At 37.4% G+C, this 61051-nt stretch overlaps 1 protein-coding gene across 1 annotated transcript; it reads left to right on the plus strand.

The window, feature by feature from the left end:
* Nucleotides 1-46231: 46231 nt before the first annotated feature.
* On the plus strand, nucleotides 46232-47982 carry LOC127127379 (alkane hydroxylase MAH1). The gene has a single exon (XM_051056554.1). The coding sequence runs from the start codon at nucleotides 46308-46310 to the stop codon at nucleotides 47802-47804; it is 1497 nt and encodes a 498-aa protein (XP_050912511.1). The 5' UTR covers nucleotides 46232-46307; the 3' UTR covers nucleotides 47805-47982.
* The last annotated feature ends 13069 nt before the right edge of the window (nucleotides 47983-61051 follow it).

A 61051-nucleotide genomic window follows, 5' to 3' on the forward strand; every position in this document is an offset into this window, starting at 1 on the left:
GTGATGTTAGCTCTTAACCCTAACATTGAGAGTTAGGGTGAAGCAGATGAAATGGGAAGTGAAGATAAGACTTCACAGCTCTTATCCCTGGCCTGGGAGAGCTTCAGACAAATGAAAGTGTGGGAGTTCAGAAAGCAGGAACTCTTCTATCCACATGTGACTGACTCAACAAAGATCTTGGGTTAATATCCACAATGCATCAACACAAGGTGTGTGAGCAAAGTGGATGACACACTGAGTAGCAGGAGATGGGTTGCACATCTCTTTTATCTGCCAATTGCCTTATCAAAGGTCTTTTCCTGCTTGGCACAGAAATAAACAAACACAAGCATGCCTCTTAAGGAGGGCTTCAGACAGGTGCCTGCCCAAGTAACAGGACAGGTCTTCCAGACTACATGAAGTCAGAGAAGTTATACCTTAATGCTTATGCAACCAAGCAAAGCAAAAGCAAGTTCAAATGAACTTAAGCAACTAATGTACCTGAAAACAATCTAACTCAGTCAGTACACAACTCAAAAAGTCAAACAGACAGTTAAATGGTCAACAGTCAACAGACATTGTCAAACAAGCAAAGCAACCATGTGCAAGGCACAAGCTCAACTCAAATGAGCTAAAAGCCACCTACAAAACAAGTCAAGATTAGTCAACATCAACCAAACAAACCAACTTAAGCAATGTGAACCAATCTCCTCAAGGCCATATGCTTCTTATCCTGAAAACAAAGCTCAAACATAAGCACCAACCACTAGGACAAGGCCTAGGGTCAAAGAGGGAGAAATAATTCAAAACAGAACATGAAAATTGACATGAAGCAACTTAAATCAATTAAGAACATCATCCAAAAGTTCTCATGTCAATAGCATCAACCAAATTCATTTCACAAATCAAATAAGGCAAGGCATGCAAGTTCAAAGCTCATTGAAGCAACAGAATGAACAAATCCACATTAATTCAAAAATGATTCAATAAATCTCCATAAAAATCATGGCTAAACATAACACATCACATGATCAACATACCAAAAATCAAGGCATTTGGACAAGATTAAGCATGGCAATCAAATTCCATAAGTCAAGGCAAGCACAAACAAGCTCAATTGAGACACAAAATGCTACATCAACTTAGCACAAGCCTAAAACATAATTCAAACATGATAAATACCTCCAATCAAAGCCACAACAAACTTCAATATGTCTATAATCAATGTGCAAAATTTCAAGTTCATATGATAAAGCATAAGCATTTCACAAATCATGGAAGTTCAAGACTATTCAAAAGTGCACAAATGATCATCCAGAAAGAAAAATCTCAAACAAAAAAAAAATGAATCCAAAAATTCCACAAAACATCATGAGCAATCACAACATCCAGAAGACGCATCATACAAAAAATCACATCATTTGGCATTCATTTGGCAAGGAAAAGAAAATCATCAAATTGAGCAAGCAAAGGTGTGACACACATTGTCACACCTACATCAACCAGATCATATCTCAACAACCATAAATGCTAAAAATGCAAACTCAACACCAAAATGACCAGCAAGATGTCTAGTTTAAGCATACCAAATTTCAAAATCATTGGATTAAAACTCATCATTTCACAAAGCATATGGCAAGGTAGGTCAAGAAAACACATGCATACACAAACCCTAAGCCAAAACATTTTTCAACCATGCACAATTTCTGGAAAAATAGCCAAAAAATACTAGACATGATGAGGATCAAGATGCAAAAAACCACACATTAATTGGATCAACATTGATTGAGTTATGATTTTTGGAACTGAAGAAAAAATTAAAAAAACATGAATGAAGCATGTATGAACATGGATGAGAAATGAAATAAAATGCAAATGGCAATTTGGATTTGTGCTGAGCCAAGAATCGAACTGTGCGCCAATTTGAACGCTGGTGCGCTACTGAGTGAAACGCCCCGTTTCACTAAAGGACGTGGCAGGGAAAACGAATATGGTCCAATCAATATGCCATGCCAGCAACACGTGGTCCAGTACATGGCTAATAACATAAAAACGCATGCAAGGCACGCTGAAACGGATCAAATGAGTTTCTGGACAGAAAACCCTAACACCTTCATCCACCTTCATCGTGTTCTTGAGGCCTCATGAACAAATGTGCCAGAAATTAAAAACAGTTATATCATTATGCTCATCTTTCCACACACAACACGAATCCATGCTCAATTTATTCTAATTCCACGCATATCAAGCAAATCGAGCACATTCATTTTCACCTATCAAACTTAAATCTAACATAACTAACTCGTTTCTCCATGGAATTTAATGATCTAAAGCTCAGTGTACTCAGCATTAAAGGATCTACAACATGCATATAACAATTTCATGAATCATGGAATTCGAATTCTGACCTTGTTGAAGCTACAGAACTGGAATTGCTCGCATCAGGTCTTGTAATGCTCAAACAGATGTTCCTCAATGCTTATATGGATGAATGGATGAGGAATGATAGCTCAATCGTGCTTGATCTTGCTTGAATCTCCAACTGCCATTGATGGATGTAAACTTCAACAGCTTCGAATCTTGATGAATTCCTCTGGATCTTGCTCTAACAATGCTCCACTATGCTCCTATGTGATGAATCAACCAAGAACAAGGCAATGCTTTTGCAAAATTTTGATGAAAATTGAGAGAGAAAGTTTGAAGAGATTTTTCAGATCTGAGAATTATGAAGTGTTAATGCTGAAATTTGTTAGGGTTTGTACTTTATACTCCCTCCTAATCATGTTCTTAATCATGTTTAGGCATTTGGCAAGTGGATTAGGAAAACAAGGTGTAAATGCAAATTACCACTTCACCTCTATGCATGGGAAAAGCAATGGAACAGTGCACGAATTTGGGCTTGAATCCACTCAAAATTCTGTTTGTAAACCAATGGAAGTGTTGAAATGTGTAAACAATGCATTATTTTTAAATTTGAAAATTCCTTCCAAAATTCAAATGAAAAAACAAATAATTATGTGATGAGAATGCATGGCTTGTGATGCATGATTTGGATAGTATATGTCAAGACATGAATGTACAAAAAAGAACCACTCCAATTGGCCTTATGGTTTAAAAGTTATGCATGCTTGAAGTTCAAATTCACTTGGCCATGATTGATCCATATCTTTTCAACCATACATGAGAAATTCATGATCTTGGACTTTTTGGAAATGGGAGAGCAAGATCTTCAACTTTCATGTTGGACAAAATTTCATTTGAAGCTTTCTTGATGATGTAATCTTGAGGAGAAAACCTTTCCATTTTTGGCAATTTCAAATTACAGGTCACTTACTATTTTTGGAAAGTTCTGATCTGACCTCAAATTCTTCATTGTTGATGTTTGAAATGTCAAATGAGACTTGTATGGACATGAATGAGGCCTCTCTAACCATCTCCCACCTTCAAATCCATGATTGAACTGACAGTTGACTTTGGTTGACTTTCTAGGGTTTTAGATGAATTGATCAATGACTGATGACCTCTGAGCCTTCCATGCTTGATCAAACTACTTCAAAATGATCCTTGGGTCACATGAACTCATTTTACCAACCCTAGGGCTTTGATCCCATGAAGAATGCACTTGCTTGCTTGCACAGTTGAATCTCTTGATGCCAGTCTGACTGATGACATGCAATGAACTATGTAATGAACAATGCAATGTTAATGACCTAAAATGAAAATGTATGTACAAATGGGAGGTGCAAATTTGAGGTGCTACAGCTGCCCCTATTCAATCAACTGGGAACCCGAATGGATGAGAGTAATGGCTGTCAGACTTTCAGGGTAAACAGGGATTGAATACCAAAGAACCGTAGAAATTTGCACTATGCGGGGGATCCAAGAAAGGAAAATTCACCAACGGAAGCTTCCACTGGATCTGATATTTGTCACTGAACCAGACAAGATGTCTACCAACGACTTCACTGGGGATTTTGATTTTTTTTCTCTCAAAGGAACCACATCCAGACATCGAAGGACGATGAATGGGAAGAGAAATCACAACTAGACGCCAACGGACGACTAGGAAAAACTCGACGTTTATCGAAACTAACGGAGAGGTAACCAGACATTAATGAATGACTGGGAAAGAAATACAACCAGACGTCAACGGATGACTAGGAAAAACTCGACGTTTATCGAAACCAACGGAGAGGTAACCAGACATCAACGGATGAATGGGAAAGAAATACATCTAGATGTCATCGGACAACTAGGAAAAACTCGACGTTTATCGAAACCAACGGAGAGGTAACCAGACATCAACGGACGAATGGAAAAGAAATACATCTAGATGTCATCGGACAACTAGGAAAAACTCAACGTTTACCAAAACCAACGGAGAGGTGACCAGACATCAACAGATGAACTGGGAAAAGGGAATACCACTAGACGTCAACGGACGCATAGGAAAAACTCAATGTTTACCGAAACCAACGGAGAGGTGACCAGACATCAACGGATGAATGGGAAGACTCGACCAGACGTCAACGGACGAAAGGGAGAAGCTCGACGTTTATCGACACCAACGGAGAAGGAGAAGCTCGACGTTTATCGACACCAACAGAGAAGGAGAAGCTCGACGTTTATCGACACCAACGGAGAAGGAGAAGCTCGACGTTTATCGACACCAACGGAGAAGGAGAAGCTCGACGTTTATCGACACCAACGGAGAAGGAGAAACAGACATCAACGGATGACCTGTGGGGAGGATACAACTATACGTCAACGGACGAATAGGAAAAACTCAACGTTTATCGAAACCAACGGAGAGGTGGCTCACTGGGGATCAAGGTCACGACAGAGAGCAGACAAGAAGGAACGCCAAGGATACCGGGTTGTAGGCATGAAACAGGTGACCGACCAAAGCGTGAATTGGTTTGTGTTCCAAAACACTCATCATCCTGAAGAGGGCTAGAAAAGCAATCTTGTTAAAGGATGGACATTCGATTCCACAAGGAATACGAATCTTACTCAGTTGGGGAAACAAACAAAGGGTTCAACCAAAGAGCACATGAGATATATTATCTATAGCCGTCAAAACGTAGATAATACACTCGCATGGAAGATTATCCTAACCGGGTTGTAGGTTGTTAAAGGATAGATCGACCGAAAACGTGAATTGGTGTGTGTTCCAAAACACTCAACATCCTGAAGAGAGCGAAAGCAAACTTGTTAAAGGATGGATATTCGACTCCACAAGGAATACGAATCTTACTCAACTGGGAAGAACAAAACTTCGACCAAAGAGCGCATGAGACATATTATCTATAGCCGTCAAAACGTAGATAATATACTCGCATGGAAGATTATCCATAACCGGGTTGTAGGTTGTTAAATGGATAAATCGACCGGAATCGTGAATTGGTGTGTGTTCCAAAACACTCAACATCCTGAAGACAGCGAAACCAAACTTGTTAAAGGATGGACATTCGATTCCACAAGGAATACGAATCTTACTCGACTGGGAAGGACAAAACTTCGACCAGAGAGCGCATGAGATATATTATCTATAGCCGTCAAAACGTAGATAATACACTCGCATGGCAGATTATCCATAACCGGTTTGTAGGTTGTTAGATGGATAAATCGACCGAAAAGAAAGGCATCGGGATACCATGACTAAGTATGTAAAGATGACCAATCAAAAGGGGAAACCACAAACGTTACCAGCAAACGGTGAATGAAAGATGACCCACTGAGGATAAAATTGCTTACTCGGAGCAATTACCCACGAGGAAGGGGAAGACCCGCTGGGGATAAAGTTGCTTAAGCAAAGCAAATATCCGAAACGGAAAAGGACTATCAATACCAACAACTGGATAATGATAACCACAAAGAGGGGATTACATCTACCGGTTAGTAGGCAGAAAACCACAATAAAAGCAACTATCATCGACTAGGATGAGCATAAAGGTTGACTCCACAAAGGGGAGAACATGGAGTTTACATCTACCGGTTAGTAGGTAGAAGACCACAAAGATAGGACTTACAACTACCGGTTCGTAGGTAGAAGCCAACAAATAATCTGCTGAGGGACAGAGTGAGAAAAAGGATTTACAACTACCGGGTAATAGGTAGAAGACCACCAAGATAGGACTTACAACTACCGGGTAGTAGGTAGAGGCCATAAATTCCGCTGAGGATAAGATGAATGAGTGCCGGTTAGTGAGCAACTATTCATTTATACCACAGGGAAGCACAAGAGACAGCCACAAGGAAGCCAGTTTAGGATCGACCCAAAAAGGCAGACTGAATTAAGACTCATCCTAATGAGGAAAGAACTCAATAGGGAAAACCCATCCTGTTATGTGTGTCGGGAGGGAACGGAAACAACCGTCATCCACAAGGATATAACTCAGTGGGGAGTGCAGAAGGAAATGGTAGACACTTTATGCCTAAGGGGTCGACTCTATATGGAGAGATCAGACACGCCCATATCTGCTAGGGGAATAGATCCAAGCTGGCAAGATGCTACCAATTGTAGGGAGTAACACTGTTGGGGATACCCAATTCTGAAATCAATCCAATGGCGCGATGCTAAACTCTTTCCGACAACCCAATCTCGGATGGTTACCACGGCCTGGGGCTAATGGATATGTTTGCAATGCTGATGCATGAGTTTTTTTTTTAGCGCAATGCCCCATGATCATGGAAATGCTACGCACTAATGATGCAATATGCTATGTTTATCTAAATGATGAATGCATGAAAACACATCTCCTCCAGAGACAACACCGGGGAGCTCCAGGAACTGCACTGAGGATTTCAATACCACGTCAATTTCCACCCTGCTGGGGAAAGACAACCCTTGTTGGGGATGACCTCCATCGAACCCGAACTGCTTAGGGATTACCCTGCTAAGGGGAGCAAACAATGCTTATCTCTACTGGGGATAACTTCAACGAACCCGATCCGCTTGGGGACCTTGCTGGGGGAAAACCATCAACACAACCTCTGCTGGGAAGACAGTAACCTTCAGACTTGCTGAGGAGACACTGATCTCGAATCTGCCAGGGAGATAACACTCTCAAACCCATTGGGGAGATACGGCCTATTGGACACGGACCGCCCTTCGACTCGTCGAACACTGGTGTTCACCATCCCACCACAGCGTTGACTTTCCACTTTTGAGAACTCCCAGACTCATCTGGACTTTTCTGATTCATCACCTTGTATTCCCGACTTCTCCGTACTCCACGGAGATCAAACTCCTGGGATTCATACAAACTTTCCAGTCCCTAGACTTTGAAGAGTCTTCTTGATTACCCTCTAGGATCATCGTCCTTCTTTCGCCGTCTTTTCACCGTTCTTCTATCCCTTGCCCCTGGTTGGACTCTGCGGGGATCTCTTGTCAAAGTATTTCACATCACAACCTGCAAGTGAGTGAACATAGCTAACAGCACCTGCAAAAGAGATCGTTAGATAAAAGCGTGCCCCAGGCGTGCCATAGTTCCAACACTTAGGTCACTCAAACTTCCGAATAAGATTTCCAGATTCCAATCTTATAAGCATGCATCGGAAGGGACCTCTATGTTTCAAAATGCAAGTATTCTTATCAAAAATAAACAGATGTTTTTGCAATCAAAGCGGTAATAAAGACAAAAATAAAATCATTTGACTAAACACGCATTTTATTGACTGAAACAAAAAGGTAGCTCAGAACCGAGCAACACACAGGAAGCAATCCCTGGAAAGAGGTGATCGCGCACAAAAGGGAAACTCTATCCTAATGGCAATGTGAAACCGTGATCTCATCGGGTTCCAACTCGGTTACACCCCATATGTCTTCAAGACTTTCCGCACTTTCTGTCTTCTGAACAAGACGCTTCCGATCGATCTCTGTCGGAGATTATCCAAATTATATCCAAAGCCCAAACGATCATGCTAGACGCAGTTGTTCGTTTCAATCCCTCTTTTGCCTGGACCGCCCTTTCGGGTTTTCAGTCCACCGGGATACCCTTTTTTGCCCAAGTCGCCCTTGTGGGGTTTTCGACTTGCCGGGTGTACAGTTTTTCTTTCTTTATCCCTAATTTTTGCCCGAACCTTTTTCCTCTTTTTTTTTGGTTCGCCGGGATGCCCATTTTTGCCTGGACTCTTTTGTTCTTTTTGTCCAGCGGGTCAATTTTACGAAGTATTTTTTTTGACTGCGTCCGCATTCACAGGGGATGGAAAATCTTCGTCATTCGTGGTCGTTGACAACAACGCTCTGTCAGAGAAAACCTTCTTAACCACGAATGGGATCCATAACTGTATATCCGCTTGCCCCTACGATCGTTGAGGAGGAAGGATCATTTTCAATACCAGCTCTCCCACGTGGTACGCACGAGGTCGCACTTTTCGATCAACAACACGCTTCATTCACTGGGTACAACTGCCCCATGACAAATAACTGCTAGCCTCTTTTCCTCAGTCAGGCTCAACGTGTCATGCTGAGTCCCTATCCACTCAGCCTTCTCTAATTTCTCATCCATCGGGGCTCTCCATAATGGGATCTAGGCTTCAGTAGGTAATACCACTTCTATCCCATACACGAGCGAGTGCGGCGTTGCCCCAGTAGACGTACGCACCGAAGATCGATACCCAGGATACAAGCTTCGTACTCAGCCACCATTGTTGGTGCATTCAAATGTTATCCGGGCAACAAAAGGAATGTGGGATCTTCTTGGCATAACCAACACGACACTAACTCATCCACATTAACCTTCCCCATCAGACATCAGAATCCGTTCGGATTCAAGGTCAGGCCCCTCCTCCGGGATCGATTCCTCACAATCTTTCGATTTGAGCACCTCGAGATGTCCTCATCAGGGAACTCAAGCTTCCTTGGTTGATAATCCTCAATGGGTTACTGGGCGATGTAATTGGCCAATACACTCCCCTCGATTGCTTTCTGAGAGGTATATTGAATATCGTATTCAATCAACATCATTTGCCCTTTCGCCGCCCGTCCGGTCAATGCTAGCTTCTCAAACGCATACTTGATCAGATTCATCTTGGACATCCACAAAGTGGTATGAACCAGCATATACTGTCTCAGTCGGCGAGCAGCCTATGCCAAAGTACAACAAGTTTTCTCGAGCAGTGAATGTATTGTTTCACAGTCGATAAACTCTTTGCTAAGGTAAATTGCATGCTCTTTTTCGACCAGACTCGTCATGCTGACACAATACGCACCTCATAGACCCCTCGAGGGCTGTCAAGTACCAGATTAACAGTTGTCCTTTCCACAGGAGGCATCAGAATCAGAGGTTCTTGCAACTTATTTTTTTCAATGCCCCTTGGCAATATCCAACTGACCGTTTGCTCTCTTTTTTTTTGTTCTCGGTTCAGGTATTCCTTGTATTGCTTTTTTTGTTTTTTTTTTTAGCAGGATCGACCTCGATTCCTCTTTCGTTCACAATAAACCTCAGCAGTTTACCGGACAGCACTCCACAAGTGCACTGATTCAGATTCAACCTCAGTCTGAGTTGTCTCGATCCGGTCAAACAACTTGGCCAGGATCCACCAGATGCCCCTTTTCTGCTTGGGACTTTGCTATCATGTCATCGACATAGCATTTGATTCCACGATGAATCATATCATGAAACAAAGTCACCCTGATACGTGGCACCGGTGTTCTGTTTCACTAGAGAACAGTCTTCTCTCCATGGTAGCTTGCGTATAACGACATTGGTACCCGACCTGGCATATCCTGATACGACCAGGCGAAGGTATCCACATGCTCTTCCAATAGGGCTACCATTCTGCTCTCGACTCGCCTCTGAAGCGGCCCCAACTTTCACTTCCTGACCTCGGCGGTGCCTGGAATATCAATCTTGAATCGCTCCTCGTGCGGTTGAATCACCCTCTCCTCTTGTTTCAACAACCTGGCTAACTCCAGCAGATCACAATCTTCTTCGCCTTCTTCTTTGGCAGGATAGATCGGATTGTCAAAGTCATACAGAGGTGTAACCGAATTGTTATCAATGAGATCAGGAGGATAGTCTCTTTTGAGGTCGGAACAAGACGAATCAAAAGGAAAGAAAAATGAAAATAAACATTGCCATTTTTATTTTTTAAACTGCAAAAATAAATGAAAAACAGGGAACACCGCTTTTAATCACAAAACATCCATTTATTAATGATGCAAAATGTTGCGTAATGAAACACATGAGATGGCCCTTACAATGGACCATTACGTTTCGGGCAAAACGTACGACTTTCATGCAGACAGAATTGAAAAACAGAAATACTACTCTTCAGGATGAGCGACAGTGGCGATATTTGAGGCCTTCCAGTTTCCTGGTACGCACGATTTTCACGACTCAAGCTCGCGATCACTGTCGATCTCTTCACCCACTGTACAGGCGTGACCTGGATCCAGCATTCTGGCACTAACGAATGTGAACGGTGGACGACGTCCTCTGTTTTGTCTAGACGACTCTTGATCTGGCTGATAGCCAACCCCGAACATATCCGCCTTCACCACAATGTCTATGATCTTTCCCCAGCCTAGGGTTTCTCCGTTCTTCACCACTTCCATGGCCTGCTTGTAAGAAGAAATGGACAACTCTTTCTCTTTCTCAGCTAGAATAGCGTTCTTCACCTTGACGGTTTCAACTGCCTGATTTAGTGTTTCAAATTTTTCACCGTCCATTTCGACTTCCAACATTTTCTGAGTCGTCTCCCTCATCATTGCACACCCATTTGTGGCGACAGCCGCACAACAGTTATCAATACTAGGGAAAGCTCCACTCTTCACCAAATGCTTTGAGACCACAGACACTGAAGTTTTTAACTGATCCCCCTCAGTCGCATCTGTTCCTCTCTTGTCCTTTGACACCACTTTCACTCCCACGGGACCTAGCACAGGGTTAGCGTTAACATTCAGTGTTGGCGCCAAACTGATGCCCTTAGAATCCACCATATCCTGGACGACGTGCTTGAAAGCTCTACAACCCTCAATGTTATGTCCTGGTGCCCCTGAATGGAACTCGCACTTGGCATTCTCATCGTAGTTTGCAGGCCTCCGATGCGGTTCTACAGGAATCAATATCCTTGGCCGGACTAACCCCAGGTCCCTCAACCTTTTGAACAAAAGGGTATAAGTCACAGGTGGCTTATCAAACTGACGATCCGTCTTCCCCTTCTTCACTTGGCTCTTAACTTTCGGTGCTTTCTGTTGAGGTGGTGGTTGTTGCTGTTGTACAGGTGGATTACCGACAAGAGTGGTTACAATGGTAGTATAAGGGTGGTACCGATCCTTACCGCGTTCTTTTTTAGCTTGCAACCCACCTGATTCAACCTCCTTCTTGAGCTGACCACTGCCAGAGGGTTTCTTTACTACAGTGCCAGAGGATTTGTTTACTTCGGATGACAGAGTCTTTTCCTGAAATTTCTCCTTGATCATCCAGCTTTCAATCCTTTCCAATCTCTCCGCCATTGCTTTCTGCCCCAAGGCAAGCCCCTGCACGACTTTGAACAACTCCCTCATCATCTCTTTCAGTTCGAGAATGTCGGCGTTAGACGGATCCATCAGTCTGAGTATCTGAACGGAAGAGCTATGCGCACCGGTTAAATACTGACACCTACAAAACAGCAAACAGGTTAATATGACTCACACATGCAATGTCTATCCGTACTAGGAATATTCTGTCCTTTGATTCTGGTTTCATCGAGACAGATAATATTTCAACAATAACATTCTGACATCCGAATGTCCCTCGACCAGAATCTTAATCAAAAATGAACCCTGAGTACGGATAGACAGGGGTTTAATGCAGATGAATGCGAAATGGGATTGATGCAAATGCATGAATGCAGGCCACTGTGCCACCAAGTCATCTGAAGACCCATTAAGTCTCTGAACCAGTCACAGTTATCTGAGGGACTAAGTCACCATAAATCCAACTTGGGGAATTCCGAAATAAACAGAACCGGAGGTTACATCACTATCATCACAGGAACATCCACTGAACGGACGACAACCAGATCCTCTGAACAAGTACTCTCAAATTCAACCCGGGGATCCGAAATAAACGGAACCCGCTGATAGATATCACGGACAGAATTCCGGCGTGACAGAAGTAAGTACCCATAAGTTCATCTGAACCAAAGTCGCCAACAGTACCAGGAGTCACCAACAAGTCACCAACTGTACCTGTAAATGATCATTCCCTCCCCACTCACGGGTGTCGTCTAGGCCAGGGTAAGGTCAAGAGAAACGCAGGATAAACAACCCTTTCAAGAATAACATCTTGTGCACACCCGATGTATGCACCGATAATACCCCATCAGAGTCTGAACTGCTCGTGATATCAATGTTCCGCTAAGTGGCGCCATACCGCCCGCTTCCCATGAATCAATCTATTCCTAGGTATCCTAGATTTCGCTCATAGCCTGGGTATTGGGCCTTTTACCTCTTGTAACTCCCACCCCACAGAGAAACAACACAGCACAGCCAGATGAATATGAATGAATGCAAACATAAATGCAAACAATAAATGCAAACAATACATAAATGAATGCAATAAATGAAACAGCAAAAGCAACCAAACCCTAACCTTGAGAGCGCTAGGAGAGACTCGCTTAGGGAAGATGGACCAGCAAGAGGTCAACTTCTCTTTATCCCTAGCAGAGTCGCCAGTTGTCGCATTACGCGAAAAACCGGCGGGAAAACAAAACAACAGAGCCGCCACCGTGCGTTATTTATCCCAAAAGAGGGAAAGGAAACGCTCGAAGTAAACCTGGAAAAGACATGGTCTCGCGACCAGAGAGAGATGGGATCGGGAGTCGGTTATGCGAAGGGAAGGTATTAGCACCCCTACGCATCTGTCGTACTCGACGGGATCCACGCACAAAAGGAAGGATAAGGTTGCTAAAAACTGCTCAAACACTGCACACACTGGCTGAAAGGAGACACAGAAAGACAAAAGAAACTAATTCGGCAGGATATCGCATCCTGGGCCTACGTAGTCTGTCAGGCACAGACATCAGAGTCGACGTAGTTCGGGACAGGGGGAAACGTGCTCGCTAGGATATCGCATCCTATGCATACGTATCTTCTTGTACTAAAGAAGAATCAGAGCACTCGTAGCTCGGCTAACACACGCCAAACAAAACCACACAGGAAACCGACTGCCAATCGCTGGACTTACGTCAGACTCCGCACAAACAGGAAAACATGGAAACCGAATGCCAATCGCTGGACTTACATCAGACTCCGAACCAACAAACACACACACGGGAAACCAACTGCCAATCGCTGGACTTACGTCAGACTCTAACCAGAAAAGGAGAAACAACTCACACAAACAAAACAAAAGGGCGCCCGGAGAGATCTGCTCATCTCCTGCCTACGTACCTCATCTGGTATGAGGATCTGGGCGACGTAGTTCCCCTACGCAGGGAAAGAACTTCTAACCTAACCAGAGACTGGGAAATGACATACTAGAAGGGAGACTAACTCGAGCCTAATAGTTATCATGTAAATTCACCATGGTCCTAGGTTGAAGTTTCTATCTAACTTGCACAGGGAGCAAGCTATCCTAAACAGCACAAACAGTCATACAGAAGCACAAAGCAGGCACACACACTATATACAAACAGAGGGGCTCAAACAAGGCTAGGCTTTAGTCAAGGGGTCATGTCAACCTCGACAAACAAGCCACTGTATCAGGGTGATGTTAGCTCTTAACCCTAACATTGAGAGTTAGGGTGAAGCAGATGAAATGGGAAGTGAAGATAAGACTTCACAGCTCTTATCCCTGGCCTGGGAGAGCTTCAGACAAATGAAAGTGTGGGAGTTCAGAAAGCAGGAACTCTTCTATCCACATGTGACTGACTCAACAAAGATCTTGGGTTAATATCCACAATGCATCAACACAAGATGTGTGAGCAAAGTGGATGACACACTGAGTAGCAGGAGATGGGTTGCACATCTCTTTTATCTGCCAATTGCCTTATCAAAGGTCTTTTCCTGCTTGGCACAGAAATAAACAAACACAAGCATTGCCTCTTAAGGAGGGCTTCAGACAGGTGCCTGCCCAAGTAACAGGACAGGTCTTCCAGACTACATGAAGTCAGAGAAGTTATACCTCAATGCTTATGCAACCAAGCAAAGCAAAAGCAAGTTTAAAAGAACTTAAGCAACTAATGTACCTGAAAACAATCTAACTCAGTCAGTACACAACTCAAAAAGTCAAACAGACAGTTAAATGGTCAACAGTCAACAGACATTGTCAAACAAGCAAAGCAACCATGTGCAAGGCACAAGCTCAACTCAAATGAGTTAAAAGCCACCTACAAAACAAGTCAAGATTAGTCAACATCAACCAAACAAACCAACTTAAGCAATGTGAACCAATCTCCTCAAGGCCATATGCTTCTTATCCTGAAAACAAAGCTCAAACATAAGCACCAACCACTAGGACAAGGCCTAGGGTCAAAGAGGGAGAAATAATTCAAAACAGAACATGAAAATTGACATGAAGCAACTTAAATCAATTAAGAACATCATCCAAAAGTTCTCATGTCAATAGCATCAACCAAATTCATTTCACAAATCAAATAAGGCAAGGCATGCAAGTTCAAAGCTCATTGAAGCAACAGAATGAACAAATCCACATTAATTCAAAAATGATTCAATAAATCTCCAGAAAAATCATGGCTAAACAGAACACATCACATGATCAACATACCAAAAATCAAGGCATTTGGACAAGTTTAAGCATGGCAATCAAATTCCATAAGGCAAGGCAAGCACAAACAAGCTCAATTGAGACACAAAATGCTACATCAACTTAGCACACGCCTAAAACAGACTTCAAACATGATAAAGACCTCCAATCAAAGCCACAACAAACTTCAATATGTCTAGAATCAATGTGCAAAATTTCAAGTTCATATGATAAAGCATAAGCATTTCACAAATCATGGAAGTTCAAGACTATTCAAAAGTGCACAAATGATCATCCAGAAAGAAAAATCTCAAACAAATAAAAAATGAATCCAAAAATTCCACAAAAAATCATAAGCAATCACAACATCCAGAAGACGCATCATACAAAATATCACATCATTTGGCATTCATTTGGCAAGGCAAAGAAAATCATCAAATTGAGCAAGCAAAGGTGTGACACACATTGTCACACCTACATCAACCAGATCATATCTCAACAACCATAAATGCTAAAAATGCAAACTCAACACCAAAGTGAACAGCAAGATGTCTAGTTTAAGCATACCAAATTTCAAAATCATTGGATTAAAACTCATCATTTCACAAAGCATATGGCAAGGTAGGTCAAGAAAACACATGCATACACAAACCCTAAGCCAAAACATTTTTCAACCGTGCACAATTTCTGGAAAAATAGCCAAAAAATACTAGACATGATGAGGATCAAGATGCAAAAAACCACACATTAATTGGATCAACATTGATTGAGTTATGATTTTAGGAAGTGAAGAAAAAATTAAAAAAACATGAATGAATCATGTATGAACATGGATGAGAAATGAAATAAAATGCAAATGGCAATTTGGATTTGTGCTGAGCCAAGAATCGAACTGTGCGCCAATTTGAACGCTGGCGCGCTACTGAGTGAAATGCCCCGTTTCACTAAAGGACGTGGCAGGGCAAACGAATATGGTCCAATCAATATGCCATGCCAGCAACACGTGGTCCAGTACATGGCTAATAACATAAAAACGCATGCAAGGCACGCTGAAACGGATCAAATGAGTTTCTGGACAGAAAACCCTAACACCTTCATCCACCTTCATCGTGTTCTTGAGGCCTCATGAACAAATGTGCCAGAAATTAAAAACAGTTATATCATTATGCTCATCTTTCCACACACAACACGAATCCATGCTCAATTTGTTCTAATTCCACGCATATCAAGAAAATCGAGCACATTCATTTTCACCTATCAAACTTAAATCTAACATAACTAACTCGTTTCTCCATGGAATTTAATGATCTAAAGCTCAGTGTACTCAGCATTAAAGGATCTACAACATGCATATAACAATTTCATGAATCATGGAATTAGAATTCTGACCTTGTTAAAGCTACAGAACTGGAATAGCTCGCATCAGGTCTTGTAATGCTCAAACAGATGTTCCTCAATGCTTAGATGGATGAATGGATGAGGAATGATAGCTCAATCGTGCTTGATCTTGCTTGAATCTCCAACTGCCATTGATGGATGTAAACTTCAACAGCTTCGAATCTTGATGAATTCCTCTGGATCTTGCTCTAACAATGCTCCACTATGCTCCTATGTGATGAATCAACCAAGAACAAGGCAATGCTTTTGCAAAATTTTGATGAAAATTGAGAGAGAAAGTTTGAAGAGATTTTTCAGATCTGAGAATTATGAAGTGTTAATGCTGAAATTTGTTAGGGTTTGTACTTTATACTCCCTCCTAATCATGTTCTTAATCATGTTTAGGCATTTGGCAAGTGGATTAGGAAAACAAGGTGTAAATGCAAATTATCACTTCACCTCTATGCATGGGAAAAGCAATGGAACAGTGCACGAATTTGGGCTTGAATCCACTCAAAATTCTGTTTGTAAGCCAATGGAAGTGTTGAAATGTGTAAACAATGCATTATTTTTAAATTTGAAAATTCCTTCCAACATTCAAATGAAAAAACAAATAATTATGTGATGAGAATGCATGGCTTGTGATTCATTATTTGGATAGTATATGTCAAGACATGAATGTACAAAAAAGAACCACTCCAATTGGCCTTATGGTTTAAAAGTTATGCATGCTTGAAGTTCAAATTCACTTGGCCATGATTGATCCATATCTTTTCAACCATACATGAGAAATTCATGATCTTGGACTTTTTGGAAATGGGAGAGCAAGATCTTCAACTTTCATGTTGGACAAAGTTTCATTTGAATCTTGCTTGATGATGTAATCTTGAGGAGAAAACCTTTCCATTTTTGGCAATTTCAAATTACAGGTCACTTACTATTTTTGGAAAGTTCTGATCTGACCTCAAATTCTTCATTGTTGATGTTTGAAATGTCAAATGAGACTTGTATGGACATGAATGAGGCCTATCTAACCATCTCCCACCTTCAAATCCATGATTGAACTGACAGTTGACTTTGGTTAACTTTCTAGGGTTTCAGATGAATTGATCAATGACTGATGACCTCTGAGCCTTCCATGCTTGATCAAACTACTTCAAAATGATCCTTGGGTCACATGAACTCATTGTACCAACCCTAGGGCTTTGATCCCATGAAGAATTCACTTGCTTGCTTGCACAGTTGAATCTCTTGATGCCAGTCTGACTGATGACATGCAATGAACTATGTAATGAACAATGCAATGTTAATGACCTAAAATGAAAATGTATGTACAAATGGGAGGTGCAAATTTGAGGTGCTATAATTGGACCCCATCAAAATGGTTTAGTAGCAAGGGAGAAACAGAAGTGTGTATCATTGTCCACTGCAGAAGCTAAGTACCTAGCTTCTGGTAGCAAGTGTTCACCACTGGTATGGATGAATCAGATGCAGACTGAGTACAATGTCACTCAGAATGTCATGACATTGGATGCTACTCAGTTTGACAAAGTTAGGGGCAAAGAGGGAATGTGTTCTTCTGAGAAATTATAGCAACTAATGATGTTAGTTATTTACTGTTTAATAAGTCAACTTATTAAACACTTGATAGTGCACTCTGATTGGTCAACAAATAATAGACATTGCTCGTGCAACAAGCGTTTACTCTTCCATCGCTTCAACTTTCAGTCTTGCAAGCTTTCTCTCAAAGAAACTTTTCATTTCTCCTCTGAGATATTCATCATGTCGCACCAATCCGACTCATCTTCCTACACGACCATGTCCGATTCCTCCAGCTCCGAATCATGCAACCCTAACAGGGAATATCCTGTCTCTGACTCTGCAAATACCTCACATGCAAGAAGACCTAAAGAAACGGTCTCAGGCTTCTCCTCAGCACTCTCGCTTGATGAACAAACCAGAGAAGGCTCCAGGTATGTTCACAATTCCATTGCAACCTTGGTAACTGGAATTTTGTCTGGTAATCATAAGGTTCTTGGGGTCTCAGTTCCCCTAAACACGATTGTACCAGAAAATGTTGCGTGTCAAGAAAATACACTTTCCTTAGCAAAGAATGTGTCTGATGAGGCTGAGCAAAATGATGCTCATGAGGGGTCAAATACTGACAAACCCTTAGAGAATGTGGGTAGTGAGGCAGTCCGTGTCACTCATGATGTCAGTGACAACCCTAAAGCTGACACAATTAATCTGGAAGAGTTCTCTGATAATGAACTGTTGACCTAGGTTGTCCCTAGCATAGCCAAAAGGGTTAGGACTAGGAGAGAAAAGAAGACTGTGGTGCAGAGGTCCCCAAAAAGGAAGATTGATGTGGAAACTTCTTCCAATCCAAAGGTGACATAGAGTTCCCTCAAAAGGAAAGGGCATGGGCCTATGAAATCTTGGAGCAAAGAGGTGCCCAAGAAAATGAAGACCAAGTCTGTTGTTGTGGAGTCTGATTCAGATGTCCCATGTGATGTCACAACATCTCTGTCAAAGAAGAAGCCAACCACTAGCAAGCTGGCAGCTAGTGTCCCTGAGGTACCTATTGACAACATCTCATTCCATTTTGCTTCTAGTGTGAACAGATGGAAGTATGTCTATCACAAGAGGCTGGCCTTGGGGAGGGAACTGGCTCAGAATGTCCTGGAGTGTAAGGAGATTGTAGACCTTATTCAAGAGGCAGGGCTAATGAAAACTGTGACTCAGCTCTCAAAGTGCTATGAGACTTTAGTAAAGGAGTTTATTGTCAATGTGTCTGAGGAATGTGCAGATGGAAAGTCTTGGGAATTCAGAAAAGTATATGTGCGAGGCAAGTGTGTGAACTTCTCTCCCTCAGTAATCAACATGTATTTGGGAAGACCTGATGTAGCTCAACCTGAGCTTGAGGTGACTTACAACACAATCTGTCAAGTCATCACTGCTAATCAAGTCAGAAAGTGGCCTCTGAAAGGTAAGTTGGTGGCCAGCAAACTCAGTGTTAAGTATGCTATGCTACACAAAATTGGAGCTGCCAACTGGGTACCCACCAATCACAAATCCACTGTGGCTGTGATGCTTGGAAAGTTCATCTATTATGTTGGAACCAAAGCAAAGTTTGACTATGGAACCTACATTTTTGATCAAACCATGAAACATGCTGGGAACTTCAATGTGAAGGGGCCTATAGCCTTTCCTTCCCTCATATGTGGCATTGTGTTGAATCAATTTCCAAACATATTGACAGAGAATGATTTTGTGAAAAGAAGACAGAGTCCTTTGGCCTTCAATTATAAACTATTCTTGGGTAAGCATGTCCCTGACATTGCCATGACAACAGGAGAGACATCAAGTGTTGGCAATCAACCAGATAAAGCTGCTGTCATTGCCATACTCAGAGAGACTTGCAAAGAGCTAGAGGCAAGGAAGCTCACTTTGGAAAAGTTGATTATCAAATTGGAGATGTCTGATGATGGTGTGCCTAGTGAAGCTGTTGAGGCTACAGAAGGAGCTGCAAGGCAAAGTGCAGAGGGTGAAGAGGATGCTAATCCTAATGATGGCACTGATGCTGAGGCTGACTCTGAGTCAGATGATTAAATCATTTCTTGTGTTTCTGTCATTTGTGTGTAATTCTGTTTATTTTGGTCTGTAATTTAAAGTGTTGCTTTGGCAACATTTTTGACAAAAAAGGGGGAGTAACACCTGTGATGCCCCAGAACAACAGACTATTTGCTATGTGATTAAAGAGATATTGAAGATCCTCTAATCCAGAGGTTGTGCTGCAGCCTAACGTTCCACTTCTATGTGTGATGAGTGTGAGTGTGTTATCTGTATGTGTGCTGCTGTTTGAAGTTTTTATTTAACTTCTGTATGTGTGTTGTTGTTTGAAGTTTTTATTTAACTTCTGTATGTGTGCTGCTGTTAGAAGTTTTTATTTAACTTCTATGTGTGTTGAGTGTGTTGCTGCTCTGAGTGTATTAGCTAGGTAAATTTCCCTGCTAGATGTGTATTTTCCGCTGCTGTGAACTCTGTTGGGATGCCAAGTTGTTTTAGCCAAAAATTTGCCAAAGGGGGAGTTTGTAGATGTTTGATTGGCTTCATTTTGTGTTAAAACATCTAATTGTACTATGATGTCTTAACTGATGTCATGACATACTTGAGTAGTATGCTGCAGGTTTAGCTAATACAGGATTTACTGAATGTTAAACTAGATGTTATGACATTCATCCCTGACAGCAGATACTGAGGTTTAGAATAGTTGGTTGTCTGTTATAACTCAGTATTTATCTCAGTCTGTTTATTCAGGAGAATACCAAACCTGGCATAAGGCCTACTGTCTGAATGTCAAACTGGATGTTATGACATTCATCAGTGACAGCATATACTGAATAATAGGCAGGTTGGTTTTTTTGCTTCAGTTCAGTATGTATCTCAGTCTGTTTATCAAGGGAATAACAGACCTGGCATAAGGCCATTGTGTAAATGTCAAACTGAATGTTTTGACATTTATTACGGTAAGCTGATATTGAAGTATAGACTGGTTGGTCTGCTACAGTACAACATTTAGCACAATCTGTTTTCAGGAAAATAACAGACTTAGCATATGGTATATGTTCTGGTCGTCAAACTGAATGTTGTGACATTCATTCCTGACAGCATATGCTAAAGTGTAGGATGGTTAGTTTTTCTGTTTCAGCATTTTTCTCAGGCTATTCTTCAGGAGTCCAACAGTTGAGCTAAAATCCAGGAAACTAACAACTAAGCTACAATTAATGAACCTAACAAATAGCCTATTTGTTAGTACCCTAATATGTGGAAATTAGGTTAACTTGCTTAACCTTAATTTTAGGAAATACAAGTACAAGGCCCAAGTGCTGCAATATAAAAGGATGGCAATCCTTCTTTCAGAACTCGTGGGTTTTAGGCGTGAAGATTTTATTGGTCCATCATACTTCATTGCTGTATTTTTGTGTGTGTCTTGTATTAGGTGTATCTTGTGAGCCAAGCAATTATCACCTAGATGATTGCATTGGACTAGGGTGTTCATTGAGTTGTAAGTGTTGTGTCACTCTAAGCTTTTAAGCGTGAGTGCTGTGTATCTTGATTAAAGCTGTTAAGCACAATCGAGAGTTGTTTGAAGTGTGACTTCACCATTAACTTTAATCTAATTAAAGGTTGTAATCACTGAGGTGATTGAGGGGGAGTGAGTAGGAACTCTGATCTTAGTGTAAGATTGAAATTGCATTGGGTAGGTATTAAGTGATAGGATTAAACAGTTGGTTTAAGGTCTGAATTAATACTACTAATAGTGGATTTCCTCCCTGGCTTGGTAGCCCTCAGACGTAGGTGTGTGTGACACCGAACTGGGTAAAAAAATCCTTGTGTTATTTACTGCACTTACTTTTTAAGTTCTGCATAATTCTTGTCTGCGCAGAATTGGATGTCATAACATCCCGTGTGACATCGAAAGTCTGTTAACTAGAATTTCAAAAATGATTTTTTCCCATCATGACTTTTGTTCTTTATTTCAAGAGCTTTCTAACCATTACTCACAATAGTCCTTGGGGTCTACCATTTTTTAGTTTCGAATTTCTTTTCATTTATGTGCATTTTTGATATTCTATGTTATAACTTGGTATGCAAGCATTTCTCATTTCATGTGCCCGACCACATGCCTTCTATGTGAACTCAGCAAGCTTCTTCAGCCATCCATGGGCCTCTCACACGTCCACAAAGGCCCATGCACTCAAATTTTCAAATCTCATGCACATGAGCAAAGTGTGAACTCAACTACATTCACCTATAAATTAGGGCCTCATGAGCTTCATTTCACAACCTTTTGGAGATCCCTTATGCTGCAAAACTGAAACCATAACCCTCACCAAAGGAATCACTCACTTTCTTCAATATTTTTGAGCTTGAAATTCAGCAAAATTAGTTGAATTTCAAAGCTAGATTCCTTAGCCAATCATCTTCCCTACATTCAGAGATCAAAGAGGAGCAAAGAGCTTGAAGAATTTATCGCTAGAAACTCATCATTTTGAAGGTATTAACTCAAACTTTTTGGATCTGAAACTCTTAATTCAATGTAGTTTTCTTGTGTTTTGGTGGTTCTCTGAAGTCCTCATACTTGAGGCAAGCTTTTGGTGCATTCAATTTGCCATTTCATGAACAATCCATGTGGACACCATGATTTTCTCCTTCATCTTTCTCTCAATATAGGAAGAATGAAGGAAATCCAATGGTACAGTGATGATCTACATCACACGAGCTTCATTTCCATGTCCTTGTTTTTCATTTTCGTTAAGGTTTATTTTCCTGCAAATCTGGCCGGAGTTTGTGTGGTTGGCCGGAGAAGACGGTGGTTTCCACCACCACCACCACGTGTTCTGATCCTTGGCCCTTGGACCTCCCTTCCACGATCTAATCTCACGCGTCCGTTTTAATTACTTGTTTTAATTCATCATGTGGCGCTGTTGACTTAAGAGTATCGTGTGTCCTTAGATCCAAGATGTGCACCATTGCCACGTCAATTAATGAAGTGGATCTGGTAGCTCAACATTTTTCGCTTATTTCATTTTCTTTTTATTTTCTGTTAATTCATTCTATTTTCAATAATTCATTAAAAAATCCATTTGAGGTCAGAAAAATATGAGACCAACTCTAAAAAATTTCTTAAAAAATCTAGTTTCATATTATGATTTTTAATTATTTTTGTGACTTCATTTGATATTTTTTATGAACTACTTGGTTTTTAATGATTTTAATTCATTTTAAAATACTTTTTGACTTTTAAAAAATACAAAAATATTTTTATAGCATCTATGGATCATGATAAGTCAATGAAAAATAGTCTCAACAATTTCTTGTTTGTTTTGAGATTATTTGAGATTTTAATTCATATTATGCTAGTTTTGGTTGTTTTTAATTGATTTTAATTACTTTCTGACTTTAAAAATTTATGAGAAAATTAGTCAAAGTTTGTTTGACTAAATTGAACCTATGAGAATTTAATTGGACTCATCGAAGTTGTTTTGAATTGAATTTGAGGTTCAACTTTGTTTGTTTATTTTTTATTTGTATTTTCTTTTAATTCAAAAAATACCAAAAAAATATTGTGGGCTTTTTGACTTGTTATATTCATCTCTCTTATGTTTGGTGTTGATCAAGGTTGAATTGATTCAACTTTGATCAAATTCATTGGATCTTGTGGTTTGAGAATCCTTAAGGATCATCACATAGAAAGATGAATGAATTTGATAAAGGATGAGTTATCCCTTGGTCAATTGGGATTGGTTGTTGACTTCTTACCCCTCCCTTTCATCTTCATCCCTTTCTTTCCCTCAATGACCAATGAGTTAAAGTCGTGAGGTTGGTCTTGACAAATAGGAGTTTAATCTTCTTTGATCCAAACCAAACTCAACTTGATCCATGATCAAGTGAGTTATTTTGGGTCAAAGATAGGTTACTTCTTGGTCAAGCAAATAACCAAAAGTCAATACAAGGCCCTTTCCCTTTTGTTTGGCATGACAAGTTTATGGAGCTTAGCTTACTAGTCATGACCTCTAACTTGTGATCTTTGCCTATATTCTTATTGACCGGCCTCAGATAGGTGTGGCTACTATATTAGTCCACTTACGATTGCTTAACATAGCGCTACATTGTCTCATGACAAGCTAACATAACTCTACTAACTACTAACTTTAATTTGAGCTTTTAAATTCTTGTCATTTACTTTTAATGTCATTTATTTCTTGCTCATTATTCATCTTGATTTTTATTTTTGCTCACTTGAGCACATATTTTATGCTTATGTCATTTTTCTTTTGCTCATTTGATCCCATTATTGTATATAAATATATTGCTATTTTATGTTGTCTTTATGTTTGTTTTGATGTGAACCAAAATGCAAAAGGAGAAAGGACTTAGAGTTAGGATTTACCCATGCTTAAAGGAGTTCAAGAGCAACTAGGCCTCATGCCTTTAGAATGCAAAATTTGTTGAAGAGCAACTAGGCCTCATGCCTTTAGAATACTAAAATTCAAAGTTTATCTCAAAGAACTTCTCCTCAAACTTATTCTTTGTCCATTCCCTTTATTATGTTGTGAGCTTTTTGATGTGTGCTTTTGTGTGATAGGAACCTCATCTTAAGATTGTGAAAAGAGGACCATTGTCATGAGTAGCCAAGTTAAGAGCCAAGACAAATGGAGATCTTAGGAGCTTGAATTCTTGATTGCTTGTTTGTGTGCTAAATCCAAAGGAAATGAGCTTCTTGAGTCATCTCTATGACCCCAAGAAAAGAAACTCCAAGGGTTTTCTCTCCCCTCTTATCTTTATATGCTTTAAGAATAGCCCTTCTCTCTTCTCCCCACTCTAACCAAGCCAAAAATCATTTTCAAAACTTTGACTTTATTTCAAATTAGAAACCTAGGCCTTAGGCCTTTGACTTTTCAAAACCATTTTCATAAATACTCATTGTAAATAAACTTTAATCCAACTTTGACCTCATTTTGTAAGTAAATTTAACTTGTAAATATAACCCATTTCAAGTTGTTTTTGTGGTTCCAATGGCCACTTGTTAAAACTTTTTCAAAAACATTAGTCATAGGTTTGAGTTATCATATCGGTTGATGTAAATCTCACCTCATCCTTAGTGTTGGATTATAAGCCTTCCATGCTTATTATAGGGTTAACCCCTCACTAGCATGTTGAAGCCTTCCTCACATGGTGGATTGTTGGTTTAGGTTGAGTTTTCTCCCTTTGATAACAAAAGACCTTAAGGCTTTTGATCAAAATCAATTCACCAATCTTTGAAATTTTTACCACGAACTACGAGGTTTTGATCCTCCTTTATGATGGTACGTAGGCAATGGGTTCATCCATTCAAACAACAAAATTTGTAAATATAATCTATTCTCTTCTCATCCCTCTAGTCTTTTGCACAAATCTTTTCACAAATACCAACCTACAACACATATTTGCAAAAAGGGTTCCCTTAGAGTACTAAGGATGTTTTGGGTGCGTAAAACCTTCCCATTTCATAACCAACCCCCTTACCTAGATCTCTGACATTTTTATTAGTTTTTGATTTGAAAAACTTCTTACTTGGCTTTTGTTCGCTTTTTAGCCTTTCCTTTGGACAAATAAAAGTGTGGTGGCGACTCGAATTGTATGTTGACTTTTGGTTTAGTTAATAAACCTAAAGATAACGAAAACCCTGCTACACCATGCATTATTTGTGTCGGTGTGACGAAAGAGGCGAGTCATTAGTTCAAAAGTGGGGACTAGTGATCATCTGGGGTTCAGACTCGGGTTTCATATGTGGGGACCCGGTTCGAATGAGGAACCATTGTTGAGTGGACGAGATTAGTAACAATTCTCTCATGTCCAAATTGGTACCACATGCATAGAGTCTAATCATGAGTTACATTGCATACATAAAGGCTATGTGAATTGAATGGTTGTATTATTAGGTAAACTCAATATGTATGTTGTTGATTGAGTTATTTAAACTACCCTTGCATTATTTTACACCGTTAATATATTTGAACATATTCTCACCTCTTTCTTGTTTGTTTTGTGTTGCTTTGTACATTGTTGTATAGACACACATGATAGGTAAATGTTGTTGTGAGTTGGAAGATGGCCTTGGAGCGTTTCTTCGTTTATTTTATTGTTTATCGCTATTTAGTTAGCTTAACGCTCTAATTTGTAACATCGAGAACATTGCATTTTTATTGTTTGAGTTAATCATTGGATTATGTTAAATTTATTGAGTATTTCAGTTTGATGAGATAGTTGAAGTTTATGTTATTTAATTGAGTTCTACTGCGATTTTTGAAAATATTGGAAAGCATGCATGTTGTGTTTGAGTAGTATCCTAAAATATGGATTTTATCCTTTTATTTGTGAGTTGGGGTTTTAGGGTGTTAGAAACTAATTTCATCCATTCTTGTTTCTAAAGCCTTCTTGGAAGAAGAAGCTTGAATCTTATTCACTTCTTTTGTTCGAACCACGGAGTTGTTTCTCGTTGTGAATTATTAGGAGTTGAGTGACATCTTTTCAATTAAGGTCTTAGCTGCAGTTGGGTTCTTATCAATAAATGATCCTCCACTAGAAGCATCTAGAATATTTCTATCTATAGGTAGCAATCCTTTATAAAAGTACTAGATTAATAATTGCTCAGAAATCTGGTGTTGAGGACAACTCGATACTAACTGCTTGAATCTCCCCCAATATTCGACCAAGGATTCCATGTTACCATGTCTAATACCCCACATAAACTTTTTTTATTGAAGTAGCTCTTGAGGCAGGGAAAAATCTTTCTAGGAACATTTTTTTAGATCATTCTAGCTTGTAACACAATTTAGCTCAAGATAATACAGCCAATATTTCACATCACTTTATACTGAGAATGGAAAGACTATGAGATTGACATGATCCTCGGTGATTCCTTGAAGCCTCATTGTTGTAGAACATGAAATCTGGAATTCTTTCAGATACTTATGTGGATCCTCACCTGCAATACCACTAAACTTTGACAATAAGTGTCTTAAACTAGATTTTAATTTAAAACCTGTAACAACTTCAGGATATTCAATACACAATGCATTATAATTAACATTTGGTGCAACATGTTCTCTTAAAGTTATTTGTTCAGCCATGTTATGATAATTAAATTCAAAATTAGAATCAAACAAATTTTGAGAGAACACAAAAGTATAATCATTAAAGCTAATGGGTGCACTAGTAGTCGGGCATCATGAGTCAACAATGCAACAAATATGAATATATCAACAATGTCCATAATGAGAAAAAAAATAAAAAATAGAAGAACGATTAAAATAATATAAAAAATTTGGAAATATCACTAAAAATCAAAATAAGACTATACAAATTTTTTTTGGATTTTTTTTCAAAAATATGAAAACAGAAAATAAATCAAATAAAATAGAAAAAATAAGGAATTTAGGGTTTTTATGGTGGTTTCCGAAATTTTGTTTCAAAATAAGGAATTTGAACTCTGATTTTTTCTCATAAAACGACATAGTAAAATTTCGATTCAAAGTCGATTTTTCAGAAAACCAGATTTTTTATGCTAGATCGCGAATTGGCCAAAAACACAGGGAGCCAGAACGCAACACGCATGACTCCAATATTGGTTAAAATCCCTAGAGAGTCCTCGACAACATCACCAATTTGATTTGCAGTCACACACGGGTCAAAAATGAGTTATTAAAGGGTAGTATAAAGAAGCGACACATGAGTCGTGTTACAGGGACTCTTGAATTATTTTTAACCAACCTATTTAAACAAATAGGGTTTAGGTTTTCGATTATGATTATGATTAAAATAATTTGATTATGAATTAGATTAACAAGCTAATCTACTATTTAGATTTTCAACTTATCATTGATTATTATAATTCCAAAACCCTAAACAGATTATATTCCCTTTTCGATTACAATATTAATTAAAAAAGAGAAATTGATATTATATGATTTATGCCCATGTTTTCCTAATGGAGAAAACAATTATAGATCGCAGGAATTAACAAAAAGGCTATGCTAAACGCGATTGTAGTTAAGGAACAAATATCAATAGAAATAAATCAACACAATCTATAGAACTTGAATTAAGCATGTGAGATATACAAAACAAGATTAAAAATAAATTGAAATTGGATTGGAAATTGTAAATAAATAAAAACATCAAAGTTTTGGTGGAAACACGGACAGTAGATCAACCTTAGGTGATTAGTTCTCCCTAGAACTCATATCCATATTTTCTTATTTCGTGAGAACTGAATATCCAACATAATGCTGCAAGTTTGTTTAAATAAAACAAAAGAAGTTGGGCCCTAATAGTAATCGACCATAAAAACATAAAAAAAAACATCCAAAACTAATTAATTTATTAAGTGTGTCACGAAAACAAAGTATTTGACTCTTCTTCACTCCAAGTTGGCTTCTTACTTCAACACAAAACTTGTAGCTTATCCTCTCAATTTTCCAACACATATTAGATTGCATCAAACGACTTCTAATAGCTCAAGTTATGACCTGCAAGACGAGAAAGTGTCAAATTAATTTTTATTTAGAAAATAAATGACTGAATTAAAATAAGAACAACATTAAATTTAAATTGTAAAACACACTAAAGGTAATAAAATAAGAACAACAAGTCTTAGAATTTCCTTAGCACAAAGTAAATATATGGTGTATTAAAATATATTGCCCATAAACTAAGCCAACACTACATCATAAAAGAAACTGAAACTAGAGATAATGAAGCTAAACTTCCCCTTGAGAGACTATAATAACTCACCACCGGGTTAAAAAGTTAAAAGAAGGAAAAATTAAATACCGCCAACACTAACAAGAAGCCTTCTCTAAGACATCAGACATGACATCTTCATTGAGAGCAATTTGAAGGGGGGAAACATAAGCACCTAAAAAAATAGATAAGGGAAGTTGGACACTCTGCGCACGTTTAAAAATGCAGACACTGGAGAGAGTCACACTCCCATCCCACTAAAGAAAACTCGGAACCTGAAGCATGGGCATGAACACGCTTCCAAGTCATACCAATAATCAAGTTCATCCAGTGATTTAACGCCTTTCTATCTTGACAAAAAACAACTTTACTATGCATTTTCCCAATGATCCAGACTTTTGAATGCCAAATAAAAACAAGACCTAATTGATATTTCTTACCCCACCCAGAGCCTTGAAACACCTCGAACACCTCTAAGATTTAAACCAAAATAGGGGTCGGCATGCTCACCCACCTAAACACTTTATACCAGAGAGAGGCCACCAACTCACAATGGACAAACGAGGAATACATCGACTCCAACTGGCCTAAACAAACCTCACATCCCACTCTAGAAATAGCATACACAATCCGAAACCTGGACACCTTTTGCCTAGTCAGAAATCTATCTTGTATAAGCTGCTAAGAGAAGGTCGCCACTAGGGATGGGAATAGGCCATGCCGACCTACAGGGGCCTATAGCCTGGCCTATTTAAGGTCGGGCCAGGCGAGACCTATTTAATAAAAAATATAGGCTTATGCTTTTTTAAAAGCCTATTTAATTAAATAGGCCATACTTAGACTATTAAAAAAGCTTATGAAGCCTTATAGGTTGGCTTATATATGCATATATATTAAAAAGGCAAAACACCCTTTCTGGTCCCTTAACTATACCCTTGGGTTCAGTTGGGTCCCTTAATTTTTTTCCATGTCACTTTGGTCCTTTAACTTTCGAAACATTGTCACATTAATTCTTTCGTTAGTGGACATTAGTCAAAGTCAAAAACAGCTGCCAAGTGGCATGTTACTTGATGAGATGGATATGTGACTCAATATAGCTTCAGAAACATTTTGTTGACGTGTATATGTGACTCAATATAGCTACATAAACATTATGTTTTTGTTCAAAATGAAGGAACCCTAAGCAGTTGAAGATACACAAAGGTGATTAAGGCGAATGAAACTGCATTTTAAGGCGAACAGTCTGGAGAAATCAAGTGAAGTGAAGGATTCAAGACAAAATTTCAATCACAAGTAAGTATTATTTGCATGTTCTCGTAACTGAATTAGGGAAAATTTTAGGGATTGCTGTAGATTTATGGATTTCTAAACATTTAGTTTTTTTTGTAGTTTTAGGGCTTTAACGTACTCTATTTGAAACTCAATATAGGGATAATGGAAGAATTTCCAAAAGTCAAAATTCATCATAGTGGTAAACTCATTGATCTTGAACTAAGTGTGTATGAAAGAGGACTATTAGATGATTTGAAAGTAGATGTTGATAAGTGGAGTTATTTTGAGTTAGTTAGTGTATTGAAGGAGTTAGGTTATAGGGACTTTGAGACAATATATTACAAGGACTCTACATTTGGGATGAATGCCCTCGTTGATGACAAAGGTGCTTTAGAAATTGTAGATCTTTACAGGGTGCAGCAAAATGTTGATATCTATATTCAATACATTTTGTCTTAGTCTGATTATTATGATGGTGTTGTTGATAATGTTGAAGAGGGGCCTATAACATTGTATATGGGGTGGAAGAGTTTCTTAATAAACTGCATGATGACATTGTAGATGAGTTGAATGATGGTAATGTTGGTGTGGAAGAAGGTAATGTTGGATTGAAGGATGGCAGTGTTGAAGTGGACTCAACCAATGTTGTAGTGGAATCAGACAATGTTAGAGTGAATGATGTCAATGTTGTAGTGGAGTCAAACAATGTTGGAGTGAAGGATGTCAATATTGGTGAGGTGCATGATGACTACAGTTCTGATGATAGTGAGGATGACAGCTATCATTATGATAGTGTTATGGAAGTATCTTTTGAGGATGACTCTGATGGGTATGATGAGATGGATGAGATGGAGGAAGATGAATCTATCTGATTGGATGTGAAAGTGATAGAAATGGAAAGGAGAAAAAAATGGGAAGAAGATAAAGGGAGTGATAATGATAGTGAAGATCTGCAAAGTGATTGTGAGAGTGATGATAGTAGTGGAGCTAAAAGGAAGAAGTGCCCAATTTTCAAGATACAAAAGGATATGTCCAATTACAAATGAGAAGTAGGAATGTATTTTAATTCAAAAAGTGTGATTAATGAAGCAATAACCTCATATGTTGTTCAAAATGGTAGATACCTGAAGTTCAAAAAAATGACAACAAAGGTGAGAGTGAGATGTAAAGATGGTTGTGAGTGAGAGGTTTATTGTGCCAAATTTCCAAATGAGGAATCTTGTAAAGTAAGGAAGGTAAATGACAAACATAATTTAGTATAGAGTATAATGTGAAGATGATGAGTACACAGTGGTTGAGCAAGAGGATTCAGAATTCCTTGAAAAAAAATCCTAGGATGAAGGTAAAGGATATCAAAGAAAAGACATTGAGGAAATGGAATGTAGGGGTAAACAAGACTAAATAAATCAGAGCAAGACTTGCTACTAGGTGTAAGAAGACCATTTGTACCCCCGGGACCAACAACAAGATTATCTGCAGCCAAGAATGTAGTTGGCCCAACAACCAAGAGGCCTACTCCAACCAAGAGAATCACACCTAAAAAGAACATCTAGTGTTATTTAGCCCTTGTCTAGTTAATAGTTTTAGCATGTATTTTGAAGTACTTTGGTATTATGTAGTGTATCTTGAATGTTTATGTAACATGTCAATGTCATTTTACAACCTTTGTGGAATTCCATTATGTCTTGTGAACATGTCAATGTCATTTTGGAACAATTATTGAATCATTTTGGAATTATGTAGTGTTTTATGCAAATCAATTTATGTGTTATGCAAATCATTTTGGAATTTATGATATGTGAACTAATATTATAAACTGATTTGTTTATGAACTGGGACAAACAATAATCTGCCAAATAAATCAACTATATTAAACTGATAAAATATGTTACATAACAGCTCATCCCTAACAATACAGTAATACAAATTCATATTGCTAACTGATACATATTAAGTCATCCATACAAACTGATACATACCAAGTCATCCATACAAACTGATACAAACAAATTGGTTCATACTCCTAAAACATCCTAAAAAACAAGAAACAAAATATTCCATATTTTTTCCACTTCAAGATCTTGTTCGCTTGAGTTTGAAGTTCCATCACAACTTTCCTAATTCTTTATTTGTCACCCTGACTTTTCCAAACTCCTTCTTTGCATCATCAATTTCCTTTGTTATGCTTTCCAACTTATTCATCATAAATCTCCCCTTCTCATCTCCTAAATCCTTATGGAACTAATTGAAAAAACCACACCCTCTTTGCAAGGATCCCTGAAAATTTCATATATGTATCAAAATGGGCTTATCACATTTGGACATAAATCAAACTGATATTAGGGTTTGCCTTAAAATTTGGACAACCCCAAAAATTCTTATCAGTTGCTTCCCTACAAATCATAACTTTGTCCCCACAATGACATTTTGGTACCAATCGCGAGTTTGTGTATACACTAGATTCATAACTTTCAGAGTTCTTCTGCTTTAGAAACGAAGAACATTGGTCGGGCTTTATGCTTCGAAGAAAACCCAAATGAAGAGCACGATGCAAACGAAGATGAAAATGATACAAATGATGTAATCGAAAATGAATACGATACAAATGATGCAAACAAAGATGAAAACGATGCAGATGATGTAACCGAAGACAAAAATGCAGACGAAAACAAAGATACATAGTGAAATGAAGTTACACAGTAAAAATGAAGAAGACCATTGGTAATAAGGAAGGGACGTTGCCAACTCAGCTGCCACATAGATTAAATAAACAGACGTTTGAGGAAAATAGACTGGAGGGACTCATATGCTTCTATTACAAAGTTAAAGGATCAAAGTGACAAAAAAAGTTAAGGGACCCAACTGTACCCAAGGGTATAGTTAAGGGACAAAAAAAGGTTATTTTACCTATTAAAAATAAGCTAAATAGGCTGGCACATATATGCATACTTATTAGAAAATATGCTAAATAGGTTGGCTTATATATGCATATATAGGTCGACCTATAAGACTTCATATGTAAAATGGACTATTTGGAAGCCTTAGTGTGAAACATGCTTTTAAATAGACTTTCAGGTCAGACCACGCTTTAAAAAAGGTCACATCAGACAAAAAAATACCTATAATAGGCTATTGGACAGACTCAGACCTTATAAATTTATCGTAAGACATACTCAGGACTTCAAAGGTCTGGTCTGGCCTGATCTATTTCCACCCTTAATCACCACTTTAGAAGGCTCTTAGTTCTTCTAGACTTTATCCAACCCTCGAATCATTCAAGCTAACCTCCCTTCCTCACCCCCCCATCAAAATTGATATCCAAACATAGGATGGGCCCACCAAGAACCCATGTGAAGGATCTAGGATCCACACCCATACATCCTCATGCCCTTGCTGAATCACACCAGCGATAATACTAAGAAACTCATCTAAAAACTCTAACCCCCAGGCTAGGAAAGAGCATCTCCACCCACAATCTCAAACCCACTCACTATCTACCCAGCTCCACATCGACCTCACTACCTACGGCTTATGCTCTGAGATAAGGAAAAGCCTCTCAAAAGAAACATACAACGTGGATGACCCGACCCAAACATCATGCCAGAATCTGGTTTTCATATCATCCCCCACCATATTTTTACAAGAAGCAACAAACCAATCTGATTGTTGACCAAGAGACAACATAAGCTTATACAACCCTCTCCACCAATGAGTGACCTTTCTACATTTGATCTCCCTAACACCTAACGAGGACCTACTCACCTGAGCACCATACCTAGCAAAGATAATGTCTTTCCATAAAGCTGACATCTCCACCATCCCTATCCACCTCCATTTACTTAAAAGAGTCAAATTCACCGATCTCAAATCCTTAACCCCTAATCCACCTTCATCCTTAAATTTGCACATATTTTCCCACTTCACCTAAACAATTTTATACTTCCTTTCCTCCTTTGCATGAACCTCTTCTAAAGCCCAATATCTTGTTGACATGATAAACTTTTATCCTAACAAACAATTATACTACACTTTTTAATTTAGTGTGACTTCTATGATCACCTATATGTTTATAAAATTATATCAAATACTTCCTTTAACATGAAAACCAAATTGTTCATTAATTTCTCTTTTAATTAATATAATTTAAAATATTAATATACAAGATTTCTAAATTTGAGATCTCACATTAATAAAATTTATTTAGATGAAATAGATTAATAAACTAGTACGAATTTATCCCCATATCAATATTTTTTATCTGCAGCCTGCATGAAACTGTTAAAAATAAGATCGATAACTATAAGGTATTTTTGAAAAATATTTTAAAATTGAAAGTTTTCTTAAGCTTGTCCCTTAATTTATTGAGAACAAATTTTGTAAAAAATATGTTTAGTTTGCCATTCTTTAAGCTCGTTTCTTCGTAATAGGATTTTAATATAGTTTCCCTCCCTCTCTTATTTTTTTCAGTTTCTTTGATTTTATTTAATCTTATTAAAAAAACATTACTATAGAAAAATGTAGTAAAAGTTTTATATAAATACGACTAAAGATGAAAGTGCAATGGTGCAAAATGCAAAAGTTAAAACAAAAATACAGGTACAAACTTTTAAATAGTTGAGCTGACAACGCTTATTTTATACTACCTCCGTTTAAAAAAAACATGGTCATTTTAGCAAAAGAAAAGTATTTTTAAAATAAATGTTATTTTTATTTTTTTAATATAGAAATAATTATTATTTTTTTAATTGTGTTATTTAGTTATAATTTTAAACATCACTTTCAATATATTTATAAGATTAATTTAATAAAAATATAATATTTTAATATTATATTATTATATTTTTTAATGTATGTAAAAATAAATTTAGAATTTTTTTTCAAAATAACCAAATTTAAAAAATAAAAAAAAAAACAATTTTTAAAAAAAAAACCAAAATAACCAACTTTGGTAGAGGATACGCCAGATGAATTGGCGCACCCCATACCAATAAGAGTAGGCGCTAGGAGCATTGGCGCACATGCATTGGACCTCATGAGGAGGCGTCAATGCTTGTGGCGTCTGCATTGGCCATCATGAGGAGGCGCCAATGCCTCTGGCGCCTGAGTGCATTTTCATGGTGGGTGTATGCGCCAATTCATCTGGCGCATACACCCCCTATTATTTTTTTCATTTTTTTTTATATTTATTTAGTTTTTTAAAATTTTAATTGTTTTTTAACATTTAATATTTATTATTTAATACATAAGCACTAAGAAATATTTATTATTTAATATTTTTTAACATTTTTTTATTCAATACATAAGAACTAAGAAATATTTATTATTTAATACATAAGAACTAAGAAATATTTTTTTAACATTTTTTTTAACATTTAATATTTATTATTTAATACATAAGAAATAATAATGAAAATAAATAAATTTATTAAATGTGTAATAATTTGTTACATTGGATAGACAAAAAACTAATGACCTGCTCGATTATAACGTCCCCCGGTTCCACATCCTGGTGCGTTAGTTTGTCTCCGAGGTCTCCCACGATTTTTTTGAGGTGTTTGTGGTCTTTGGGTGCTGACTTGATCGAGCGATGGTTGGTTGGAAGTTCCGGCGGTATTTGACAGATGTGTCATCATTTGCTTCCAATATTCGGAGGGGCTCTGGCCAACGGCGCTTCTGTAATAGAGTTCGGTGCTCATGTCATCGTAGTTAGGGTGTTGGGGTTGGGTGAATTGGGGATGGTATAGTTGCCAAAATTGGGTCATTTAGTCATTTTGAAAACAAAGCAATGGTTCCTGGGGCGTACTTTAGTTAAACAATGGTTGGGTGTTCATTGGTGGGGGGGGGGGGGGGGGCTACGATGAAGTGACACATATGAATCATCTGGGATATAGACGCTTGTGGTTGCGGGGTTTAATTCTTGGTTTTGTGCTTGGGTGGGTGGTATGAATGGATTGCGACGTTGGATGGTTGGTTGTTTGGTGGTTGGCATGAACGGGTTGCGATGTTGTGTGTGTGGTTGTTGTGTGTATGTGGTTGGTTGATGTTGTGTGGTTGGCTGTTGGGTTTGGGTGGGTTCACATTGGTGTTGGATGGTGAATTGTTGTGGGGCGTACGATGACGAAGCATGTTGGCGTGGATCCATCAAATACCGCGACTCAGATACAAATTACTGAGTTGTTACCGACCTAAACCATGTCATATAGTGTTGAGTGGGTCTTGCACCTTGGATGACTGGTTCGTTCAAGATGTGTTGTCATCGATTCCTCCATTGACGACACATGTCTTTTGCAAAGTCTCTCCAGTCAGAATAATCCCACTGTGCATCGACCCTTTTTTGATGCCAATTCCCCAAACACGTGGGAAATTCTGGAATCTGTTGTAGCATTCTGAACTACAGTTTGATCCGATCACTTTAGTGCATTTCCACTATAGTGAATCGGATAATCGGTGTCTTCGCTGTCTAAACTGCAGCATCGTCATGGTTCATATCATGATTCAGACCCAAATATGGGCTTCAAACAAACTGTAAAACAAAACCAAATGGTTAGATGGAAAATAATTTGAGAAGTGATTTTAAATTAAAATATAGTTCGGTAGAATTATTACATTGTCGTGTCCAATGTGGTCCAATAGATTTCGATAGACTACAATAGCGTGTTTCGGACACCTATTGTAGTTCATTCCCCTTACTGACCACCTAAGATAATAAAAAGAAGTGAAAATATTATTTACTGTTAATTATAATAATAAATATAATTAACTAAATGGTGAATGGTAAAGTGTTAGACTTACTTGGTTGCAAACGGGAACACGAATGGGCACTCATTTATCGGGGGGAGCGACGACATTCTCGACCACCCCCAAGCTTGAAGCAAATAAGCACATGAAAAAAAATACAAATATTCTTTTTTGCAGTTCCGCACATTGCACTATATAGATGGGCCAACACAGCTGAACCCCAACTATAAGTGTTTACCTTATTAATGTTGCGTAATAAAGGTAAATACATTATATTCACAGAATTACATGTACATTCTGGAAACAAAAAGTTACCAAATAAAATCATAATGTAACACCGAGCTTTTATTATTTTCTCATACTCGGTTGAATCGTCATACAATACTATACTGACATAATATTGTTTTAGGTATTTTAAATTTATACCTTGCCCCCTTGCTTGACCGGATGTGTCTCCCTCAGTTTCGTCGTCTAACAAAGGGGCACCCAATAATTCATTGCATATATTATTGTCTTGGTTAACTAGCTAATTCACTGGCTTTCCGTCTATATGGAGACCCAACAACATGTACACATCCTCAAGTGAGACGGTACACTCACCAATCGGAAGGTGAAATGTGTGGGTCTCGGGTCTCCACCTCTCCAACAAAGCCAAAATGAACTTGTAGTCCACTGAGTACGAAACAATGTTTAGTAGATTTCCAAATCCACATCCTCTAATATATGGTTCTATTAAAGGATCGTGGGGTACATATTCATGTACACGGCATCTAAACCGCTTCGGATCCTAATAACAAAAAAGTAAGAAAATACAATTAGAAGAAGAAATACAAACTCAACAAACACGCATCTATAAGAAGTATTCCAAAAATAGAAACTAAAAAGAGAGAGATTACAAAGGTATAACACAAAGAAGATATCTATTAGAAGTAATCCAAAAATAGAAACTAAAAAGAGAGAGACAACAAAGGTATAACACAAAAAAGATATGTATTAGAAGTAATCCAAAAATAGAAACTCAAAAGAGAGACATAACAAAAGTATAACACAAAAAAGATATCTATAAGTAGTAATCCAAAAATAGAAACTAAAAGAGAGAGATAACATACAAATGCCGAGATATTCTCTATTGTGCCTCTGTACTCATCGTCCATAGTCAACAAAGACATGATTTGAATTTTCAAAGCTTGAGTTTGGTAGATGAAAGAAGTGTGGTAGAAGAATATAATTGAGTATTGACGAAGATGATTTGATATTGTTGATATGAGAGGCTATTTATAGATGAATGAGTGAGTAGGTTTGCAACCTAAAAAGAGTGTGATTGGTTGCATGGAATGGCAAGAGGAGACAAGGGAATGACAAAAATCAGAATGTGAGACAAAGCTAGCATGTGAGGAATCTCTTCTTGGCGCATGTGAAGAAAGCACATGCAAGGGAAGAGGAGCCCTTCCTCTTGGTGCCTACATGTGATTCCTCACATGCGAGGAAGAGGCGCCCTTCCTCTTGGCGCCTTAGTGTAGGGAAATTGGAAGGGGCGCCCTTCCTAGTGGCGCCTAAGTGTAGTTTTGTGAAGATGCGCCCAACCCTTTGGCGCCTTAGTTACTTTATGGCGCCTAGGGAATGGGAGCCTAGGTTGGAATCTTAGGGCACAGAGCTCAGAGATTCTTTGATTCTCTGGCGCATGTGTATTCTTTTCAATCTTTTCTCTGCGTGCTGGATTCCTTCTACTGCATGCATGGTCAAGTCTGTATAGACAATGACCAAGTTATCAATGCAACGACCAACTTACCAATGACCAAGCTATTTATGATGTGCAAATGAACAACTTAGCAATGCATTCAATTCCAATTCCATTCAAGCCATCTACATATTTAATATTTCAACATAATTTCTTCCACACAGCATTACATGATCAGTGCCCATGTCGAAGGTGAAATATTTGATCATCAGTTGTTCGGTTTTTGTTTTCGAAACACAGAGGTGACTCGGTTTACAATAAATCGACGATCAAATTTTTCACATCTGAAACAAAGAATAGAAAAGAAATTGCATTGCAATAATGTGGGTCAGATCATCTATAAAAATCCGGTTTGGTTTGCAGAAAACCAGGTAAAATTTTATCAGAAGAAGATTTGAGATGATGATGATGTTCAGCATATGTTTGGCAGTCACGAACAATCCGGTTACAACGATATAAAGTTGTATATATTACCACATCAACAACAGTAGTCTCAGTACATTGATCAGTCACAAGTGTTTTGTGAGACTGATGACGAACAAGCTGAGGTGAATGTTCCAGACGACGAAGAAGAGGAACCTGAGATCATGGTTGATTCAATGGTGAACGCTAAAGAGGAAGAGGAGCCAATACCAGAAAGTCATGTATATTGCTCACCCCAACATATGACAAGGTTAAATTTGGATTCAGATGAACCTTCGACAGATGTATGGTACAATCCTTACGTGTAAATGCAAGGATCTCTAAAACAAGGAGACACATTTTGCACAAAAGAGGAATGTGTAAAAGCCATTAAGAAATTCCACATGCAACTATCAGTTGATTTCAAAGTTGACAGAACTGACGCATCGAGGTTTAAAGTTTATTTTCCGAATGAGCACTGCCTTTTTAGGTTGTCAGCTTCGTACCGGAAGAGGAGCGAGTCTTGGAAGATTGGATCAATGAGTCCAAATCACACATGCATGCTGACAAACCCAATGCAGGATCATCGTAAACTAAACTCTCAGCTAATATGCGATGAAATATTATCTGTCATTGGCGACAATCTGTCGTTAAAGGCGGGTACAATAATCTCGCATATTAGGGCAGAGTATGAGTACACTCCATCATATAGGAAGGCGTGGATAGCTAGAACAAAAGTTGTTGAAAAAGTGTTTGGAAATTGGGAGGAGTCTTACAAACAACTTTCAAAATACCTATTGGCTCTTAAACACTATGCTCCCGGAACAATTGTCAAGATGGAAACATTGCCCGCATATACACCAGATGGTACGTGTGCTGTTGGAAATAGAATATTTCACTGTCTATTCTGGGCGTATCAACCGTGTATCATAGGTTTTTCTTTCTGTAAACCAATTATACAAATTGATGGTACATGGTTGTATGGAAAATATAAAGGAACATTACTGATGGCAGTGGCACAAGATGGGAATATCAATATTTTTCCAATCGCCTTTGTCCTAGTTGAAGGGGAGACTGCTGAGGGATGGAGTTTTTTCCTAAGAAATCTCCAATTGCACATTGCACCTTAGCCTAACTTGTGCTTAATCTCTGATAGACACCCCTCAATCATCAGTGCATATGATAACATTGACAATGGCTGATAAAATCCTCCTTCGACGCATGTGTTTTGTATCAGACATATTGCTCAGAATTTCATGTGGGAAATCAAAGATAAGACGTTGCATAAGAAGGTTGTCAATGCAGGTTATGCATTATCAGAACCTTCTTTCAAACACTACCGCGAGAAAATAAGATTGTCGAACGAAGATGCGGTACGGTGGATCGATAGTATTCCGTTGGAGAAGTGGACTAGGGCATACGATAACGGTCAGCGTTGGGGCCACATGACAACAAATCTTGTGGAATCAATGAACTCTGTCTTCAAAGGCATTCGTAACCTACCAATAACCGCTTTGGTGCAGGCTACATATTTCAGGCTAGGAGCGTTGTTTGAAACCAGACGCTCAAAATGGAGTTCAGTGTTGCAATCTGGACAGTTGTTCAGTGATGCTTCAATGAAATTCATCAGACATGAAGCTTCCAAAGCAAACACACACGTGGTTACGGTATTTAACCGAACTAAAGGTTGGTTTAGTGTTGTTGAGTCCATGGATCACAATGAGGGCATGCCGATGGGACAGTACAGAGTCGAACTAGATAGAGGTTGGTGCGACTGCGGAAGGTTCCAAGCCTTTCGTACCCCCTGCTCTCATGTCATTGCGGCGTGCTCAAAAGAAGGGATCCATCCTACCTGCTATCTGAAGTTTACAAAGTCGCCAGCCTTTCAAATGTTTATAAAATTAGTTTTTCGGTAGTGGCAAAAGAAGATTATTGGCCAGAATATCAATGGGACATCGTCTGGCACAACGAAGTTATGCGAAGGAAGAAAAATGGTCGCCCTAACAGCACCCGGATTCAAACCGAAATGGATACGGCGAACAAAATGGTTAGACTATGTAGTTCATGCTGTCAACCAGGTCACAATCGTAATAAATGTCCTAGTGTTGGAACGAGCACAACCAGATAAATTCAGATGTACCTCTGTTGCTATATATGAAAAACTAAATTTATTTCATAGTACCTCTGTTGCAATATATGAAAAACTAAATTTATTTCATAGTAGATGTTTGTGACGAAAATACCATTACATACACAGTAACAGAAATAATTATAACAAATACAATACAAGAACTATGCGATTACAACCATCAAAACAATTTTGAACATGTAATGCATCATCCTACGAGCGTCTTGGTCGGTGTTAATATCCACTCATTCGCGCACTTCTCCGTTTTGGTTGAACGTTGACACAAGCCATTGTATTCTTCTAATTCGTTCACCCTCTCCAATTTCTCCCTCTAACCAACTGTACAACGTCCGATTAAGACGTTCAAACGTATATGTGTTCCAAAGTCGAACCTGTATCAGAGCCGCAACAGCAGAAAATATTACATCAACATTTTGTTTCTGAATGTATGCAGACATTGTTGAAACAGAGGGAATTGAAATTGATGGTTGAACTAGACAACTTATGGTATTAGGAGATGAATTTGAGTGAAAATAATTGTATACAAGGTGTGGTATTTATAGAAACGGAACATCTATTGGATAAACCACATGGGTGCCAGATGAATTGGCGTCCACGTGACCATCACATGCAGGCGCCAGATGAATTGGCGCCCACCATGAAAATGCACTCAGGCGCCAGAGGCATTGACGCCTCCTCATGAGACCCAATGCATGTGCGTCAATGCTCCTGACGCCTATTCTTATTGGTATGGGGGTGCGCCAATTCATCTGACACATCCTCTATTAAAGTTGGTTATTTTGGTATTTTTTGAAAAAAATAATTTTTTTTGATTTTTTTTTTAAAAAATGGTTATTTTAAAAAAATATATATAAATTTAAACGAGAATTATTTTAAAATAAATTAGTAGAATGTAATAAGTCAATCTTACCATGTGACTACTACTATTTAATTAAATATACAGATGAAGCTTTTCCACTATGGTTCGAACACTTTTAAAGTTGCAGTAGAAATTAGTTTTGAATATGAGATTGACAATTCGATCATTCAGTTAAGCATATACTTAAAAAATTTAGCCACGTAGAAAAATACATATTATTTTAATAATTAGATAAAAGTATTTTATTAATTTATCTATATCTTGATAAAAATGTATTGTGACCCCACAATTGATTAATGAGTTGACATATCACAATGGCATTATTTGATCTACAGAAAATAACATTATGACACCATATATTAATACTATTTGATTCAAAACTGTCAATTTCTATAACTCTTAATACTGTTTATCCAATCATTTCTTACCAAAATAAAGTAACATAATAAGCATTTATTTTATAGTCATGATCATGAATGAATGCTTCCTATTTTTTTAGCAGTAAAATCACCAATTTTCAGAACTCAAATATTCACATTTTTGTGAATAGTTTTATTTTTTTTCTTTGAATATTTGTCACATCGTTATCATCTTTCTGAATTACATTTCTCATAGTAGAATTCACATCGTTGACTCATAAGATTCAGAATAGTACTGATTAATAAAGAGGAGAGATGGTTCGAAAATATGAAAGGGAAATATTTGATGAACATTATGGTTGTATATAAGATAAAAATAATATTGATATATACTTCCTCCTCCGTTTTTTATTATAGGTCATTTTTTACTTTTCACACGTATTAAGAAATGTAGTAATTGTGGTATAAAAAAGAAAAATTATGAAGGATTTTACAAAATTGTCCTTCATTAATGATATTGGAAAGATAAATTGATATAATTAAAAGAAGAGAGAATAATAAATATTTAAGGGTATAATAAAAAAAATAACATTAATAACTCATTGATATTATAAAACGACTTATATTGTGGTACAAAATATTTTCCCAAAGCGACTTATAATAAAAATCGGAGGTAGTATTTGTTTTTAATCTTTTTGTTAATTTTTTAAAATTAAAATATAAATAATCATAATATATGATTAATATTTTTTTATAAAATATATATACTATTTTTTATAAAATATTGTTTTTATTAAAAATACATTATTAAAGAAATTGTTGATTATTGAAGAAAAAAATAGTTCTGATGCGGCTCATGCCAACATAAGTACCAATGTTCGGACAAGTTCTCCAATTTTTGGCATGAGAGACATTTCTTGGTGGATTATGTATCGTATATTTACAAAATGAATAATATGTTTTAAAAGGAGATTTATCTGAAAAGCCAATTGGTATTTTTCTTGGGGGTTCTAGGTTATGTCAATGGCGTTTTTCCTTCAGATGTTGTGGTGAGGAAACAAGGGAAGTGATAGATAGAGACATACTTGTTGGTGGACATCGAGAAGCAACATGGGGAGCCCTTTTTTCTTGAATATCCTTTTGGTATTTTACTTTTAACCTGTATATTATTTGCTTGCAAACAAAATGAAATGTACCAAAAAATACAACAGATAAAAAAGACTCCTCGAGTCATACCTCTCATAGTGGGTGCCACTAATTCCCCCAACTACTAAGGATTATCTGCTCCAATTTTGAACAAATAACGCTCATCCTAAACATAAAACTTTGAGTCACGAAGGAATTTATTTTTCTGTTGCCAAGTCAAATCATCAGGTAACCAACCAGTAGCTTTGTGATTAGCTAAATTAGCAAACCACAATCTTTCTTGTATCATGAGTAATTTTTCATCAGAGAATTCCTCTACAACTTCTCTTCCCTTTTTGATTATCTCTTCATTCACCAACCTAGACAAATTATCTATTACCAATTTTTTTATCTTTTTATCACGAATCTCAAGATCAAATTCTTGTAACAAAAGAATCCATCTAAAGAGTATTTGCTTTGAGTCAGGCTTGATAAACAGGTATTTTATGGCTGCATGGTCAGTACAAACAATACCATTTAACCCAATGAGATATGATCTAAATTTCTCCAATGCATACATTATAACAAGCAATTATTTTTATGTAGTAGCATAATTAATTTGAGCCTCACTCAAAACTTTGCTCGCTTAGTGTATAGCATGAATTTTTTTTGTCTTTCTCTGGCCAAGAACTGCACCTACCGCATAATCACTTGTATCTCACATTAGTTCAAAATCAAATTTTCAATCAGAAGCAGTGATTATGGTGCAGATATTAATTTTTCTTTTAAGTTTTCAAAAGCAATTAAACATGCATTATCAAAATCAAAAGACTTATCTTTGTTAAGCAAATTGCTCAACAGTTTGAAAAAAATTTAGAAGTCTTTGATGAATCTTCGATAGAACCTTGCATGTCCCAAAAAGCTTTTGATTCCTTTGACATTCAATGGTGGTGAAAGATTTTCAATCACTTCAACCTTTGCTTTATCAACTTTAATGCCTTTGGAAGAGATTTTGTGGCCAAGTACCATGCCTTAAGTGACCTTAAAATTCAATTTTTCACAATTTAAAACCAAGTTAGTTTCCACACACCGTTTCAAAACGGTTTTCAAATTTTTCAAACATAAATCAAAAGAAGGACCAAACACATAGAAGTCATCCATGAAGACTTCAATGTATTTCTCAATTAGATCAGAAAACATGGCTTGCATGCATCGTTGAAAAGTTATTGGTACATTACACAATCCAAAAGGCACACTTCTATAAGCAAAAACACCAAAAGGACATGTAAAAGCCATTTTCTCATGATCTTCCGGGTTGACGATAATTTGATTGTATCATGAATAAGCATCCAAGAAATAACAAAACCCTTGACTTGACAATCTTTCAATCATTTGATCCATAAATGGTAAAGGAAAATGATCTTTTCTAGTGACTTGATAAAGCATATGTAATCTATGCATATTCCTCATCCCGTCTCAGTTCTTGTCGGAACAACTCATTCTTTTCATTAGTAATCACCGTCATTCCTCCTTTCTTGGGTAACACTTGCACTGGACTCACCCAAACACTATCTGAAATAGGATAAATCATGCCAGCCTCCAATAATTTCACTACTTCCTTCCTTACCACCTATTTCGTAGTAGTATTCAAACAACGTTGTGGTTGAGCTACTGACTTATAATCCTCTTCCATAATGATCTTATGCATAAAATAGGCTGGACTAATTCCTTTCAAAATAGATAGCGTCCAACCTATTGCCTTGTAATTTTCCTTCAAAACTGAATCAATCAATTTCTGTTCTTTCTTGTTGGATAATGAACTGCTGATAATGACAGGTTTGTGACCACCATCTTCAAGAAACACATAATTTCAACTCTTCAACTTTGGCTTCAACAAGATGAATTTCTTCTAATGACTCAAGTTCTTTCAAGAATTCTTCAATCTTTTTTTCTTCATCTTCATTGAGAATTTTAAGCGCATCAGTTAAAGCTTTCTCTAGAGGAATGGATAAGTGCACTTGTCTTCTCACATCCATAATGGCTTCATCAGTGGCATCCATCCAGAAACAATCTCCTTTATCTTTTGAGTGTTTCATGGCTCCAAAGAGGTTAAAACATGCTTCTTTATCTTGAACTCGAACATTCATTAAGCCATCATCAATATCTATCATCATTCTTGCGGTTTTCATGAAAGGTCGGTCTAAAATAAAAGGTGCATCATCATTCTCTTCAATATCCAACACAACAAAATCAATTGGAAACACAAACTTGTCCACCTTAACTAAAACATCTTCAGTTATTCCTGGTGGACAGATGATAGATTTGTCAGCCAACTGAAGTGTTACCTTTGTATGTTTAACTTCAATGTTACCTAACATTCGAATCACTGACAACGAAATCAAGTTTATGCTTGAACCCAAATCAACTAGTGACTTTGAATGTCACTATGCTTGATGAGTCTGATGATAGATCTGCTCGAGAAGAAAGTCGAAACTTCAAGAAAGAAGATTAATGATTTGGATCTTTGGTGGAGAAACGGTGGTTTTTCGCAGAAATTTACATGAATCAAAAATTAATTTTCACAAACAGCATCATTATACGGTTGGAAACTAGAAATGAAGGTGAAATGGTGAAGTTGTGTCTTACTACGATGGATTAGTACTTTTGATGCGGCAAAGAAGAGACTGACTTGCAAAATTAGTACTCCAACACCCAAATCAGTGAGAGAATTCAAAGTTAATATTTAAGCGAGAATGTATTTAAATACATGAAATGAGATTATTTACCTTTATTTGTCAAGAGTAGTTTAAAACGGTTCATGTGTGATGCGGCTTGTTCTGCGGTCAACCGTCAGGTTATATCAAACAATAATTTATGCTTTGGATGGTAGAATTATCTGCTTCTAGCTAGAACAAACGTCTACTTGTTTTTGTTTTGTGCATCTTTCAACTCGTGGTTCGCTCTTCAATTTTTTACTATAGACTTTGTGAACGAACCAAATTAATAGCGCATCTTAGTAATAAATTACTCCAGAAAATAAATATATATATATATATATATATATATATAATATATATATATATATATATATATATATATATATATATATATATATATATATATATATATATATATATTATATATATATATATATATATTATATATTATATATATATATATATATATATATATATATATATATATATATATATATATATATATATATATATCCCATCCACCATCCACTTCTTCTTGTTCACGACATCATTCACAGAGATAAAACTTGAATCACATACACTTACACTTTAGTCTAAATAAAATGACATTGTGTGTGTACATTACATTATTTGTAGCCATTCTCTTCATCATGCTCTACATTAATATATGGAGAGGCAAGAAAAATGTGCCTCCAAATTGGCCAATAATTGGCATGTTACCATCAGTTTTTCATAACAAATCCAATATTCATGATTTTGTAACCTCAGGATTGAAATATTATGGAGGTACTTTGCATTTCAAAGGACCTTGGTTCACAAACATTGCCAACTTTATCCTCACCAGTGATCCTGTGAATGTGCACCACATCACTAGCAAGAATTTCAGCAACTATGGGAAAGGATCTGATTTCCATGAGATTTTTGAAATTCTTGGCGTTAGTATTATAAACTTGGATGGCAATGCATGGAAACAAGAGAGGGCACTACTTCATTCATTGCTCAGAAGCAAAAGTTTTGAGACATCCCTTCAACAAAACATTCACAAGAAGCTAGAGAATTGCCTACTACCATTTCTTGATCATCATGCATCTAAAGGTGCACAGGTACTTGATTTACAAAACATTCTTGAGAGGTTCACCTTTGATATTACTTGTACTTTTTTATTCGGATTTGATCCTAATTGTCTTCCTCACAAGTTCAATGATGAGTTGTTAGAAACTTCTTTTGTAAAAGCTATTTATATGCTTGAAGATATGGTGTTATCAAGACACTATATTCCAAAATGCTTTTGGAAGCTACAAAAATGGCTACAAATTGGTCAAGAGAAGAAGAACAAAGCGGCTCAAGAAATTCTTCACCAATTCTTGTCCAAATGTATAGCTTATTCCAAAGGTGTTGATGAAAGTCATTCTTGCTTGCTAAAGCAACTCATGAAAGAAAAAAAGTTTGACAATGAAAAGTATATTAGAGACACTGCAGTGAGTCTCTTAGGTGCTGGAAATGGAACAATTAGTTCAGGTCTAAGTTGGTTCTTTTGGCTTGTTTCAACTCATCCAGTCATTGAAACAAAAATCATTCAAGAAATTAAAGATTATTGTCTTGCAAATGATGATGATTTAATGACTAGTTTAAGTGCTGAAAAGCTTAATAAGCTAGTTTATCTTCATGGAGCTATTTGTGAAGCATTGAGGCTTTATCCACCTATACCATTTGAGCACAAATGTGCTAGAAAATCTGATATATTACCTAGTGGAGACTATGTTAGTCCAAATACAAAGTTAATATATTCTTTGTATGCAATGGGAAGGATGGAGAAAATATGGGGGAATGATTGCTTGGAGTTCAAGCCAGAGAGGTGGATATCTAGTCGAGGAGGTGTTGTTTATGTACCGTCTTACAAGTTTATAGTGTTCAATGCAGGTCCAAGAAGTTGTTTGGGAAAAGATATTACCTTTGTTCAAATGAAAATGGTTGCAGCTGCTTTGTTATGGAAGTTTCATATAGAAGCTGTGGAAGGTCACACTATTGCTCCTAGGGTTTCTATGATTCTCCGCATGGAATATGGTTTTAAGGTCAAAGTTAGTAAAAGAAGTCTTTGATATAAAAAATGAGATTCACTTCACTAAATATTTGACGCATTCACGCGTTCAGCATATCTGTGATTATTGGATTGAGATCAAATAATTTGATTTTAATCAAATAAATATGAAATATGAATGTGTTGATTTCTTGAATGTATCAAATTCGAAATAAACATTATAAGTTTTTTGAGGTTGAGGATTTACTTTAATCTATTTGCATGTATTTGTTATCATAATTAAATAATAGTTTTGTGTTATTTTCTAATTGTGTTTTTTATTAGCAAAATGGAGGCTTAGTATCTTTAATGTTAGTGTGAGTGACCCTTTGTTAATTTTAGTGAGTTTTAAGTGTTATTCAAAAGAAAAGAGAAAGAATTTTATATTGTATTTGAGAATTTATTCAATGAAATTCAGTAGTTTTCTATTTTTATCTCTGTATTTTATAGTTTGAAATTGTGAACTCATAATGTGTATGTTTCTTTCAACTCCAAATTCTGTTTTAGAGATTTTGCATCTTAACATCTATTTTTGAATTAGATAGCTCAAATTTTAAACATAGTAAAACAACTTCAATACTTCATTTGTGATCAGAAAATTCAAATATGTCAATTGCCCCACTAATTAAACTCGATCATATATTTTAATAATGATTAATATTTTTAATATAAATAATAAATAATTATATAAATTTGAGATGCATATCATATTTTTTTAATAATGAATAATGTTTTACTATAAATAATAAATAATTATATAAATTTGAGTTGAGATGCATAAGAAAATTGTCCTTAAACATTTATTTTTTTCGTACAAATTTTAAAAGATTTCAATCGAATAATTCAAAATAACATATTTTTTGTTTATATCTAAAAGACAGAAATAGAAAATAATCATTAATTTGATTTTTAAATATAATTATTTTATAAAGTTAAATTACTATTATAATAATAATAATAATAATAATAATAATAATAATAATAATAATAATAATAATATTTTCTCATATTTCTCACTTAAATTTATTTAAATTTTATCAAAATTTACAACTCTTATCATCATGTTGTTGATAGAATTTAGAAATCTATTTTCTATATGTTAGTAAGAGAGAACAACTAGTACTCCTATAATGCTATCATCAACGTTTCTAATTATTCAAACAAGTTATTCAACCTTTGTTTAGCAGTTTAACTTGTCTATATGTCAATAACAAGTAACAGAATAATAGTATCATAAGTTTTTGTAAAAATAAGTACAATACACATATTTTAAATTTTACATTTATTTTTAAAATTTTAATAATATAATTTATCTGTATATTTTGTTAAGATATACTAGTATTAATATTAAATTTTCATTCTTTTTCAAGTTAATATATTAATTAGAGTTATGTTTAAAAAATAAATATATTAAATAATTTAAAATATAACTTATATTTCAAAATAAGAGAGTGCTTACAACACACTCTCCGATGTACACATTTTAACATATATTTGTTAAACTTATGTAAATCATTTTAAAGTTATATAAAACATACTTAAATTGATGGAAGCTATATAAATTTCAAGAAATAAAAGAGATTGTGTTTCTTAAAAATTATTTTTTATTGTTCTCTATAGATTCTATCTTCAAAATATAATTCATTGATATGTTTTTAATATATCTAAATTGCAAATGCATTCTCAAATATTTTGTTTATTATTTATATTTATTCTTTATTAAATAATGTGAGATTAAAAAAAATTAGGAGAAGAAATGAGAGAAAAATGAAAAAAGAATTATTTTTTTTTTCTCTATTCACTACCCAACAAGTAATAAAAACATTTTATGGGGTCATTATGACTCTGAGTTCACAAATTTCTAGATCTCTACTATTCACATCATGTGATCTCTTCTGAACTACAGTACATTTACAACCTCCTAAAATTTGTCTGCTCAATCTTGGAATTGTGCTACAATGTCTCAACTACACATGCATTGGGTGTCATGCGACATGCATATGCCACCTCTTTTAGTATCTTTCACTACATTTCAAAACAAGTTTTATAATATTATATTTTATTTTGTTTTCTAAATTATTTTAGAGTGGTTTAGAAACATATCAAAAAATGTGGGACCTACAAACTTTTAAATTCTTCTCTTTGATGCAAAATCTGGAAGTCAACAAAAACTTCTTTTCTGCTGCTTTCGGTAGGCGATTTCTAAAAAGTAAAGAAAAATATTAATTGGAGCATTAAAAATTGAAGACCAAAAAATATTTATCATCATAAAATTACTTCAAATTCATTTTTTTAATAGCATCGAAATGAAAAAAATTATAATACATTAATCATATAATACTAGTTTATACTTATGATTTGTCACATTATTTTTCGGAAATTTAATAGTAAAAAAGCCATTGAAACAAAAAAATTTATACACACTACAATTATTTCTCATTAAATAATTAATTAAACTTTTTTCTAAATATTTTCAAAATCAAATTTACATGATTCTAATATATCAGTTATAAATTATAATGAATGTTTAAAATTAAACACAAAACAAATATAATAATATTAAATTAAATTAATTAAATCAAGATTTTTAAAATATCATCAACATAAAAATGAGAGTCATTATGTTATACTAATAATAGACAATAGATAGTTAACTTAAAAAATAGGTTGTATTCTTATTATTTTGATGACATATGAGATACCTTTATATATAGGTTGATGATATATCTTTTAGAGCTTGAAAATAGGATCAACTCTAATAAACGAATAAGAAACTCTAACAAACTAATAACAAATTATTAGAGCTTGAAAATATGATGAACCCTAACAAACCATAACAAGCTAATAACAAACCTAACAAACTCTAACAAACTAATAACAAACTATTAAATTTATCTCTAATCCCGATAAGATTGGTTATAGGAGTTGTAGAAACATACCAATAAGGTTGGTTAAAGTATAACTTGTGGATCTATGTATTTGAAGATATAAAGTTGAAAATCCCGCAGAAGATCCATCTGAAGTTTTGATGATGACAATGATGATTAAAGTCAATGACGATAGCTTTCAAACTTGATGATGGTGATCTGAACAGAGAAAACATCCCATGCCTCATCAAGAAAAGGAGACTCAAGATCAAATTGCTTATATGATCAAAAGAAATCTAGCAAAGAATCTTGAAGCCTCAAATAAAGTTTGAAAGCTCGCCAAGTCATGTTTGTTTGTAGAGTGACCCGAGTTTTGTAATAGTAAGGAAGTAGTTTAGAAGTAACTAAGGCAACTAAGACACACACCTTAAAATATCTATTCTAATGTTTTTATCCTGAAAATTATTTTCTAGGCCAAGCCAAGTGATTAAAAAGTTGTCCAAATGCTTTTCAATAAATTCTTGAACTAACCAAGTGATTGGTTAGTGATTTTGTTTTTAAAATAACCACTTTTTTCAATTTAAATACTAAAATAACCTATTTTTCAAATTAATTACCAAAATAATCACCTTTCATTACTGATGCGCTAGTTGAACTGGCTCATCTAATTAGCATTCAAAGGAGGCGCTTAAGCCATTGGCGCATGCATGCAGCCAAGCTTATGAAGACGCTAGATGCATTGGCGCATGCATGTAGGCATGTGAGTGTGCGCCACATGCATTGGCGCATGCATGTGCCATGTGTGTGTGGCACCTAGGGCAATGACGCATGCATGTGTGTGCTGATCTATAAATACACTGCGCATCTCCCATAATTTTTCACACAACTTCTTACCCTCCTTTCATTTTCCTTCATTTTTCTTCAATCTCCTTCAATTTTCTTTTCTTTAACCATGTCTGAATACTCATATATTCACAAGAGAAATATCGATTTAATCTTTTCAGTAGTGCAACCTCCGATAAAGATCCGACTTTGGAATATAGAAATGTTCGAACGTCTTAATAGGACGTTGAACCGTTGGTTAGATAGAGAAATTGCAGAGGGTGAAAGGATCAAAAGAATTCAATGGCTTGAGTTCACGTTCAACCAAAATGGAGAAGTTTGTGCATGGGTGGATATTAAGACTGACAGAGACGTTCACATGATGATGTATATTATGTTCAAAATTATTTTGATAGTTGTAATTGTATAGTTATGTTGTTGTAATCACATAATTATGTTGTTTATGTGTTGTATTTGTTAGTAATGATATTTTATTTGTTTAGTTTGTTGTGTTGTTGTTTATGTGTTGTATGTGTTGTATGTGTTGTATTTGTTTGTGATGGTATTTTCTCACAAAGTTATCATATGAAATAAATGTTGTTTTTAATATAAAGCAAAAGAGTTACAATTAAAATTATCTTGTTGTGTTTGTTCCAACATTGAGATAATTAGTACGATTATGATCGGGATGGAGACATGAACTACATAATCTAACAATTTTGTTCGTCGTATCCATTTTGGTTCGAATACAGGTGTTGTTTGGGCAGCCCTTTTTCTTTCTTCGCATTATTTCATTGTGCCAGAGAATGTCCCATTGATATGCAGGTCAGTAATCCTCTTTTGTTACCACTGAAAAGCTAAGTTTATAAACATTGGAAAGGCTTATGACTTTATAAACGTCGGATAGTAAGTAGGATGAATCCCGTCGAACCTTTGAACATACCGCTATGACATGGGAGCAGGGCATACGAAAGGCTTTGAACTTTCCATAATCGCACCAACCTATATCTACTTCCACTCTATAGTGTCCCCTCGGTATGCCTTCATTGTGATCCATGGACTCAGCAACACTGTATCAACCTTTAGTACGGTCGAACATCGTGACCACATGTATGTTAGATTTGGCAGTTTCCTCTATAATGAATCTCATTGAAGCATCACTGAACAACTGTCCAAATTGTAACACTAAACTACACTTGGAACACCTGGTCTCAAACAACGCCTCTAGCCTGAAATAGGTTGCTTGCACTAAAGCGGTTATAAATTAACCAAACTAACCAATCAATTTGGAGTATTAAGCCAATCGATTGGAAAAGACCTAATCGATTAACCAAGTGATTAGGACAACACATTAATGACTTACAATAACTCTATATCCAATATTTCTTATTTGAGCATGTTAATCGATTAAGAATGAATCAGTCAATCAATTGGGGCTTTGTGCCAATCGGTTGGCTCATTAGTTCAGCCCATGGATCATTTCCTTTTTTGGCTTTTCGAATTCCTATATAGAGGAGACTCTCTTCCTCTTCATTGCACGCCACTTTCCAATAATTTACATTTTCTTTGGAATTTATGTCTCTAAGTGGTTGTGTTGTTTGTTTAATTCTTGGTATTGTGATACTTTTGAAAAGATTGAGTTTGCTTCTTGAGATAAATCAGTCATAAAATTTGTGTTGTGGTTCATTGAGCTTTACCGAAAAAATTTCCACTTTGGTTATTGAGATCAACCTAAAAATATTTAAGAAGGTTTTTTAGCTTAGCTTGTGGTAAAAGTTATCTTTGGTCAGGGATAAGCCTGTAAAAATCTCATTATCATCTTGTATAAAGTTTCTTGAGCATAACCTTCAAAAGCTCAAAGATTATAGTCAAAATCTCAAGAAGACTTTTTGGAGACAGGACTAGTCCAACTTGTACAAATATCTGGTGTAATATTTCTAACCATATCCTTTTAATTTCTACTATTTACTTTTACTTTTTATTTCCTCTGCAATTCACTCATATGAAACTAAAAACACGATCTTAATCGATAACAGTATTAAAGTAATCACGAATTTTAAATACAACAATTACCCCCCCCCCCCCCCCCCCTCTTGTGCTTGAAGTCACTTGTCCAACAAGTGGCATTGGCATTAGAGCCTAACCCATGCTAAGGAGTAATCGTCTCATGAGGGAAAATAACTTCAAGTTGTTCACTAAACAAACCCCATCATTCAACAGAGAAGGGTATAATTTGTGGAAAGAGAAAATGAAAAAATCCATATAAGGGATGGATCATAGTATTTGGAAGGATGTGAAAGAAAGATCGTTTGTCCCTATGCACAATGTCGATGGTGTTGTAGTAGACAAACCTGATAAAATTGGTCCAAAGATGACAAAGAGAATGTGCAACGCGGTTTAAAGCAAAAAAATATCATCATTACTGCTCTCGGTCTTGATGAGTTTTTGTGAATTTCTCACTACAAAACTCCTAAAGAAATGTGAGACATCCTCCAAATTACCCATGAAGAAACTAATGAGGTAAATAGGGAAAGTTTAAACACATTAACACATGAGTATGAACTCTTCATAATTAAAAATGAAGAGAAAATAAGTCAAATGCAAACATGATTCACCCATATCGTGAATCATATGAGAACTCTGAGAAAAACATTCTCAAATTAGAAATTAGTCATAAAAATTCTTAGATGACTAAACTGTAGTTGACAACCCAAAGTCATTGAGATTTTTGAATATAAGGATTTAGCGACCATGGACACACATACTCTCTTTGGTAAATTACAGGAACATGAAATGGAACTCAAAATAGTTTCCGTAAATGAAGAAGAAGAAAAGAAAACCAAGATTCTAGCACTTAAAGCTGAAGAACCTGACTCTGATGGTGACATGGCTCTCATAGTAAATAATTTCAAGAGATTTATGAAGAATGAGAAAAAAACAAAACGAATAGCAAGAAAAAGATACAGAAAACACCATTCATTCCAACATGCTTTAACTGTAGGAAAAAAAGGACAAATCAAACTGTATTGTCCCCTATTTTAGAAAGCAAATCAAAAATTCAGAAAACTTAGAAAAAGCAGAAAACTTATGTCGCATGTGAAGATAATGATATGGTGTAAGACCCCAATTTTGACCCTAAGATCCCTCATGTTATCTCATCATATGCATTGGCATTGGGATCATATCTTGGCATCCTTCTTACCCCTTCATTCATTGGGTTTGCATTGGGAGAGATCACCAAACATCATTTGATTGTATCATATTTTGTATTTCATTATTTACTAACCAAAATACCAAAAACATATCATTGTATAGCTTAACTCTTTTGTAGGTAGTGCACATGCTCACCTTTGATCTATCAAGCCCATATATAGGGTTTAAGAGCCTCAATGCAAGGAGTTCAATCAAGAATTGGTTCAATATGGATCTAAGCATCATATATGAATCCCCATGTGTAATACCCCAAAATTTACCCTTCATTTTTTCTGAAAATAAATAAATAATAATTTAATTAATTAATTAATTAATTAATTAATTAAATAAATAAATAAATAAAATAAATAAATAAAATATAACAAATTATTTTGGACTTGGGTCTCCCTCATTTGAGCCCATTACCCACGAAAGTCAGTCTATAAATACTGAAGTTTCAGTAGAGGAAAACACACTTGGAGTTACACTTGGAGTTACACTGGGAGATTCACTGGAGAAAGAAGGAAGAGAAGCAAAACCCTGAGGAAAAGATAGTGAGAGAAAAGCCAACAGAGTTCAGAGCAACCTCCAAATCCTGAAGGGAACTCAACTTGTAAACCTCACGGGCGCAACTCAATTTCAATCAAGCTCTCCAATCAGGTTTGCCCTATCTCCATCATCTTTATGCCTTTTATTTGAATGCTCTAAGTGTATGAGGTATTATGGGTGAATTTGATACCTTTTTGTGAGCCTTTTGTGAATTTTGATGGAATTATTCATGTGGTTACATTTTGATTTAGGGGCAACTCTGGGTTACCCTATTTTGTTTATTCTAACCTGTCTTGTGTTTCCATGGCATTGTTTTCTCTTGATTTCATCCTACTACTCTAACCCTTTGTCGAGTTTTGTGAGGGCTCACATGGCTTTCGCAGAGACACTCGCGTGGTTTCCCACTTTATTTGTGGGATACCCCCTGGAGTTTTATTCTGATTATTCGTGTTGACTGATTTCCTTTGACGGTCCAGCTGGAGACATTTCAGGGTTTCTTGCCCCTTTAACTGCTATAGCTTCGGATCTTTATCCGTGTGGTAATTTTTTCCCTTTCTCATACTTTATCGCTTTCTTAGCTGGAAGACCTCGATAGGAGGCAATGTTTGAGCCCCTTGGTGGCATTTTACTTTGAGATACATGTTTTGTGTTTTGTATTCATATCCCTGCAGGTAGCGCGGTTCCTTCGTCAAGGACTGCCTTTTTGCCCTCGAGCATCCCAAACCCTAAAACCCAAAGCAACACGTTTACTCCTTCTACTACAGGCGAGTAAGTCTCCAAAGGTCGAGCATCCGGTAGATTGCGTAGTAACGTTGTTCGTCCAAAACCCAATCCATAACCCCGTAGTTAGCCGAACTACGGCTTGCTCTGATTCTCATTCCAGATGAGATACGTAGGCATAAGACGCGATGTCTTAGCGAGCATACATCCCCCCAACTCATAGGTCAGCCGAGCTACGAAGACTCTGATTCTCATATTCAGATGAGATACGTATGCAGTGGATGCGACATCCGCGCGAGTCATTTCTCTTAACCTTTTTAGTAAATAAACACGTTAGGTAAACCCACACCCTTTAGACAAAAACTACAAAAGTGGATCCCGTAGAGTACTATGGATGCGTAGGGGTGCTAATACCTTCCCTTCGCATAACCGACTCCCGAACCCAAGATTTGGTTGCGAGATCCCGTCTTGTCCTTTCCTTTTTCAGGTTTACTTCGAGCGTTTCCTTTCCCTCCTTTGGGATGAATAACGCACGGTGGCGACTCTTCTGTCATTCTCTTTCGCCGGTTGTTTTTTTCGCACACTGTATTTTTCAGGTTGCGACAGCTGGCGACTCCACTGGGGACTTTAAGAAGTTGACCTCTTGCTGGTCCATCTTCCCTAAGCGAGTCCCTCCTAGCTTTTGTAGTTTGTTTGTTTATTGGGTGTTCATGCTTTTGTACAGTTATTTATTTACCTGCTTTACCTTATTACATTGTGTACATATCATTGTTGTATCTGTTTCTGTTGGCTGGCTGCTTGGTGATCTTTGTGAGATGAGTTCTATACCCGAACTCGAGTGCACTTAAGATAGGAGAATGGCATAGTCCTGTCAACTTGTGTGGAGTATTCCTTAGCGAGTTGACTTGCAAGCCCATTCACTTGGTGGAGGTCATGTTGAGATCAATAATGTCACATAAGTAAGTTGTGGTTAGACATTACTTGTTCCAATATAGACCTAAGAAGCCAAGGACCTTAGTTTACCTAACCCATCTTGGCCTATTCGTAGGACGTAGTGCGAAAGTCGTTCAAATGTAAGATTTGATACGATTGTTACGCGATACTACACTCATAAGAGTCTCTCTTGAGAATATTGTTGGAATACGAGTAGTCGTTCCTCTAATAATATCCGAAAGATGGGATTATGACTATGGGAACCTTTTTGTAGAACATGTTTGGCAGGTTTAAACCTTAGTACACTCCTTTTGGGTGGTTCTTAACCTAAACTCCATGCTCGTGACTTGCGACAAACCCTTGATTCATGGTTGATCCGATCAGGTATCCTTAATATCAATGAAACTCGGGTGTTGATAAGGTGTAAACCATAATCCGCCAAAATGGGTGGTTGATATTAAGGATAACATGATCCATCCCATGACCTTTGTTTGGTGTGCTCTTAATTTCTCTCCAGACAGTGCAACCTGACAGATGTTCAAGCAGATATAGCAATCCTGATTGACATACCACTGCATTGCATTCACATCATCACATCATTTGCATTCATATCATTTAACACATGTTTATCCTTTTCAAGGGGGTTTAAATCTTCTTCTTGATTCTAGTCGGGGTTTTCTTCTTACGCTGTTTATCAAATGTGAGACTGGAATCAAGGAGGTAGAATACCTTTTGGAATTGATAAACATGTCATTGCATTTGCATAGTCATCCGCATGTCTTGCATAACAGGTACCGCCACATTGTTCTCAGTTTGTTTGGTGTCCCACTAGCAGGATAGCTGACTCAGGCATTCATCGATACGGTACCCGAAGGAATCAACAGAGAGCAATGGAGAGCCTACAAGCAGAGCTCGCCGAGATGAAGATTCGCATGAATCAATTCATGGATTTGGTTCAAGGGGTGGCTCAAGGACAGCAAGAGCTTAGATTGTTGGTACAGAGGGATCCCCCTATTACTCAACCGGAGACGTTGGCTGATCCTCCAGCTGGAGAGGCTAATGGTCCCAATGGACCAGGGCATATCCCAATCCCGCGTATCAACCTAGATCAACAACCCATTCAGGATGGTCAGGATGATCAGTTCCCCTTGCTTCAGGAAGACGTTGGCCTGGACCCCATGTTTAGAAGATTGGAAGAGAGGTTGAAAGCAGTGGAAGGACAAAATCTTCTGGGAGTAGATGTTGCTGACTTAGGGCTGGTCCCAGGTGTGAGAGTGCCACCGAAATTCAAGGTCCCGATATTTGACAAATACAATGGCAGCTCTTGCCCCAAAACTCACGTGCAAGCCTATTTCCGTAAAATGGTTGCATACTCTGACGACGAGAAGCTACTTATGTACTTCTTCCAGGACAGCCTGGCTGGGGCATCCTTGGAATGGTATATGAGGCTGGACAGAGCCCACATCCGTTGCTGGAGGGATTTGGCAGAGGCTTTCGTGAAGCAGTATCAGTATAATGCAGACATGGCTCCGGACAGAACTCAACTTCAGAATCTGTCTCTTAAAGGCAATGAGTGCTTCAGGGAATACGCTCAACGCTGGAGGGATACAGCTTCCCGTGTTCAGCCTCCTATGTTGGAAAAGGAAATGGCCAACATGTTCATGAATACGCTGCCTGGACCTTATCTGGAGCGTCTGGTGGGGTGCAATACTTCCAACTTTGCTGATGTGGTCTCTACCGGAGAAAGGGTGGAGAATTACCTAAAGACCTATAAGAGCCAAAATGGAGTTGGATCCTCATCAGGGGTGAAGAAGCCGTTCATTCAGGGACAGAAGAGGAGAGAAGGGGATGCAAGTGCCATATCTTCTTATCATAACAGGGATAACCGGAGGAATAATTTTCAGAATTATCATCAGCAACCGTATGTTGCGGTTGTGACCATTCCAGCTGCAGCACCACTACAACAACAACAATCACAACGTCAACCAGCTCAGTATCAACAGCAGCAACAACCGGGTAACAGACCCGCTTATCAACAGAGGCAAAGGATGATGGACCGGCGTTTCGACACCCTTCCAATGTCGTACGCTCAGTTACTTTCTAGTCTTCAACAACTACAACTTGTGCAATTGCGCACTCTGGCTCCTCCTATTGGTAGACTTCCGGTGGGTTACGACGCCAACGTTAGGTGTAGCTTCCACTCTGGGGCACCTGGCCATGACATTGAGAACTGCAAAGCTTTTAAGCACGTAGTTCAGGACCTCATAGATTCAAAGGCCATCGACCTTGCACCAGCTCCGAATGTCGTCAACAATCCCATGCCCCAGCATGGTGGTGCGAACGTTAATTTGGTAGAGGGAGAAGCCAAGCCCATTAAGGATGTGTTGAAGTTGAAGACTCCATTGTCGGATGTCAAAGGATGCTTGCTGAAGGCCGATGTCTTCCCCGGTTGTGGGAAGGATTGTTTGGATTGTGCCACTCAGAGTGGAGGTTGTTTGAAACTACAGCAGGGTATTCAGGCCTTGCTCGACAAAGGTAGCCTCCAGGTTGAGGGTCTGTCTGTCCAAGAGTCTGTGGAAGGGGTTGAGGAAGAAGAGTTTGAAGATGCTACTGATGAATTCGCAGATGTTGTTCCTACGGTTTCTGTAATCCATAATGATGTAATTGAACTTGATTCCGATGTTTCGGATGCTTGTATTTCAATGAATGAGATTTCTAAGTACGACTGTGATATTGCTACTATCACTATTTTCTACCCAACCAATCAAATCAGTGTGCCAGAAGCGCAACCCGTGCCACCAGTGCGACGATCTACTATGACCATCACAACCCCTGGTCCTTTACCCTTCACCAGTGAAAGGGCCATTCCGTGGCATTATGGGGGGAATGTATACACCAACGATCGTGGGGTGGAACGGCCACTGAAAGTAGAAGAGGGTCAGAAGCCTGAACTTGACGGTCCCGCAGTGGATAATGTCGGTGGAATTGGGTGATTCACCAGGAGTGGTAGACTGTTCTCACCACCGATTACCCAAGCTGATAATGCTGTTGCTGTGGCGAAAACCAAAGGCAAGCAAGCCGTGAATGGGGATACCTCTGCACCCCAGGGAAGTTCTGAGCCCACTTTTGCAAAGGATGTGGACGAGCTTCTGAGAATCATAAAGAAAAGCGATTACAAGGTAGTCGATCAGTTGATTCAAACTCCGTCCAAGATATCCATTCTCTCACTCCTGTTGTGTTCGGAGGCGCACAGGGAGGCACTTCTGAAGGTTCTTAATGCCGCATATGTGCCTCAGGAGATCTCGGTAAACCAACTAGAAGGGATCATTGCAAATGTTCATATAGGCAACGGGTTGGGTTTTACCGATTCTGACTTGACACCAGCCGGACGCAATCATAACAAGGCTCTGCACATCTCGATGGAATGCAAAGACACCGTGCTATCGCATGTTCTGGTGGATACGGGCTCCTCTCTCAATGTGCTACCCAAGAGAGCCCTGTCAAAGTTAGAAGTAGAGGGTTTGGTCTTGAAACCTTCAGATCTTATTGTGAGAGCATTCGATGGTTCTAAGAGATCGGTGTTTGGAGAGGTAGAATTGCCAATTCTGATTGGATCACAAACCTTCAACACTGTCTTCTACGTGATGGATATCAGTCCTTCCTACAGTTGCCTGTTGGGTCGTCCTTGGATCCATAATGCTGGGGCAGTCTCTTCAACTCTACATCAGAAGATTAAGCTTCCGGTCAACGGACGAATTATCACCGTCTGTGGTGAGGAGGACATCCTGGTCAGTAACCTGTCTACATTCAAGTATGTAGAAGTAGAAGGTGAAATTCATGAGACTCTGTGTCAGGCTTTTGAATCAGTTCAAATCAAGGATGCAGCTCCGGTGGAAGAGGTTAAGACGGGTGCCTCTATCTCATCCTTTAAGCAGGCACGAGCCGTGGTGGATTCAGGTATTGCTCCCGGTTGGGGGCGTCTGTTGGAATTACCAGTGAAAGAAGATAAGTTCGGGATTGGGTATCAGCCAGCTCTAACTTCTACAACTTCAACACTTCAGACTCATCAGGGGCCGATTACTTTCTCCAGCGCTGGCATCATTCAGTATGGTCAAGTCTCTGCAATCAACGAAGAAGAGGGGGATAGTGATTGTGACATTGACAATTGGGTGCGTCCGAAGATCCC

Source organism: Lathyrus oleraceus, chromosome 1 (assembly GCF_024323335.1).
Source record: "Lathyrus oleraceus cultivar Zhongwan6 chromosome 1, CAAS_Psat_ZW6_1.0, whole genome shotgun sequence".
Lineage (NCBI taxonomy): Eukaryota > Viridiplantae > Streptophyta > Magnoliopsida > Fabales > Fabaceae > Lathyrus > Lathyrus oleraceus.

Bases quoted from the DNA above. Each gene is read 5' to 3' on its own strand.
- LOC127127379 (XM_051056554.1), top strand. From the start codon at position 46,308: ATGACATTGTGTGTGTACATTACATTATTTGTAGCCATTCTCTTCATC.